This window comes from Xyrauchen texanus, chromosome 3 (genome assembly GCF_025860055.1).
Source record: "Xyrauchen texanus isolate HMW12.3.18 chromosome 3, RBS_HiC_50CHRs, whole genome shotgun sequence".
NCBI lineage: Eukaryota > Metazoa > Chordata > Actinopteri > Cypriniformes > Catostomidae > Xyrauchen > Xyrauchen texanus.
In genome coordinates this window covers 27,214,890-27,286,978 of record NC_068278.1, presented here as the reverse complement: position 1 = coordinate 27,286,978, position 72,089 = coordinate 27,214,890, and the positions used below count along the sequence as shown (strand labels likewise).

The window sequence follows — 72,089 nt, the reverse complement described above, 5'->3', positions numbered from 1 at the left end:
CAATGTCCAGCGACGTCATTGGCTGTAGTGAAAGTCATACGAATCCATACGAGTGCTGTCGTACGACATCGTACAAATTAGCCAGAAAAGTCGCACAAATCCTGACAATTCCGCTTTGAGAGTGTGTAGGAGCTGCTGATAGTTTACAGATCCCCAATCAGTCTGTATAACGAGGATCCCTCAGTATTTGCTTCTTGAAAACAAGCAATAGACACTGAATTTTCAGTAGTAATGTCCCAACCTCGACCTTACCATTAGCTCCACTCTTCTCCACAATGATAACCAACAAAAAAAAATTTTTACATGACACTCCTCTAAATCCCAAACATGACAGAACATGAAACCCTAAAAAGGCTTCTACTTGTTTAATTTTGTGTAGAAACACATTAAAACAACACTTAATTTTAAACTTTGCCCCAAAAAATAATCCAGACCCGTTTAAAGAATGCTGGCAACTGGAAATCCCCTGCCCAGATTCAACAATACATTGATGCAACAAAATGTATTCACATAGACCCAACACAACTGGATTAAGTGAACACAGATGGATTGTACTCAGTTAAATTAAGTTCAGACCAAATACAAACGAACTCTGTTGCATTAGCTCATTTTAAGTTAATCGAGCAAGCAGTAAAAATCATGTTGATTGAACACCTTCCGTTAGAAGTCTGAATCTATTTGAACATTTCATAGCAATGTGATCACACTTTTTGATGACTATGTTGAATATCACTTGGACTTCACACAATATAATGATGTTCTCATCTCAAACATCAATGTGTTAACTTGATTTCAATTGTACTGGTTTATTAATTTCAATAGAGCAGCTTTCCTTTTTTTTCAGTGAATTTCCTTGTCTCATTCCAAACCCCACTGTTTTCTTTCTTCCATGATACACACGTTATTTTCCTCAAATCATGATTTAAAGGGGTTATGGGTTCAACTTAACGTAATTCTTAGTAACACCGTCCATTGGTTCGTTTATTGCTCTCTATGGGAGTAAAGGTTGTATGTTTTTGTAAAAGCCAACTTGAATGTTTTCTTATGATTTCGCCATCAACTATTATTCTGACTTGTCATGAGATCGGGTGGGTAGTTAATTTAAATTAACTGGTTTTATTTGTCAAAATATTATTTAATATGACTTATTACTTCAGTTCATATTTAAAACTCATAATAGACGACCTCTAATGTTTACCCTTTACTTCTAACAGGCTAATCACATGTTAGTACAAGGCTGGTACTTCCTCATTTCTGTAGACCAGTATTACTGGCAGGCATTGAAATGGTCATGTGTCCAAGCAAGGGGTTAGATTACCCTGCCTGGGTTCATCTGAGAACATCTAATCCGATTGCATATGTATACAAGTACCTATAGTCTAATTTAATTTTAGTGCCCCTCTCTGACTTCTGCTCCTGCCTGCAATCTTTTAAACAAGTTTAATTACATTGAATATAATGATTTGTCTTTGAGAGTTCTCCTGTTTGGACAGCACAGTGAAATTAAGACATGTTTATCGTTAGATACAAACCTGCTAGATCTGTGTCAAGGCTCCCCCAACAGAGTCACCCACCTGCACCAAATAAAGCTACATCATTAGCCTATGTTTTCTGTTGTTTTCTCTCATCTTACACCTTTATTCACTGGTTGATGACCCATTGATAAGAGAAACAAAAACAACGGTGCCGTTTTCATCCTCTGCTGTCCTGGAGACCATTGATTCAATAGTGAACTTTCACCTCTGGAGTAGGATTCCACACTAGAATCACCTCATGGCTGTCAGAGATGATTAGCTCAGCTGATCTAAGAGAACAGGCTTTTGTGCTGTCGATACCAATTAGCATCCACAGCATATACTGGCAATGGTACATGTCCAGAATACTGATTAATTTGATAAAATGCTAAATAAATAAAAACTTTCAGAACTTTTTTCTTTGAGGGAAGAGGGGGTTTTACAAAAGCAGAGCAATAATAACTAAATGTCAGTTATTTTGTCATTATTCAGCCTTATTGTATTGTAATCTGTCACTGCACACATAATTTACTATAAATAAATACATTTTTGTTATTGTGAGAGGCAATCAGTTTTGAATGTGTACCTGCATGAGTAAGCCAGGGTAATCTGTACAGGGGTTTTTGCCAATGAATATGGACATTAACTTTTTTTATTTCAACGTCCAAATTTTAAAGGGACATTTCAACCAAAAATATTATTTGCTCACCCTCAAGTTGTTTCAAACCAATGTGACTTTCTTCTGTGGAACACAAAAGGAGAAAGAAAGTTTGGCAGAATGTTAGCCTCAGTCACCATTCACTTTAATTGCAGCTTTCTTCCATACAATCAAAGTGAATAGTGACTAACGCTGACAGTCTGCCAAACATCCCCTTTTGTGTTCAACGGAGGAAAGGAAGGTTTGGAACAACATGATGGTGAGTAAATGTTGACAAATAATATTGAGGTGAATTATTAAGTTTAAAACTATGTATTTGTATAAGGAAAAGGAGTATGTTTTATGGATGAAATGGTCACCATGTCTTACATTTTTTACCACTTTTTATCAACTTTTTGCATTTCGTTAGTTCATGTCTGCATGCTGTGTGACAAATGAATTTTTCATTCATGCCAATAACTATAATGCAATTTGGTGTTTAAAATTGTTTTAGCATATCACATTGCAAGACACTGGATATCGTATAGCTTTAAAGCTAACTGTTAGAATTTGACCTACAAGTCACTCGATGTAATTTGCATTGTCTACGTAAATTCAAAGACTTATGGAACAACTGGCAAAATCACCAAATTAAGACTGTTACACCATTGGACAGTAAAAACCATTAATTATCCACTTAAACCTGTGATTTATATGAGAGGGAAAGAACATAACTATTTTTAAAATTGTTCTCAGATTGTTCTGGACTTCTTGGCTTTCCCGAATCAAATTCAGTAGGTATGGTCAGAAAATGTTATGTCAAAATATCATGGAGCATTGTGGACATTTTACTGAGTAAAACTTTGAAATCAGATTTATACAAACTATATTTTTTCTATGAAACATATTTAGATCACTCTCATATTACAAGACAATGGACCCCTATACTACAATCCAGAGAATTTCTAATTGTTTTTAACAAAATAATAATTTATTTAATGAGATTTGTATGTGCTATTCAACACTGGAGACACACTATGGAAGGCCATACTTCGATACTCTGCTCAAAATTACATGATAAAATTGAAATATTGAGAAAGTTGAAAATTGTTCAAATGATCTACTTAATTTATTATTCCAGATGTATTTGTTTGTTTGTTTGCAATTGTAATATCCTTTATGGAGGGAGAACAATTTTCTTTTAAGATATTAAAAGAGTGAAAACATGATGTCAAGTCAACTGCCCATAGACCAGGGAAAACATGAAAGAGAGACATCCATCAATGAACTTAGCTTCAAGCTCAAATCAGACAGTCAAGTCAATGCTGGTGTAATGTATAAATCTCTGTTTCGCATTTGAAAGATTTGTTTCCTACGTTCCATAAAGGTATGTAAAGATTTCTTGTGTAGTGAATTCAAATGAGATGGACTGATACAACTGGTAGGAGGGTCTTTTTGCAAGTGGAGCATGAAGGATCAAGGATGTGTTGACTGTTCCCTCTCATCCAACTGTATATGTTTACGTAAGGAAATGCTTTTTTTTTCGCATTAAATGACCTCAATACATGAACAACCAACACCAAATATCAGTTTCTATCAATGTAATTTTTGTCCCTTACACATCAGATCACAACTTTGGCAACTCAGGGAACGTACGTATTTGTGTACATAAGAATGCCGTTTTACCTTAAAGACAATACTTTCAGGCAAAAATGTATTAATTCCCAGTATATTGCTGATCACGGATCAAATGGCTTTTATCTGTAGACAGGTTTGCCTAAGGGGTGTGTTAAGATGAAGTCAGCAGTTCAAGCCTCAGAGGGAGTGTCACTTCAAAGACAACCTGAGAAGACAAATCATTTTGTCCAATAGACCACATTCCTCAGCCTTCAAATTTTACAAGCAAAAAAGTAAATTTTCAGCCAGAAAAAAATAAATGTTGAATTACAAAGTATCATTGAATAAAGATTTCAACATGTTGCCAGCCTGCGTTTCACATTTAAACCTCAGTATAATGCTAAATTAAACTTACATATACAACAATCAATCAATCACACAGTCTGTCTGTATGTCTATGTGGCGGCTGTGGCTCAGGTGGTAGAGCGGGTTGGCCAATAATCACAGGATTGGTGGTTTGATTCCTGGCCCACGCGATTCCACATGCCAAAGTGTCCTTGGGCAAGACACTGAACCCCAAGTTGCTCCCAATGGCAGGCTAGCACCTTGCATAGCAGCTCTGTAGCCATTGGTGTGTGAATGTGAATGGGTGATTGGGACACAGTGTAAAGTGCTTTGGTAACCTCTAAGGTTAAAGTGCTTTCCTGTCTGTACAATTATGTTATTACTTTTCTGAATCATTTTGCTAAAATTGAAGACCAATTTCATTTCTGTAACACTTTTTTTTGTCATTATCTTTGTGTGTCCAGGTTGTTTATAATGATTTTTCAAATTATAAAGAATGTAGGAATTTATAATTGTTGACAACAAACCGTAACATTTTTCACAAACAATAAACTGTGTTATATTCATTCTCTTTTAGTTTGTGTGTCAATGTAGAAGCTGTTTCCTCTCCTGATAGACCTTATTTTTTGGTTTTTACTAGACAGAGCATAAAAAAAAACACATGCATGGGACAAGCATGGGATGTCCCTCTATTTGTTTGCTGACAAGGCTAGAATAATAGATATCTGAGTGGGGGAAGGGATATACATTCCTCTTATTAAGTAAGGGTTAGTCAGGCGCTAATGCACTGAGATGGTATTATTTCTTTAGGCAGTTATCTAGGTCACAGTCCATGACCTGTTTTATAATATGGCACATATGATGTACAAGGAGGTACTTTAAAAGCCATCAGAAATATTCTGTGTGAAAGGAAATGGTAATTTTGCCACAAAACCACAGGTTGCCATAGTGATAAAAGCTAAGGAAACTGGACATCAGGTAATCAATACATAGTTTCACTGTAAATTGTCTATGGTCTGGATTTTATTGAACAAACATAAACTCAACCAAATTCCTTCTGACATAAAACGTTGATTTTTATTTGACGAATATGATGAATTAATCTTTTGTTGTTGTTTATTTTATATTATACAAGGAGATCTTTTTTATTTAAATTTACTCAGTGTTGTCTGTTTATTTATTTATGTTGTAGCCTAATGCTTTGGGTATGACAAAAGCGCATTACAAATTATTACTATTATTATCATTATAATTATTTAATGACAGTTATATAGTTTAAACATTTACACACTGATAAATAAATAAATTGTGATGGGGAACCTGAGTTGGTCTCCATCACACTAGTTTAATCTATCTAAATGACATATTTTTTGTTTTACTCATCATTTTACAATAGTTATTAAGGTGTTGATATTTTAGATTTACTGTTTTCAGCAAGTGGGCATAACAATGTGGAATTGCGCACCTGTGGGAACCGCTCATTTTAAATATTTTTAAAGTAATAATCTGGGCTCAATACAAGTGAGTGAGGCAATCAGTAAATGTTAAAATACTCACTATTTCATAAGTTAGCCAAAAGACATAAGCAATATGTGTTAACAGGATTTTAGTGTAATAAAATCACTTACTAACCTTTTCTGTGTAAAGTTATGGCCAATTTTACAACTTTGTTGCTATGAGGATGTAATGTCAACAAACCCTTAAACCCTAAAATTACTGTAAAAAAATTATGATTTAAACAACTTTACAGCTCAGATACTACAAATGTTTTAATAGAAATATATATTTCTGCCTTGCACATATTGGCCACATTCACTTCCATTGTAAGTCACCATTACTTTGATTTGTGCTTTTTTATCAAAAAGGAGGGAGTCAAAATAAATTTTTGTGAAAATCAACATTATGTCTCAAATGCTGTTGATTGAGAAATCTTTACAGTTTTATTGTATTTTTATCTGTCTTATTTATTGTAGATTACATTTTTTGTTTTAACTCTCATTTATTTTATTTTTTTATTTTTTTATTTCTTCTTATTATTTATTTTTCAATGATATTGTATTAAGAATGGGGAGTTGGGGAATTATTTTATTTAAAATAATAGTATGGTGGTCCAATTAGAAAATGCAGGACATTTTTATTCAAACCAGCCACCACTATGGGGAAAAGCAAAATGGACGAAGAGTGTTTGAGCACATGGAACAAGGTTGTTAGCGCTGTCTGAGTGCAAGGAAACTGGCCTCCATAGTTTAGGGAGGGGATTAGGTATAACTGTTTAGGATAAAACTGTTTATTTATATATATATATATATATATATATATAGTGAGGGAAAAAAGCATTTGATCCCCTGCTGATATTGTACGTTTGCCCACTGACAAAAAATTACCAGCCTATAATTTTAATGGTAGGTTAATTTGAACAGTGAGAGACAGAATAACAAACCAAAAAATCCAGAAAAACGCATGTCAAAAATGTTATAGATTGAATTGCATTTTAATGAGGGAAATAAGTATTCGACCCCTCTGCAAAATATGACTTTGTACTTGGTGGCAAAACCCTTGTTGGCAATCACAGAGGTCAGACGTTTCTTGTAGTTGGCCACCAGGTTTGCACACATCTCAGGAGGAATTTTGTCCCACTCCTCTTTGCAGGAGTCATTAAGGTTTTGAGGCTGACATTTGGCAACTCGAACCTTCAGCTCCCTCCACAGATTTTCTATGGGATTATGGTCTGGAGACTGGCTTGGCCACTCCAGGACCTTAATGTGCTTAAGCGTGTGTTTTGGGTCATTGTCATGCTGGAAAACCCATCCACGACCCATTTTCAATGCCCTGGCTGAGGGAAGGAGGTTCTCACCCAAGATTTGATGGTACATGGCCCCGTCCATCGTCCCTTTGATGCTGTGAAGTTGTCCTGTCCCCTTAGCAGAAAAACACCCCCAAGTCATAATGTTTCCACCTCCATGTTTGACGGTGGGGATGGTGTTCTTGGCAGCATTACTCCTTCTCCAAACACGGTGAGTTGAGTTGATGCCAAAGAGCTCTATTTTGGTCTCATCTGACCACAACACTTTCACCCAGTTCTCCTCTGAATCATTCAGATGTTCATTGGCAAAATTCAGACTGGCATGTACATGTGCTTTCTTGAGCAGGGGGACCTTGCGGGCGCTGCAGGATTTCAGTCCTTCACGGCTTAGTGTGTTACCAATTGTTTTCTTGGTAACTATGTCCCAGCTACTCCACGTGGAGAGATCTTGCATGGAGCCCCAGACCGAGGGAGATTGACAGTTCTTTTGTGTTTCTTCCAACTGTTGTCACCTTCTCACCAAGCTGCTTGGCGATGGTCTTGTAGCCCATTCCAGCCTTGTGTAGATCTACAATTTTGTCCCTGACATCCTTGGACAGCTCTTTGGTCTTGGCTATGGTAGAGAGTTTGGAATCTGATTGATTGATTGCTTCTGTGAAAAGGTGTCTTTTATACAGGTAACAAGGTGAGATTAGGAGCACTCCCTTTAAGAGTGTGCTCCTAATCTCAGCTCGTTACCTGTATAAAAGACACCTGGGAGCCAGAAATCTCTGATTGAGAGGGGGTCAAATATTTATTTCCCTCATTAAAATGCAATTCAATTTATACCATTTTTGACATGCATTTTTCTGGATTTTTTTGTTGTTATTCTGTCTCTCACTGTTCAAATTAACCTACCATTAAAATTATAAACTGATAATTTCTTTGTCAGTGGGCAAACATACAAAATCAGCAGGGGATCAAATACATTTTCCCTCACTGTATATATATATATATACAGGTGAAACTCGAAAAATTAGAATATCGTGCAAAAGTTCATTAATTTCAGTAATTCAACTTAAAAGGTGAAACTAATATATTATATAGACTCATTACAAGCAAAGTAAGATATTTCAAGCCTTTATTTGATATAATTTTGATGATTATGGCTTACAGCTTATGAAAACCCCAAATTCAGAATCTCAGAAAATTAGAATATTACATGAAATCAATAAAAAAAAGGATTTTAAATACAGAAATGTCAGCCCTCTGAAAAGTATAATCATGCATATGTACTCAATACTTGGTTTGGGCCCCTTTTGCATTAATTACTGCCTCAATGCGCGTGGCATGGATGCTATCAGCCTGTGGCACTGCTGAGGTGTTATGGAAGACCAAGATGCTTCAATAGCGGCCTTCAGCTCTTCTGCATTGTTTGGTCTCTTGTCTCTCATCTTTCTCTTGGCAATGCCCCATAGATTCTCTATGGGGTTCAGGTCAAGCGAGTTTGCTGGCCAATCAAGCACAGTAATACCATGGTCATTGAACCAGGTTTTGGTACTTTTGGCAGTGTGGGCAGGTGCCAAGTCCTGCTGGAAAATGAAGTCAGCATCTCCATAAAGCTTGTCTGCTGAAGGAAGCATGAAGTGCTCTAAAATGTCCCGGTAGGCGGCTGCGTTGACTCTGGACTTAATAAAGCACAGTGGACCAACACCAGCCGATGACATGGCTCCCCAAACCAACACAGACTGTGGAAACTTCACACTGGACTTCAAGCATCTTGGATTGTGTGCCTCTCCATTCTTCCTCCAGACTCTGGGACCTTGGTTTCCAAATGAGATGCAAAATTTGCTCTCATCAGAAAAGAGGACTTTGGACCACTGAGCAACAGACCAGTTCTTTTTTTCTTTAGCCCAGGTAAGACGTTTGACATTTGAAGCCCATGTCCAGGACCTGTCTGTGTGTGGTGGCTCTTGATGCAGTAACTCCAGCCTCAGTCCACTCCTTGTGAAGCTCCCCACACATTTGAATGGCCTTTTCCTGACAATCCTCTCCAGGCTACGGTCATCCCTGCTGCTTGTGCACCTTTTTCTTCCACACTTTTCCCTTCCACTTAACTTTCTATTAATGTGCTTTGATACAGCACTTTGAGAACATCCAACTTCTTTTGCAATTACCTTTTGAGGCTTTCCCTCCTTGTGGAGGGTGTCAATGATGGTTTTCTGCACAACTGTCAGGTCAGCAGTCTTCCCCATGATTGTGAATTCAACTGAACCAGACTGAGAGACCATTTAAAGGCTCAGGAACCCTTTGCAGGTGTTTAGCTGATTAGTGTGTGACACTTTGAGCCTACAATACTGAACCTTTTCACAATATTCTAATTTTCTGAGATTCTAAATTTGGGGTTTTCATAAGCTGTAAGCCATAATCATCAAAATTATATCAAATAAAGGCTTGAAATATCTTACTATGCTTGTAATGAGTCTATATAATATATTAGTTTCACCTTTTAAGTTGAATTACTGAAATTAATGAACTTTTGCATGATATTCTAATTTTTCGAGTTTCACCTGTATATGTGTGTAATCTTGGTTTTGTTCACTTTTGAACGATAAGGTTATGACTGTAACCATGATTCTCTGAAATGAGGGAATGAAAACTGCATCATAGCTGACACCATGGGGTTATCCCAGCAGGCAGACCCAATCTCTGAAACTATTTACAATCTCGCCAATTTTAATTTTAAGTGTTTTCTGCTTTGCCTCCATCGCGCACGTAGCAGGCGTATATAACAGCGGTCCACAGTGCTATCTCTTCAGAATAGTTGACTGAAGGATGGAAGCGATACTCGATCCTTGTAGCGATGAATCAGTAGTGCCATCAGCTTACACAGTATTCATTCACTCATTTCAGGGAACCATGGTTACACTCGTAACCTTATCATTCCCAATCAATTCAGTCAGAAGGCTTCGTCATAGCTGAAGCTATGGGGAATGTATACCATCATGCTGTGCTACTGGTTCACACACGTAACGATGTCACACACATACTAGTCAATGGGTAACGAAAAGCATCAACAGAGTCTACTCTTCACATCACAATGAGAAGGGAGGCATAGAATGATGAATGGATGGATATACATGGCAATAACGCTTGCCGGTTCGGTTGTCACGTGTGAATAAGTATAAATAGGGACTAGCCAAATGGGTGATGAAAATGTATATAAAGTGACCACTAACTGCGGTTTATGGGATGACCATGAATTAATAAACTTGTAGTAAGCAGCAGGATACATAGTTTAACTCTTCTTCACATTACGCACCTGGGAAGAGAGAGAGGAGACACTCAGTTTGTAAAATCTGGCAAAAGTGTTAGAGGAAGCCCAACCTTCAGCTAAGCAAATGTCTTCAAGGGAAACACAATTAGACGATGCCCATAAAGATGCCATGCCTCATAGTGGAGTGAGCTTTTACTCCAACCCCCGTGACAACTTTGTGGTCAGATTGCTCAAGTCCAGTGTCCAGTATACAAATTTTGTGAGACAGAATTACACACCAAAAGAAAATCTATAAAACAAACTCCAGCCAATATTCGTAATAAGCACAAAAGAGCATGTAGATTCATCCATAAAACTGTCCTGAAGGTGTTACTCTACAAAATAAATCCCAGCCACTAGGCGGAACCAGCACAAAAAAAGTGTGCAGGTTCCTCAAACACTCAAGTGAATGTTCTGTAAGCCGGCCCACTTGGCTGCAACGTGAGTACAACAAGGTGATTCTTGCAATACTTGAATCGATCACGTTTCTCTCTTGTCGAATTTACAAAGTCTGGGAACAAGAAAATGCTGTGGTTCCTCCAAGAAAGCCTTTCTGTACTCCTCGCCTCGTGTAACATAAGATCTTTATCGGATGATCTCAGAAATTTGGCCAGAATTGATCTGGACCTGTCTCCCTCCACAGGTCACTGAGCAGGAACCTTGTGAGCTCACTCAATTTCCAGCTTATGGCCTGCTATGTTGAGCAGATTCGGAAAGAGCCCATTCAGGAACTTCAGCATATCCTGTCCCTCTGCTCCCTCAGGAATTCAGACACCCCCACTCTTGTTACCACATCAGTGAACTTTGCCTCCATGGAAGTGATCGATCTGCGTATCACAGTAAGATCCTCCAAGTCAGCAACGACCTTCGTCAGCATTGCCGACATGTTCAGCATCTCCTGCCACATTTCCCACACCTCCCCGACCAAGTCGACTCCCAGGCTTGTGGCCTGCTCTGGGTGTCAGCTTGAGAATGGAAACACAGCTTGAAAATGTTCAAACACCTGTGAATGGAATTCACTCTTCTGAGTTGAGATTCATGCCCAGGAATGAAATTTGATGGCTGGGTATCAACATGCTTTTTGACCAGTTGACTTTCAGTCCTAAATGCTCCAAATGTGCAAGTAACAGGTCTCTGTGTTTGCAAGCTTGTTCCTTTGACTGAGTTAAGAGCAACCAGTCATCGAGGTCATTCATAACGCGAACACTGCTTAGCCCCAGCGGAGCGAGCGCTGCATCAACACATTTTGTTAATGTGCGAGAAGCCAGTGATAATCTGAACGGCTGGATTTTGAACTGGTAAGCAGTCCCCTTGAAGGCGAATCTCAAGCAAGGCTTGTGATGATGGACTATGTGGACAGGAAAATAAGCGTCTTTCAGGTCGATAGATACAAACCAGTCCATAAAACGAACTTGAGACAAAATTAATTTTTATAATTTTGAACAGATGCGCGTTCTTTCTGAACTGAAAGTGCTCGGTTCAGGCATCTCAGATTCAAAATTGGTCTAATCCTCCGTAATTTTTGCTGAGAGAAATTAGCAGCTGTATAACCCGCTGTGGGCATTGTCAGCTAATACTAGCTCTATCGTGTCTTTTGCGAGGAGATTAAATATCTCTGTGCGTAGAACCTGTGCATTCCGCACCTTTACGGTGTAGGAAATAACACACTTGAATAGAAGCGGCAGCTTCGCTAACTGTAACACATTCCTTGATCTATTGTCCTCAGCATCCAACTGGAAATGCCTGGAAGATGCCGTCATGCGTTCGCATAATGAGCCAGATGACACCGGAGCCTCTCTGAGTCTGGCTGCACTGGTCTTGATGTGTGTATTGTGCTGATGCATGAATTGGAAAAGAGCTCTTAAATTTGAGTATGTTTGTGCCCTGAGCAATCACATCTGAGCTTGTATTCTTTATCAGTTCATGATACACTCTTGGCACAAAGCCAACAACATTGTAAACATGAACACAATTTTCTTGTTGGTCCTGGGAACCATGCGGAAGAACAACTGAAGCTCTGCGGGGACTCGGCTGGACGATTTGGGCCCTCTTGTTGGCCGGAACGAACACGTCCATGGGTTCTGATCCCCATTTCATTCCAGTAACATCAGGAATGCTGCTCTGGTTTGGCCGGTACAAGGGCGCCTTGGGACCCTGTTCTTGTGCTTGGCACCAGAGGCTCTGTCTCTATTTTCCGCAGTAGCTTGCAATGGCCGTGCATTCTGAAGAGATAGCACTGTTATATAAGCGTGCAAGGGAGGTGGACCACAAATAGCTATCTGCCAATTAAAATTGGAGAGATTTTAAAGAGTTTCTGATATTGGCTACACCTGTGGAGATAACCCCATAGCATCAGGAATGACGCAGCATTCTGACTGAATTGATAGGGGATTATTCATTTGCACACATCATTCATTCTTTCCAGGGTGATTCTCCTTGTGACTGTGTTGGTTGGTCCCTTTCACATAAATAAATACATTTATATATATATATATATATATATATATATATATATATATATATATATATATATATATATATATATATATACACACATATATAAAATGTTAAATGCTTATCTGATTTCAAATCTAAAAGATCAAAAAGTAGGTTAATAAAAATAGCTTTGAATGTATCATTGACTTGTTTTGCACCAGGTAGTTATCAAAGCACTACTGCAGCTCAACAATGCAACAAAAGCATTTCATGCCTAATTGAGAAAAGTCAGATGCTGTTTAGAGCAGACTAAACATTATATTGAAACAAAGAGAAAAATCTGTTGATGTTGTCTGTGAGGATATTTGTATGTATAGCTCTGCTTTCCATTTTGCGTCATCTGGATTGTCACGCTTCACATCATGAGCCAATGAATATCAAGCTGTTTCTGGGTGCCAAATCAACAGAGATAAATCAATGAATACTTCGCAACGTCTCTTTTGTCGGTCTGCTTGTTGTGAGACTAAGTGTTCGAATCCTTCCAACTCTGGTCTACACCTGCTTTTGTGAAGATAATATGAAACATTTAGAATGCAAATTCACCAAAACACACAAAGCCGAGCCAAAGCTATGTGGCACAGTGATGAATGTGCTGCTTCTAACATGCTGACATCCCAACAAACACAGCTGGCACATGCTAGCCTTTTGCTTATTTTTGCTGTTTTGCCTTACAAATGGAGAGTGCTGTGCAACATTACTGCCTTTCTGAATTACAAAAAGATCATGGTACCACCATAGTAATGGTGCTTTTATCACAAGCGAAATTTGGTTTTCAAGTGTATGGGTATGAATGTGCTAAGAACAAACAAAATTCCCCCCACTGTAATGTGCATAATATCAGTTAACATTTAATAAACATGTTTAAACAGGAGTTGTGTGGTGTCATGTGAGGATCGGACATGTGAACGGCGAGCTCTGTGAACTTTGCTAGTTTCAATACTTTTTATGTTCTAAACCCGTGAGATTCGATACACTCTTGACTGTTCTAGGAAGATAATATAACAAAGAATTCAAAATCCTTGGGCTCTGGAGACATTAAAAGACACTTACGTGCTCAAGCTGAAGCCCCTGAGGAGGCCGCAAGACTGGGACTCAATTTGGACAGTGCGGTGAAAGAGATACAGCGTCATCTGTTGAACATGTCGGCAATGTTGGTGAAGGTCGTTGCTGACTTGGAGGATCTTGCTGTAATACGTAGATCGATCACTGCCATGGTGACTAAATTCACTGAGATGGTATCAAGAATGGCAGATGTTGAGAAACTGATCGATTATCTGGAGAGGGAATTAGCTGCTAATCCACTAATGACCAAGATAGACTTGGAGTGTGTCTGGGAAAAGTTGGAAGACTTGGAGAATCATAGCCGGTGAAACAACATCCGAATGGTTGGAATTCCTGAAGACAAAGAAGTTCGAGATATGGTGAAATTTCTGGATGGGCTCTTTCAGAGTCTGCTCAACATAACAGGCCATAAGCTCAAAATAGAACAAGCTCACAGAGTACTGGCTTGGAAATACGCTGAGGGAGATTGATCCACCTGATCAATTCTGGATACATTTCTGAGATCATCAGATATCGTGTTACGCGAGGAATCAACAGAAGGTTGCTTTTGCACTGATGTTCCCTGCCAAATTGAGAAAAGATACTAAGGATGGCCGCACAATATTTACATGCCCACAGCAAGTGATGTCCTTCATAAAGTCAATGGAGTGAGTAGGTAATTGTGTGACATTTTCTATGCAGCCAAGTGGGCCTGATTCACTGACAATTCATTTAAAAGTCTGAGGAAACTGAGCGCCTTCTTTGTTTTTTTGTACTGTTTCCGCCTAGTGGCTGGAGTTTGTTTAGTGGGATAGCATTCCTTCGGGACAGTTTGTGGATGAATCTGCACGTTCTTTCATCTTATGCCTCCTGTTGGTTTGAGTTTGTTTTTTGGAATATTTCTTGCAAAACATTGGTGTGATTAGGGCATCTGTTGCACACATGTAACAGCCGAGCGGACCTGACTCACTGAACACTCACTTGACTGTCTGAGGAAAATGTGCCTTTTTTGTTTCTTTTTGTGCTGGTTCTTCCTAGCGGCTGGAGTTTGTTTTGTGGAGGAACACACCTTCGGAGCAGTTATGTGGATGAATCTACACGTTCTTTGTGCTTATACCTCCTACTGGCTGGAGGATTGTTTTATAGATTATTTTCTGTTGTGTAATTCTGTCTCACAAAATTTGTATAGAAGCAGCAGACTTGAGCACTCTGACGGCAAAGTTGTCGAGGGGGATCTCGTAGGTGTATATGGACTGTTTGAGTTTAGAGGGGTGGACGCCGGTTGGCTCTCGTGTGTAGGTTAATACACATGTTTTTCCATTCTCTGTGTTTTTTGTTTGGGGGGAAGTTCAGGGTTTGATTGTTGCGCTAATGTTGGAATGTGGTCTTTATAATTTTATTTTTGACACACAATCTATTTTTTCTAATATGTCAAAAATGTCAGATGTTAATATGAGTGGATTGTCTCTGTGAATGGGTTGAGGCACCCTATAAAAAGAAGGAAGGTTATTTTCTTAAACGTAAGAAATATTATATAGTGTTTCTTCAAGAAATGCATCTTTCCCTGCAGCGAGCTGAAAATTTTGGGAAGGTATGGAGTAGACATGTTTTCATTAGGACTGGCTCAAGTAAGAGCAGGGAACTCATTACACTGATAAGTAAACATCTACAATTTGGATGTCCCAAACAGATTAAAAATAAATTAGGGAGAGTCATTATTGTTTTAGGAGAAATTCTGGGGCAAAGGTTGATTTTGGTTAATATTTATACTCCCTAAATTGACGAATGAGCAAAACAATTTTCATGTTTCATGAGCTTGGCAAGGTAATTAAGGCCATGTCTACAGGCAAGGCTCCAGGGCCAGATGGCTTTGCTGCTGAATTCTTTAGATGTTATGCTACAGAACTGGCTCCACTTTTGCTAGAATTTATATGGAATCATTAAAGAATGGAAAGCTTCCGCCAACCATGACACAAGCCCAGATCAGTCTGATTCTTAAAAAGAACAAAGATCCAAGAGTGTAAGAGTTATCGTCCAATTTTCCTGATCCAGCTAGACGTTAAAATATTGACCAAAATTCTGGCTAACAGATTAATTAAAATTACGATATCTCATATATAGATCAGGTGGGGTATATTCAGGGCTGCAGCTCCTCTGATAATATTAGGCATCTCATCAATATTATATGGTCAGTGGCGAATGATCAGGCTCTGGTCACTGCCATCTCACTTGATGCTGAAAAGGCTTTTGATATGGCAGAATGGGATTACCTATTTAAGATTTTGGAAATATACGGTTTTGGGTTTACTTTTATTGGACGGATTAAGTTATTTTATAGACACCCGGTAGTGGCGGTACAAACAAATGGACTAATTTCAGACTATTTTAACCTGGATAGGGGCACCCAGCAGGGTTGCCCTCTTTCCCCATTATTGTTCTGTCTTGCCCTAGAACCATTAGCAGACATGATAAGAAGGGAAGATGATTTTCCAGCTGTGGTGGTGGGAGGTATGGCTCATAACCTTTTGCTTTACACAAATTATATTTTATTATTCATCTCTGACCCCATTAGATCTATGCCTTGCCTCCACAGAATTATTCATTCCTTTTCTAAATTCTCAGGATACTGAGTCAATTGGTCTAAATCAGAAGTTTTGTCTCTGACAGCATACTGCCCAGTAACAGCTTTCCAGCTGGGTGCCTTCCAGTGGCCCAAACAGAGTAAATTTTTACCCCTTAATTAAAAGGTTTTCAAGCGATGTGGGCAGGTGCACTTCATTACATTTATCTATGATTTGGAAGGTTAATGTTATTAAAATTAATTGTATTCCAAAATGTAACTACCTGTTACAATCTGCCCATGTAGATGTCCCCCTCTCTTATTTCAAGCAATTTGATAGCATAGCAAAGTCCTTCTTTTGGAATGGTAAACGTCCCAGATTACATTTCAATAAGTTACATAGGCAGATTGACAAAGGTGGGTTAGGCCTACCCAAGATTTTGTTTTATTATTATACATTCGATCTCGGACATAAGGCTCATTTGTCGCTTCCACATGAGAGAGAGCCCCTCCCTGTTTTTTTATTGAACAGGAAATTCTTGTGCCTATTTCACCATTGCAAAGCCTTTCTATCAAACTAACCGGAGAAGTTAAGTTACACCCCGTTATCTCGCATTTGCTCTCGGTATGGATAAATGTGTCCAGAGAGTTTAATTCAGACATTTATTTAAAAGTTGCCTCAAGCATATGGCTGAACCCTAAATTATGTATTAATAGGTCCCCTTTCTGCTGGTCAGAGTGGATTGTGAGGGGGGTTACTACACAATTGAGAGTGGAGTGTTGAGATCATTTGAAAATATGGTTCAACATTTTGGGATTCCCAGGTCTCAGTTTTATAGGTATTTACAGCTGCGCCACCTGCCCTGTATTGTTTTTTGGAGTAACACACACATCCCTAAAGTGCCAGATACTCTGGGAGAGGTAATTACTGCTTTTGGAAAAGGTCATGAGACAACAGTGTATTACTCCCTGCTAATTCAGAATCTGGGGGATGGAGCTTTAATTTCTATCAAGAGATTATGGGAGAAAGATTTAAAATTGGTATTGGAGGAGGGAGTGTGGGCTAGGATTTAAAAAAACGTGAAGTCTGCATCTAGAGATGCAAGGGTGCGCCTTATGCAATTCAAGATTTTACATAGATTCTGGACCCCCTCTAGATTGTATAGGCTTGGTCTTAAAGACACACCTGCTGGCAATGCCAATCAGAAGATGGAGACACAACCCATGTTTTTTGGGGGGTTTGGTAAGATCCAAGTATTTTGGTTGAAGGTCCAGAGTTTTGCATGTGACGGAAGGTGGGCAGTCATAAATGTGTAGGATAAACACATAACAAATTGTGTTCTGACCAGTGTTATGATTGGTAGGCAGGTTATTTTAAGGGGATGGAAGTGGGATGGGGTGGGTAATTGTGGGGGTTAAATGTTAAATGTGATTCAAAGTATATATGTTGTGGTTTTTTCTTTGTGATATGTCTATGAATCAATAAAAATGTTAATTGAAAAAAAAAATAAACATGTTTAAACTAAATACAGTACAACTAAAACCATCAAGGGAGGCCAGGGTTGGTTGCATGTCATATAATTGTCACATTGAACTATTATAATATTAAAAATGCAAATGAAGGAGTAAAGTGATTTGACAAAGACAAAACAATGATAAAAGATTGTAAAAAAAAAAAAAAAAGAATTATTTATATACCATAAAATATATGACATAAATAAATCTTATTAATCATAAAAATAAAAGTGAGAATAATGTTAGCTGAGTGTTTTGCTTTTCTGTGCCAACGAACAAGCCCCACAATCTGTGCCAACTAGGAACTTTCCTTGTGTTGTCGTTTGCTGGCACAACTCAACCCCGGTCTCCCCTGGAATTTGGAAAGTTAAGATAACCTTCCGAACCTACTAGCCTTTATAATCCCTGTGGCTTAATCTTAAAGCAATGTTTGGTATGTTTAGGGCATGCTTTGTTTTTGTTTAAGCTTAACTTGGAGGATAAATGAATGTCTGATAGGTATAAAGAAAATCCTTAATGCATCTGTTGTTAAACATGAGACATTTAAGCATCTTATTCCAACGCATTAATTCCTAAAGCAAGATTACAAACCACCAGGCATCTGTCTAAATATATGTAAAATCTTGACAGACTGTATTTATGCTCTTTCAGGCCAGTGTAAAATGTCTCTTGCATGACTTTCTTTAAGTATTAATATATTTAGTGAATTAATAACAATGTTTAGTGCTTTTTTCTATTCTTTTTTCCATTTTTTTTTTTTTTTTTATGCATCAGATGACATAACCTTTTACGAAAAGGTTTGGGATTAGTCAGATTTAAAAGTAGAGCTTAATATAATTTATAGTAAGCTGGTCATTAATGTTTTTTTATTCAACTGAACAGATGGCGCAAATAATTTTAGGGTGTTCTGCCTCTCAGTCTGAGCAGTACATACGTTTTTATAATGAATTAACATGTGACGATGCCCACGCAGTCCAAGACTATGAGGCAAACACATAAGTGGTGTTCTCACTTAACTTGACCCTAAATTACAATTTACTGTTAAACATTGCCCACAGCATGGTCTGTGCTTGCTAGAATGACCAGCGCAACATTGGGCATTTCGATTTTCCGTTTGAATAACAATGCTCATAGAGACAGGTATTTGAGAGGGAGAGTCCCAATGGACGAGCACTAAGTGGACTAACAAGCCACTCCAGTACTCTGAGTTTCCACACACTTCCACTGCAGCCTTAATGGTAGCAACTTTGATTTCAACAGTAATTGGGGTCTTGTCTCTGTCTAGTACTGCCAATAACATGAGCTAAGGTTTATAAAGGCTAAGATGTTTGTGTGCCTGTATGTGTGTTTTCCTGTGGCAGGTCTTTATGTGTCTATACATGTGAGTGTTTCTTATGGCAGGTTGCTCAAGTGGGAAAGGCTGGGTAATTAGATGCCATGGGCGGTTTACCCAGGTCATGGACTTGTGTGCCTACACACTTAAACCTCATCAATCACAAATATGTTGGCTAACCTTGTATTTGTCAAGTCGAACAAAGATTCAATCTAAATGCCGTCTTTCTGTTTTCACAAGAACATGTTGTACTCAACATCATGTAATGCGTAACAGTCTATCAATCATGAGTCGTTTATTTAAGATTTGTATTTAATCGAACTCTTTTACATGCCAATGTGTCATAACACTGTGTACACCCATTACACCAGAACAATATTGGCCTAATGTGAATGGATCTTTGATTCAGAGGATGGAGTTGGATAATCCATTCTGACAGTTTTCAATAAGTCAAAACAATCATTGTTCACTTGATATACTCTTTATTCTGGTATGTGCTACATCAGCCAACTCTTTATTTTAAAATTGTGGTATCACAAGTTTCATTGAAATGTGCAAATGTTTCTTTGTTGAAGCAGTCAAACTAACAAATATTATGTTGAGGGAAAAACTAGAAATGTTACTGTGATCCAAACCAGACTCAATTGCCAGTTCAGCCAACACTTATAAAAATATTTGATTATAAAACCTTCCTTAACCCTTGTGCAGTGTTAATTTGTCTCATGGTGTTCACGGGTAAAAACACAAATTTTACTATAGTAAAAACACTAAAGTTGTGCATTTTGGTTGAGGGGCGATCATTTCAAAGATGAAGGTGGGGATGTGGGACGTGTGGGAGGGAATTTTGCCCCTTGACTATTACAAAGGCAACCCAGAACTCCAGTGATAAACTGAAAGAGGTTATATGTGGAGGACTTTTGTCAATATGATCACAATCAAGCCTTCCCTTGATAAAGTTGCAGGTAAAGAGAAAGAGAGAGGGAGAGAGAGAGAGAGAGAGAGAGTGAGAGAGAGAGAGAGAGAGGGAGAGAGAGAGAGAGAGAGAGAGAGAGAGAGAGAGAGAGAGAGAGAGAGAGGGAAGAGAGAGAGAGAGAAGGAGAGAGAGAGAGAGAGAGAGAGAGAGAGAGAGAGAGAGAGAGAGAGAGAGAGTGAGTGAGAGAGAGAGAGAAAGAAAGAGAGAGAGAGAGATATTTCTATATATGTTATCCATATTTCATTGCTTGTTGCAGAACTGGGAGATTGACTTGACGTGAGATTGCATATGAAGATTAAAGCAAGTGTATATAAGCATAATTTGTTGATTTGTTTAAGGTATATACAAGTTTAAGATTGAAGTTATTGATCAAAGGGGAAATAGTTGTTAATATTAAGTAGTTTTGGAATTCATTTGGAAACAAATATTTTTCAGTGACTAAATACATTCACTTTTTATACTTTTCTGTAAACTGAGACTTTCCAGATGAAGTGAACTAGTTTTCAATTATTTATCTTATGTGGTCAGTTGAACTGACCAGTGGGCAAAAATACAGTTGGAAAAAGACATGTAAATGTGTATGTTTAAATCTCTTAACCAGTGTTACTGAGGTTAGCCCACTGGAATGCACTTAGTAAACAGCTGAAAGTTGAAAGCGTGAGGCTACCACGCCAATAAAATCTGAAACAATTATTTGCAAATTGTTGTAATTTTCAAAGAAATTAAAAGATGACAACATATTTCAGTCATGGCCATTTAAACCCCCTACTTAATGTCTTTATAACACTTCATCTTAACTTTAGGTACACTAAGAAATATTACAAATACACACTGTAAAATGTGGCTATGTAAAATTATTATCTTACGTATTTATTTCTACATGATCGAAACTTTCGTTTAAATTACTTTCTTTGAAGTAACCTAATGTAATTAGGATGATTTTGTTATGTGGAGCTTTAAATCCAGATTCCGAATCTTAACAATGAAAGAAAAGACCGTACAGAAAAACCCTTGCCGACAACCAGACCTTGATGTGTTGGCATTCAGCCCCACCTGCTGGACGACAGGCTGCAAATGGAATGTACTCCAAGAAATCAGCATTTAACTTTATCAGCAACACACATGGCCTGTAGTGAATTCTTATCACATTTCACCTCTGTCCCTGCAGTTTTTTATATTGTCATGGAACATCTGCTCTATGTCAAGGATAAAAGTGTGTGCTAAGTGACTAAATGTAAATGTAAGTGGCAGGTTCATTCATGAACAGAAGCATCTCTGAATGTTAACATGTATATATATACATACATATATATATATAATCTCAGCAAAAAAGAAACGTCCCTTTTTCAGGACACTGTATTTTAAGGATAATTTTGTAAAAATCCAAAGAACTTTACAGATCTTTAATGTAAAGTGTTTAAATGATGTTTTCCATGCTTGTTCAATGAACCATAAGCAACTAATGGGATTCATATTCAGCCCGGGATGTCATGTCCAAGTCAGCCAAACCCAAAAGGGGGTTGGACGTGAAGATCAAGTCAAGTCAAGTCAAGTGGTTTTTATTGTCGTTTCAACCATATACAGTTAGTACAGTACACAGCAAAACGAGACAACGTTCCTCCAGGACCATGGTGCTACATAAAAACAACAAAGGACCAACATAGGACCACATGAGACAACACAACGAAATAAAATACCTATATAAAAAACCTATATACCTATATAAAGTGCACGTGCAAAGATGTGCAAAAAGTACAGGACAGTACAACAAATTACTGACAATGAACAGGACAATAGACAGTGCAGCGCCGACCAGTACTCAGTAGTGCAAAAAGATGACAGTTTCTACAAATGTAAACATAACATACTATGAGATAATGTTCTATGCACATAGCAGTTATTGAGGTAGCAGACAGTTATAAAGTGACAGTTATTAAAGTGCAACTCAGGACACGTGTGTGTCAAACCAGTCTCTGAGTATTGAGAAGTCTGATGGCTTGGGGAAGAAGCTGTTACACAGTCTGGCCGTGAGGGCCCGAATGCTTCGGTACCTCTTGCCAGACGGGAGGAGGGTAAAGAGTTTGTGTGAGGGGTGTGTGGGGTCGTCCACAATGCTGGTTGCTTTGTGGATACAGTGTTTTTTGTAAATGTCTTTCATGGAGGGAAGAGAGACCCCAATGATCTTCTCAGCTGTCCTCACTATCCTCTGCAGGGCTTTGCGGTCCGAAACGGTGCAAGTCCCAAACCAGGCAGTGATGCAGCTGCTCAGGATGCTCTCAATAGTCCCTCTATAGAATGTAGTGAGGATGGGGGTGGGAGATGTGCTTTCCTCAGCCTTCGAAGAAAGTAGAGACGCTGCTGGGCTTTCTTGGTGATAGAGCTGGTGTTGAGGGACCAGGTGAGGTTCTCCGCCAGGTGAACACCAAGGAATTTGGTGCTCTTGACGATCTCCACAGAGGAGCCGTCGATGTTCAGCGGAGTGTGTTCACCTTGTGCTCTCCTAAAGTCAACAACCATCTCTTTTGTTTTGTCGACATTCAGGGACAGGTTGTTGGCTCTACACCAGTCCGTCAGCCGCTGCACCTCCTCTCTGTATGCTGACTCGTTGTTCTTGCTGATGAGACCCACCACGGTCGTGTCATCGGCGAACTTGATGATGTGATTCGAGCTGTGCATTGCTGCACAGTCGTGAGTCAGCAGAGTGAACAGCAGTGGACTGAGCACACAGCCCTGGGGGGCAGCAGTGCTCAGTGTGGTGGTGGTGGAGATGCTGTTCCCGATCCGGACTGACTGAGGTCTCCCAGTCAGGAAGTCCAGGATCCAGTTGCAGAGGGAGGTGACCAGGCCCAGCAGGTTCAGCTTTCCAATCAGGTGCTGGGGAATGATTGTGTTGAATGCTGAGCTGAAATCTATGAACAGCATTCGAACGTATGAGTCCTTATTGTCTAGGTGGGTGAGGGCCAGATGGAGGGTTGTGGTGATGGCATCGTCCGTTGAACGGTTTGAACGATCACGCAAACTGCAGTGGGTCTAGTGAGGGGGCAGCTGGGTCTTAATCTGCCTCATGACGAGCCTCTCGAAGCACTTCATGATGATGGGTGTAAGTGCGACGGGACGGTAGTCGTTGAGGCAGGACACTGAAGACTTCTTTGGCATGGGGATGATGGTGGTGGCCTTGAAGCACGTTGGAACAACGGCGCTGCTCAGAGAGATGTTGAAGATGTCGGTAAGAACATCTGCTAGCTGGTCTGCACATCCTCTGAGCACTCTGCCAGGAATGTTGTCTGGTCCAGCAGCCTTCCGTGGGTTGACTCTACGTAGAGTTTTCCTCACATCTGCCGTGGTAAGACAGAGCACCTGGTCGTTGGGAGGAGGGGTGGACTTCCTCGCCATCACGTCGTTCTGCACTTCAAACCGAGCGTAGAAGTCGTTCAGCGCATCTGGAAGGGAGGCATCTTTGTCACAGGCAACTGATGTTGTCCTGTAGTTGGTGATGGCCTGGATGCCCTGCCATATGCGCCGCGTGTCACCGCTGTCCTGGAAGTGACTGTGGATTCTCTGGGCGTGTGCGCGCTTTGCCTCTCTGATTGCCCGTGACAGTTTGGCCCTAGCTGTTCTTAGGGCTGCCTTATCGCCTGCTCTGAAGGCGGAGTCTCGGGACCTCAGCAGCGTGCGCACCTCCGCAGTCATCCACGGCTTCTGGTTAGAGCGTGCGGTGATGGTCTTGGAGAAAGTGACATCATCAATGCACTTGCTGATGTAGCTGGTCACTGATGCTGTGTATTCCTCCAAGTTGGTAGAATCGCCATATGTTGCAGCCTCCCTGAACATGTGCCAGTCAGTACACTCAAAACAGTCCTGAAGAGCAGAGATGGCTCCTGCTGGCCAGGTTTTCACCTGCTTCTGAAGCGGTTTTGTGCGTCTGACGAGCGGTCTGTATGCTGGAATTAACATAACAGAGATGTGGTCTGAGTAGCCGAGGTGGGGGCGGGGCTCCGCCCGGTACGCGCCTGGGATGTTTGTGTAAACAAGATCAAGCGCGTTCGCCCCTCTCGTTGCAAAGTCCACATACTGATGGAATTTAGGGAGCACTGTCTTGAGATTTGCACAATAAACAGTCCGTCGGGGTGAGCGTTCTGCAGTTCGCTCATAGCCCCATACAGTTCACAGAGCGCTTCCTTAGCGTTAGCGCTGGGGGGAATGTAAACTCCGGTTATGCAAACAGTGGTGAATTCCCGTGGTAGATAAAAAGGTCTGCATCTAACAGTCACAAGCTCCAACAGCGATGAACAGTAACTAAAGACTAGCATAGAGTTCTTGCACCATTCCGTGTTGATGTAAACACACAAGCCACCACCGCGAGTCTTACCGCAGATAACAATAAAAGATGATAACAATAAAACATGATCACAGCAGAAAATATGCAATATATGCAATTACTTGAAAATTATTGAAGCTCTCCATGTCATTATACAACATATGGTATTCACTAAGATTTTCACTTTGTCATAAGACATCATTTTATGTTATTTTCATAAATGCTCTTCTCTCTTTAGAGTTCTTCTTTTTGGTGATTTACATATGGCATATCGCCATCTACTGGGCAGGGAGGAGAATTTAGAGTAAAAATAAACTTCAATATTGATCTGTTTCTCACCCACACCTATCATATCTCTTCTGAAGACATAGGATGTCTTCCACTGGATTGTAGTGATGTATGGATTATTTTTGTGCTGCATTTATGTGATTTTTGTACCTTCTGAGTTCTGATCACCATTCACTTGCATTGAAAGACCAACAGAACTGAGAAATTCTTCCAAAACCCCTTGATTTGTGTTCAGCAGAAGAAAGAAAGGCTTACACACAGAAGCGTTTCCAGCATTGAAGGACATCCGGGGCTTAGCCTAGACAATTTTATTTTCACACTAGCAACCACTTCCCTGTAGTCCAAAGCTGGTGAGAGGGTATTCTTTGAGTTTTGCTCTGGCTGGGCCTGTTTCTACAGTTCCTAAATCTTCCACTCTAGTACTATCCTCAACATCCTCTCTCCTCCCTGAATCATCTGTGATGCAAAAGAACAGATACAGCACATAACTTATTGCAAATCAGCTTCACACAACTAATTCATCAAGTGCTACATATGTCAAAGTGTAGACCAATACCATTGAAGAAAATGTATTGGGAAGAGCAGATCAGTGGGATTGCCCTAAGATCTATCATGATTCTTGAATTTTCATGTACATTACCATAAAGTCATCACAAAAGAGTTATAGGTGAGGTAAAACATTTTTTTTAATATAAATAATTTCAATTTTTTTACATAAATAGTCAGAATGATGTATAAGATCCTAAGTTAAAGCAATACATGAATGACTTTAGTCTAAGTTCATTGACACACCATGGCATCGAACTGTATATAATTCTCAATGTTCATCTGTCAAAATCCTTTCATTAGGATCATTGGGATAAACAATGTTTCACTTTTAACTTTCTCTAAAGTAAAGTGACTTATTAATTGTTACCAGTTTCCATGCCTGATTCTGGCACAGCTGCTGCTGCTGCTCCTCAGTCTGTTACTCATCTTTGCTACCCTCTACAAAACCATTTAATCAAATCAAAGTGTATATTTACTACAAATTAATATCACAAAACAAGTCACACATACATTTTATGCTAATGCTTATTGGTCATCCTTAGAGAAAACAACACCTGATAAACAAGAAAAGTACACTCCAAACAGGACTCAAACCAACGTCTCTGGCATGAGAGGCAGATGTGCTAACAAGGAGGCTAGAGGCTACAACATGTGATAGCACACTCTGTAGTGGACCTCTTGAGGTTTAGCCTACTGTGGGTGAAAGCCAGCCAGATAATGATCTTCAGACTTTAAGGACAAAAACAAATGTGAATTCTTACCCACTGACCCCCAAAACAGAGGCGGCGGCAGCCGATTTTGCCGGGGTTTCAGCCCCGAATGTTTTGAGTGTAGCCCCGAATGTATTTTGAAAAGTTGACTGACAAATATGAAACCGGACAATAGCCTATGTAAACCCCCAAAATCATAAGTTGCCTTATTTCATTGTGCTTTGGCTTTGCACATACTGCATACAGCCTGTAAAAATAGACATAGGCATAATCTAGCCTATAGAATAAGTTCCTTTGCTGTCGGTAGCCTATGGGCGACTCTGTTTCTTCTTCTCTGTTGAATATGCAGCAGGTAGGGGAGGAGCTGACATCAACTTACTTTACTTAGTGGCAAGTTAACAGCAGTTAGCAGGAAAGACAGCAAAAATGAAGCAAATGAGGCTTCTAAAATTTCCAAAAGAAGTCAGTGGGTAAAAATTCGCATTTGTTTTTGTCCTTCAAGTCTAAAGATCATCATCTGGCTAGTTTTCACTCACAGTAACCTCTAGTCTTGTGGTTAGCGCATCTGTCCCTTATGCTGGAGACCATGGTTCAAGTCCAGTTTGGAGCATAAATATCTTGTTTATCAGGTGTTATTTTCTCTAAGGATAACCAATAAGCATTAGCATAAAATGTATGTGTGACTTGTTTTGTGATATTAGTTTGTCAATCAACATGTTAGGCATGCTGCATGGAGGTATGAGGACTGCAGATGTGGCCAGGGCAATAAATTGTAATGTCCGTACTGTGAGACTCCTAAGACAGCGCTACAGGGAGACAGGAAGGACAGCTGATCATCCTTGCAGTGGCAGACCATGTGAAAAAACACCTGCACAGGATCGGTACATCCGAATATCACACCCGCGGGACAGGTACAGGATGGCAACAACAATGGCCCGAGTTACACCAGGAACGCACAATCCGTCCATTAGTGCTCAGACCATCCGCTATAGGCTGAGAGAGGCTGGACTGAGGGCTTGTAGGCCTGTTATAAGGCAGATCCTTCCCAGACATCACTGGCAACAATGTCGCCTATGGGCACAAACCCACCTTCACTGGAGCAGACAAGACTGGCAAAAAGTGCTCTTTCTTTTTTCCTGATTCTGTGTTTTCCAAGGGTGTCTAAATAAATTAATTCAATCTTTTAATCAAACGATAGAAATAGGACAAAACATTTTCAACCTAATATTATGCAATTTTGTTTTTTTATCATACAAAGTGCAATCCAAAATACAACAATGGAGTATTTTGTCAAATAAAGTGCAGCACAATAGAGTATCAGATGAGAGATTTTGCTTAAAGGTGCTGAAAGCTTTTTTTATTTTTTAATGGAAAGGTATGCAAAGAATAGTTGGCTACTACTACCTGAAAGATAAGAATGAAATAAGTGGCATGAGATATCTCACCAGTCTCTGTGACCACTCTAGATTCTGTAAACAGAAAACCTAAAAGGTGTCCACCAGCCTCGGACAATGGCGTTTTCTGCCTATCAATCATTTTGCGTGTTCTCATAGTATTGTAGTTGCAGCGAAATATTGTGGCATATTATGCCATGTTGTTCATTATAGTTGTCAGTTGAGGGCGCTATTTTGCTTCTGTTGATTTTGACAACCGTTTCTGCTTGTGTTGGTCTTAATGAAGCTCATTCGTTACCTTTGGAGTACAGGGTGTTGGAAAGAGGGCGCGTGGCTAATCCAGCTCGGCTTTCTAATGTTATAATTAGGGCTGTTAATTGATAAAAATGTTTAATCAAATTAATTACATGGTGTCTCTATTAATTAATCGCATGTAATCGCATATACAAATATTTCCTGAGAAAGCCCCTCATATAACAATAATTCAATATATAATGATGAAATAATTAAACATAGTTATCTTTAAATATTAAAAAATTATATATGTGTGTTTGTAAAATATTCAGATAATTTAAATGCATTACATTCTTGTGGCAGCAGAGTTAATCATTGATAAGACAATACAGAAAGCAGCTTCAGAATACAATGTATTGATAATTTGCATATTATCGAACATTAGCCAATCATTGGCATACAGTTCACAGCAATCCATTTCACAAGTGAATTTGTCAATCAGTTGGAGATTTATTATGAGGCTTGTTTAAGGACCCATCAACCTGCGTCAGACATGCTTGTGTAGCATCTCGGTTGCGTTGCGTCATAAACATAAAATGTTTTGGTCACTGTGTCAAGTTAAATATAGTTTAATACTTAGAACACATCTTGAGAGCCCTTAGTTTGAATTTGCACTCCATCAAGTGTTTTGAACGTAAGAACATAATTCATATTTGTGTTGTGCTGCTGCTGAAGGGTTGTTTTGTTCACTGTATAAACTGTGTGTTGCCCATACAGCTGAAGTTTCAATTACTGCCCTCTGGAGTAAACAGGTGGTACTACAAGCTTGCATTTCTCAGGAACCTTCCTTATTTTATGGTACAGGGGCATGGTGATTAATAACGTAAAAAATTTCAATGACAGCCCTAGTTATAATTATTATGTTTCTATGAACTCTAAATCACGGAGAGAGCGAAAAAAATGCAGTGCATCCATTAGCATGATTGTTCACCACATTAAGAAGCTTAAAAACAACACTTGAATTTGGTGATAACATTTACACGGTTTACAAGCTGAAAATAAAAATATAATTAAAAACAATCAAAAACTTTTTTTGGTCTAAAATAACATTTCTTTGAAAACAGCCACAGCGACTTGAGACTCAACATGAAAACCCCAGTAAATTAATTCAATTACCTTTTAGGATTTAAGACAACTGTGAGGTTATCCTAACTTCTTTAAGATGTTATTTATAATGATATTTAAGAACATTTGTTTTCGAGAATTTGATTACGTCTTACGTTTTTTCTTAAGAACAATATTTCTTAAAAAGAAAACTTTCGTAAGATGTTTATTCGGGAATACAAAATCTTAAGAACGTTTCGTGAATCCGGCCCTTGATGCGTTTGAATGATGCTACATCCACACCACTAGGTGTCACTTTAAGACGACATGCACAAAGATAATACTTGAGTGCTCCTATGGCGTTTGCTTTGTTAGTTTTCTTTATGAAGGTTTGCGTTCCTATTACATTCAAATACTTCTTCTATTGTAATAAAGTAGTATTTTTTTTAACTCCTTAGTATAGTGAAATGTTAAAACGACAACAACGCAAGTGTCAGTAGCCGCACAGGTGATCACGTGACACTCCGGACTGGGCATTATGAGTTCAGCCAGAAAATGGCGGTTATACTGGTAGGGGAGAGTGCAATGATTGCTGGCTACTTTTCATCTCTCACACTCAGAATACATTTTGAGGTCGCCGTTTTGTAATGCTACTTCACCGGTCGGTTCGCTGCCTACGGGATAGATGATTAATAGTTACTAGGCAAATGTCTCATCACTCAGTCAGACTGATTGTGTTTAGCCTGTTAGCCTCCGTGCTCGAGCTGCTACACAAACATTGACAATCAGCCTGTAAATGTCACCAAGACTGATGTTATTACCCTCTTTCACAGCATGAAAAAGCTTTATTATCATGCCTAACCAACCTTGACGATTGTTCGTTGCAGGTAAATCGTTTTTACAGTACTGTTTCTTCACTGCTCCAATTGTTTTGACTGATCTTTTGTTTGCTAGCTTCCGGATACAACACTGGACATTTATATTTAAACAAGAATATTGTTTGTTTGTTTTTAAACCCTTGTCTGCATGGTTAACCGCTGTCTAGACAAGTATATCGGACACTTGTGTGCAAATATATGTTTAAATTGCGAGCTGCACTTTTAGAGGGACACTTTGAAGGTTCTCTATAAGAACCTTAATAAGACGAACCTTATTATTCTGAGCGTATTCTCACCACTTTTCTCAAGATGATAGCTTTTACTTGTTTAATACACGAATCATCTTTCTAAAGTGTAAATGTATGCCTTGCAGTTTATCATCAGCCGTATGCAATACCAACTGAATACCGTGTGCTTTGGATATATAAAAGTTAGTTATATGTTTTTCTGTGCTTTTATACACGCCTATATTCGTGATTTATGTTGTCTTAGAAATTAATTGTAAATTGAGATGTTCAAAAACGTCAATTGAACAATGTTTTTTCCTCCAGCAATCAGTTAATTCCTCTTGTGGTCAATATCTGTTTTATCCTCTTTCATGCTTTTTTTTGTGCTTTTAATATTCATCTAATGGGCCTTGGAATTATTCTCAATATTTTACATTCTTTTCGGTCACATTTGTTAAGGATTTGTAAAGAAAAATGGATTAACACGTAAGAACAATGAAGCATGGACCATATAATGAAGGGGCAGTTGAGATTTTCCTATTTCTCTGGGGTTTCTTGAATGGGTATATGTGGGTGGTTGTCGCCTTCACACATAATTCTGGATTTCTTGTTGGTGAAATAAATTAATCTACTTACAAATGAAACCTTTGGTTCTTTAAAACTGTAACTGTGGCTAAAACATTTAATTTGCTTTTTCATGGATGGTGTCTCAAAGTGCCCTTTTCTTATTGCCTGTTTGGATTTGTTTTGCAGAATATGGTATCAAGTGTCTCGGAGCTCCTGGTACTGTTAGGTTTCGCCGGAAGGAATAAGATCAGTCGCAAACATGAACTTGTGCTGAGAGCTCTGCATTTACTGAGTGGCTGTAGTCCTGCTGTGCAGATCAAAATAAAGGAACTGTATTGTCGGAGATACCCAAGAACATTTGAAGGTCTTCCAGATTTGACAGCTCTTAAGTCAAGCATCAAATCTTACTTTAACATAGATTGTGGTGCCACGGTTGTGAGCTCAGATCTTTCTCTACAAACCGGCCATTCTGACCTGGTACTGCAAAACCTGTCAAGCTGTGATTCACCTGTTTGTTATGATTCAAAGTCCACGATGAATATGCAGCAGTCCACGCCACTTATGGCCCCCGTCCACCCGGACGTTCTGATGAAATCCCTTCCTTTTTATGATGTGCTGGACGTCTTAATCAAACCATCAAGTTTGGGTAATTCTCTACAAAATGCTTTATCTTACGAAGTAGGTTAATTCTTGCATGGCAAAATTAACATCTGTACTTCATTTCACTTATTTTTCTGTTGAAGACACCCACGAATGAAAATTCTCATCATTTACTCAGCTTTATGCCATCCAATATGTGTAGGACTTTCTTCTGCTGAACACAAAGATTGTTATGAGAATATTTCAGCTCTGTAGGTCCATACGATGTAAGTCAAAACTTTGAATTTCCAAAAAGCAGCATAAAACCGATTCTGTCAACTGTGGTTGAGAACAGACCCAAATGTAACTCCTTTTTCACTGTACATCTTGCCATTATAGTCTCTAGGCACTATAATGATTTCAAGCTTGATTACCCTTCATGGTGCTTGACACATACAGAACACTAGATGGCGCTAGAGTAATCAAGCTTGAAATCCCGATTGCCAAGCAAAATGCAGATGTCAAGATTTATTGTAAAAATGAGTTCTATTTTGGTCTGTTCTCACCCAAAATCGATTGGATCGCTTCAGAAGGAGTGCTTAAACCACTGGAGTCTGATGGATTACTTTTATACTGCCTTTATGTGTTTTTTGGAACTTTAAAGTTTTGGACACCAATCACTTGCTTTGTAAGGGCCTGCAGAACTTATGTAGAAAATGTATGTAGAATAAATAAATAAATGTATACATATTTTGGATGGCATGAGGTTGAGTAAATGATGAGGGAATTTTCATTTTTGGTGAACTATCCCTTTAAGCTTTTGGTGATGAAGCACAGTTTTAGGGTTTTAAGTAGCACCCTACGTATTTAGGGATATGAGGGTTTTTGTTCAAACTATTTTGTAGTTGAAGTACCAATAGCCCATCAGCTAGGTTGAAAATTAATTTCCCCTTTGCTTGTATCTTAGATTTAAAACAAAACCTTACACCTCTCTTGACTGTTTTGTGTTTTAAAGGGGCCAGTACTGTTCAGCGGTTTCACCAGGAGAAATACTTTATATTTGCTTTGACTCCACAGCAAGTGAGAGAAGTTTGCATTTCTCGGTAAGGAAATCTGACCAAAATCTTATTTCACGATATCAGTAAATTTATATCACGATAACTATTTAGATCACGATATAGAATTTATATTTGGTGGAAAATCGAGAGAATTTTTTTCATATTAAATAACCATATTGTACTGCCTATTTTTGGATAATCCAGTCATGTACAGTCACTAAATAGAGACTGAATGTGCCCAATGGATCAAACAAAAAACACATTGGGAATACAAGAAACTGAAAGGACTGACAAAAGCATTTAGTTTTCTTTTTAGAATATTTAACCCCGTTTTTGGGGCATTTATCCAAATCAGCAGATTCAATTGGATACAATTATAGAAATCTATGTCATGTTTGTGCAGTATGCACAGGAAATTTGCAAGTGCGATTACATTATCCTATACAGTCCTTAACAGTCTTTTTATTTCCACAATGAATCTTTGCATGTGGTAGCTAATTATTACTGTATCTCCCCCAATTGCATTCATTCTCAAAATCTGTCTTTTTTTGTATTTGTGATCAGGCTGTCTTAGCCGTACCGACATTCACCATTCGCATATTACGCAGTCTTTGTGGGGCACCAACTCCATAGGGGGACCCAGTAGCAGCTGCGGAACACAGACTATCGCCCTCGACCTCGCAACATTCACACTGCGCAACGCAACTCATAATCCGCCAACAAATCTCACCATTTCGCTTTTATTCTACTCCCATAACAGTACTGTATTCATGCTCATTGGCTGGTAATTTTGCACATTTACCTGCCACTGTCAACAAGAAATGCCGCTAGACACAAAGAAGTGTGCTTGAAGAAACGCACCTATTTGAAGAATCATATTCTCACGTTATATTTTGAAGAACAGATGAAGAAATCCCGCCAATGCATGTCTGATTTTCTTTTTTGTTTAGGAGTTCATTTGCGCTTTGGCACCAATGCTTTTTTTCTCTGTCAGTCATCTGGGAGAAGTGTGTAAGAATAGAGTTGTCTATGCGCATCAAAAAGTTAACTGATATAGCTGATGGAAATGCTAATTATTGCTCAAATTTATTTCGACATAATATTTTTGCATTTAACTGTAGCGCATAAACTATGTCGATACTTCATATGTCACGAAAAAACGGTTTGGAAACTATTTCTTTCAAGAGAATCTGCATATATGTAAAAATGTAGTGTCACATGACAAAATTTACCCCAATCGTTAGCCTTTGTTAATCAAGGTATACATCCTTGATAGCCAATTTATTGTTCAGTGCTTCCAGAAAGTATTCACAGCGCTTCACTTTCCACATTTTGTTATGTTACAGCCTTATTCCAAAATTTATTACATTCATTATTTTCCTCAATTCGTTTTATTAAATTTATTAAAAATAAAAACTGAAAAAAAATCACATGTACAGAAGTATTCATAGCGTTTGCACTGACACTGAAAATTGAGCTCAGGTGCATCCTGTTTCCACTGATCATCCTTGAGATGTTTCTTCAACTTGATTGGAGTCCACCTGTGGTAAATTCCGTTGATTGGGCATGATTTGGAAGGCACACACATGTCTATATAAGGTCCCACAGTTAACAGTGCATGTCAGAGCACAAACAAGCCATGAAGTCCAAAGGAAATATCTGTAGACCTGCGAGACAGGATTGTATGGAGGCACAGATCTGGGGAAGGGTACAGAAAAATATCTGCAGCATTGAAGGTCCCAGTGAGCACAGTGGCCTCCATCATCCGTAAATGAAAGAAGTTTGGAACCACCAGGACTCTTCCTAGAGCTCGTCGCCCTGCCAAACTGAGTGATCAGGAGAGAAGGGCCTTAGTCAGGGAGGTGACCAAGAACCCGATGGTCACTCTGACAGAGCTCCAGCATTTCTCTGTGGAGAGATAAGAACCTTCCGGAAGAACAACCATCTCTGCAGCACTCCACCAATCAGGTCTGTATGGTAGAGTGGCCAGACGGAAGCAACTCAGTAAAAGGAGGTTGCCAAAAGGCACCAGAAGGACTCTCAGACCATGAGAAATAAAAGATTCAACTCTTTGGCCTGAATGGCAAGCGTCATGTCTGGAGGGGAAACCAGGCATTGCTCATCACCTGGCCAATACCATCCATACAGTGAAGCATGGTGGTGGCAGCATCATGCTGTGGGGGTGTTTTTCAGCGGCAGGAACTGGGAGACTACTCGGGATCAAGGGAAAGATGAATGCAGCAATGTATAGGGACATCCTTGATGAAAACCTGCTCCAGAGCGCTCTGGACCTCAGACTGGGGCGAAGGTTCATCTTCCAACATGACAACAACCCTAAGCACACAGCCAAGATAACAAAGGAGTGGCTACAGGACAACTCTGTGAATGTCCTTGAGTGGCCCAGCCAGAGCCCAGACTTGAACCCGATTGAACAACTCTGGAGAGATCTGAAAATGTCTGTGCACTGACGCTCCCCATCCAACCTAATGGAGCTTGAGAGGTCCTGCAAAGAAGAATGGGAGAAACTGCCCAAAAATAGGTGTACCAAGCTTGTAGCATCATACTCCAATAGACTTGAGGCTGTAATTGGTGCCAAAGGTGCTTCACCAAAGCATTGAGCAAAGGCTGTGAATACTTTTGTACATGTGATTTATTTCGTTTTTTATTTTTACTACATTTGCAAAGATTTCAAACTTATTTCACATTGTCATTATGGGGTATTGTTTGTAGAATTTTGAGGAAAATAATGAATTTAATCCATTTTGGAATAAGGCTTTAACATAAAAAAATGTGGAAAAATTGAAGCGCTGTGACTTTCTGGATGCACTGTATGTGAAGCATTACTCGCTGTTCCAATCCTGTTATTGATTGGTCTTCACGGCATACCTACACAGATCTGATGCTGCAAACACATGTGCGTCATGACACTTCTTGGAGTGCCAAAACGTATATCTTTCATGCACCTGTCATCGACACGTGCATGAGGTTTAAAATAAACGCACAATACGAGGAGAAAGTTTCAATGTGCTTTTTTGTTTTTTTTAAACACTAACATATAGCCCAATTTTATTCAATTATTGTTTAGCTTAATTTTGAAAAAATGCCAGCAAAATTCCCTGTATTAAATAAAATAAATTACCAAACATAAAAGTCTTATTTTTAGGAACATAATGCAGTTGTGATGGCGATGCTTTAGATGATTGTTCTAAATGGCCTATTGAATATCAGGAATGTATCATATGTAAACCCTGATATTACACCGCATACGTTTTTCTTTAATAGTTGTGCACACATCATATACACATCGATGGATGGTCCTTATACTACGACAGAAAGTTTTCTTGGTGCAGGTTGCCAGCTTGAACAGGGCCATGCCGATTCGCTTTTGGGTCGGAACTGATGGCAACCTGCGATAGGTGCAACATCTGGTCCAAATTTACAGTCCTGTCAGAAGGGCAACTGCTCCCTTTTGATTGCAATTACTCCTCTGATTTTATTTGTGAAATTAAAATGACAGTAAGCTGACTAATTTCAATGAATTGTCTCAATACTCTTCCCCCAATGGGGACGTCTGGGAGGTGAAAGGTACACAATTAGCGAAATGCACACATCTGTATGGAAACGGCTTAAGGGTAGATTTCTTTCGAGATAAACCAAAACTTATGCGACTATTTTTAAGCATGTAGTCATCGCACACCATTTTTATTGGTTAAAGGCCATTTGAATGGAAACAGGCAGAAAACTGACAAAACCTTTTCACTTTGTCGATAACAAAACAGTGCGTAAAGTGGATGGAAACTAGGTCTGTCATAACACTGCATATGATCTCAGACTCAGGATGCAAATGCAAATAACATGCAGTGACATTGGGACTACAGGTGAATTGTCATGTTTGTCATAATTCAGTAAAGACGTTTCATTTGTATGTTGCGAAATTATAATAGTATTAGCTTATGGTAATTAATGTTATATTTTATATTCTAATATAACAAAAATTGGTTTGTTAAAATAATATACATGTATTTGATGAATACAAATGGACATAATGCAGCCTTATACATGGTTACTTTGCACTAACTAGTCGCCTAGTTAAAACAACACCCCAACTGGTCCATTGGTAGTTTTAAATTGATAGTTTTGCACATCCCTACCTTTTACCTGCAAATTATATATTACAGAGTAAAAATTGTCATTTCAGACTCAACTGTTCTTTAGACTTTTTTTATAGGACAAAGTTTTTATATCAAAACATCAAATTGCAGTACTTACTGAATCGCAATACATATCGAATAGGCTTGGAAATATCATTGTAATATCCATTCGGGAGGTCTGTGGCAATTCCCAGCCCTACTAACTACGGTAATATTAATTTTGTTGTGTGGTCCTTGTCTGTAATTTGATTATTCATTGTTTTTACTCTTTGCTTTTGCTCTTACCTAGGGACTTTCTTCCAGGTGGCAGAAGGGACTACATGGTTCAAATTCAACTACGGTATGTAACAACTTTAACTTATCTTAACTATCAGCAGTATGTAAAAGTTGTCACCTTTGTCTGATTTATAGACTTAAAGTTTCATTAAAATGGATTCTGTTTTTTGGCTTGATACTAGGTTTTGTCTAGCAGAGACCAGCTGTCCACAAGAGGACAATTATCCAAACAGCCTGTGCATCAAAGTCAATGGGAAGCTCTTCCCTCTCCCTGTAAGTAGTTTTATTGTAATAAAGCTGCTGTAAGACTTCTGTAAACATCTTTTTAATGTTTTTTTAACCCTAAACTGTTCAAATTCGAATTAATACATGTTTTGTACATTGCATGTATGTAACAGACGTTATTAGTTTTAATAGCAAGACGTTAGAAGTGTAGTCCTGCTTTAATTTTAACAGTACACATAAGAAATTGTTGATATATGGTTGTGATGCAGGGCTATGCACCACCTCCTAAGAATGGTGTGGAGCAGAAAAGACCAGGAAGACCACTGAACATCACGTCTCTGGTCAGGTTGTCATCTGCTGTACCCAATCAGATATCAGTTACATGGGCACCTGAAATAGGGAAGGTTGGTGAACTTGTGAGACTGCACCTGCTATTTTAACCTTATAGTTTCACATACTCTGCAATATCAACTTCAGCATTGTAGCTTAAATGTCTTGACTTATTTACTTGTATTGCTTATATACTAAGGATTTGTATGTACTGCCCGCTTGTTTTCTGCAGACATACTCAATGTCTGTTTACTTGGTACGGCAGCTGACCTCCCCATTGTTACTGCAGAGGTTAAGAATGAAGGGGATCAGAAACCCTGACCACTCCAGAGCATTAAGTAAGGATTCATCACCCCATTTCATGAATTCTGGCAATTACCTCTTCAAATTGTTTTGATTCAATTAATGTGCAGAATTATTGGAATGATTAGCTTAATCCACCCCCTCTTTCCTTTTGCAACAGTTAAGGAAAAACTCACGGCAGACCCTGACAGTGAAATCGCCACAACCAGTTTGCGAGTCTCACTCATGTGTCCAGTAAGTTACTGAAACATAAGATTATTGACTTATTACTTGGTTCAAACAACAGTGTAAGTGTACTGAAATTAAAGCATTGTAGACACAAATTCTGAGTTTTTTGTGACTAAACTCTCCTCTTTGGCATAGCTTGGCAAGATGCGCCTTACAGTACCCTGTCGAGCTGTCACCTGTTCTCACCTGCAGTGCTTTGACGCTGCTCTTTACCTGCAAATGAATGAGAAGAAGCCTACCTGGATCTGTCCCGTCTGTGACAAAAAGGCCATATATGAAAGTCTGATTATAGATGGGTAAGTCTGCTATGGCAGAGGTGGTAAGAAACACTCTGTCTACAAAGACTCAATTCAAGAATTTACCATTGTTAAAGTGAACAGTGTAATGTACATGTAGTAAACAAGGCACACTCTACTGTTCAGGCTCTTCATGGAAATTCTCAACGATTGTACAGATGTAGATGAAATCAAATTTCAAGAGAATGGGACATGGTGTCCAATGAGACCAAAGAAAGAGGCATTGAAATTGTTGGAATCTTCATGTATCCCAAAAATTGATTGTAAGTATAAGTTAATTACAATTCAGAGGTAGGGCTGGGTAAATAAATGTAAATTTTACAAAGTATCGCAATATTTGTTTGAAGGATCTTAATATCGATTCATAAATCCCAAGATCGATCTTTCACTTTGTGGCAACCCTCTTAAAAAAATCACTTGCATGTGCAACCAAATCTCGCGCTATGTGATTAAAATGTCTATGATTAGCCACTAGCTGGTAAAAGTTCATATTTCACACACCAGTCATGGAATAGTATGGTGGAGAAATTATTAGCACAGAGATCTGCGTGTTGAGAGTAAAAGTATGGTTTAACTTGTTATGTGTGCCCAAAGACGACGATCCACAGATCCGTCTCATTGAATAATGTCTCTTTTAATACCTTTTCTTTTTTTTCTTTTTTTATAGTTAGTTTTTTTTTTTTTTAATTAAGTTAAAAAAAAACAACAACTTTTAATTCTTCTCTCTCTCATTATATGCGCTTACTGGCTGATATCTCTTTTCTTAAATATACATTACCAATTAAGAATGTGTTCTACGTATCAATGTAAATAGTAATAATTATTAGTAGGGCTGTCAATCAATTAAAATGTTTAATCAAATTAATTACATGGTGTCCCAATCATTGGCATACAGATCACAACAATCACCTGCGTCAGACATGCTTGTGTAGCGTCTCGTGTGCGTTGCGTCATAAACATAACATTTTTAGGTCACTGTGTCAAGTTAAATATAGTTTAATACTTAGAACACATCTTGAGATCACTTAGTTTGAATTTGCACTCCATCAAGTGTTTTGAACGCAAGAACGTAATGCATATTTGTGTTGTGCTGCTGCTGAAGGGTTGTTTTGTTCACTGTATAAACTGTGTGTTGCCCATACAGCTGAAGTTTCAATTACTGCCCTCTGGAGTAAACAGGTGGTACTACAAGCTTGCATTTCTCAGGAATCTACCTTATTACGGTCCGGGGGCGATTAATTGCATGTTTTTACGCGTTATTTTTTATCAAATTAATCGCACTGAATTAACGCGTTAAATCAACAGCCCTAATTATTAGTGGTTGAACAATATATCGCAGAGGCAGATTTGTTTATTAAGAATGCGAGGGCATTGCATGTGAAGCGTCCGAGACATTAAACAAGCAATCACAGTAATTTTTTTAATTTGCGCTACTACAATAATAGACCAGTGTGCAACACGGTCTCATTTGAACGTTCTGCATATCACCAACATGTATCTTCTGCCAGAATCCGTTATCCCTGAAACATGTTTTGTACTTGTCTTAACCCCATGAGAAACCTTTTTGATTCAGTCAGCACTCACAGAAATTTGTAATAAAGTCAGACCGAACACAATTTTTGAGTTTTTACGGAAAATTGATTTTAAAAACATTTTATAGAATTCCTTACACATTTCTCGGCGTGGAAATAGCCATAGAAGCTGGCATGGCATTACAAACAGACGGTTTGCATATCAGAGCCACGAAAGATGCTTATGAGCTCAGTGTTAAAATGCTTGTTTCACTCTCCCTCCTCAAAAGTTCCCTGTAACTTTAACTGTAATGGCTAAAGATAAAAAGCCAAATATCAATAAAACTAATTTCATATACTGTATGCAAATATGCAGATACCTCGTTTAAACGTATGTAATAAACAAATCTCACAAAACTTGAGCAAATCCAGTGTCTTGTGAGCGCTCATATTTCTTCCACTAAAGCATGTATTCTATCACTCTTTTCAAATGTTCCCTGTGACTTATCTTTTTAATGGTAAAAAAGGTAAATATCATACTTCTATCATGTGCTCTCTGCAAATATGCAGATGTCTCCTTGAAACGGATGTAATTCATGAACCTCACAGCCTTTTGTTACTGTCAAGTGCTCGTATAATAATATCTTCCTTTTGAAGTTCATATTCTGTTAGCCAGATACCTCAGGATCAAAAGTTCCTCTAATTCACATATCACGTTGGTCAGTCTGTGACAATTCAAGCATGCGCACCAGGCCATTTAAACTGTCTGGAGATTACTACTTGCTGGATCCGCATGCATGTGTAACTTCAAAGTAAAAATGCTTTATGTGTGCTATGAGTAAATGTCATATTTACTGTATGTACAATTAGTTTGATTTGGCCTTTTGTGAGAAAATGCGATTACTAATGCGCACAATGCCAACCATGGTTGCTTGGCTACTATGTGTATACTGTTATTTCCTCCCTAATATATTAACAACTTATTTAAGTACAATATTTTTTTATTATTATTCTTAAATTAATAAATTAAAAGTTTTGTGTGAAATCGAGTAAATAAAGTGCTAAATAAGAGTTTATTCATTTTTAGCAACTTTATTTTTGTTATTTTCTATAATAAATTGTGTGCCATATTGTATCTGCTTATCAGCCACCCTGCTCTCTGGATGTTGGAATCGGTCGGTCATTTGTTAAAAAACCCATATTGTTTGACCACTACAAATTATGCAAGTAAACAAACAATTTATCAAAAATAGATATACTATAATATGTGGAATTTCAAGACATTAATTGATGGAATAGTCTGAATTTTGAAAAAAATTCAGAAGCTAAAATGTGACCAATTTGATGAAAAACTGGACATTGTAATAGAAATGTACCCATATGAACCGAGATCAGAATCGAATTTGGAAATCTGTATCAATACCCAGCCCTATTGAGAAGTGAGAAAACATTTATTAACCTGAAGTAGATTAGATTAACTTGTACCTTGTTTAAATTGGTTGTAAATATGTTTTCCATGTTTGAAAATGATTTCTTAACCCACAAAGTGATGTTTTGCTGTGACCTGTCAGGTGCTGTCCCTCTGCGACAGAGTGCAGTGGTGCCACCCTCAGAACCCAGCAGTACAAAAAAAGCAGACGTGATTGATTTGACGCTAGAGAGCTCGTCTGATGATGATGACGAGGACAGCGATCGTCCTCTGAAAAAGCGCTGTCTCTACATGTCTAAAACTGAAGAGATGCACAGCAAAGGGTTTGTGCTCAATGATTCACTACAAATCAATGTGTTTTACATGCACCTGTTTCAGAAGTATGAAACTGATTTGTAAGGCATGCTATATTGTGACTTCAAAACACTGAACTTTGAACCACACAGTATAAAGTGATCAAAATGTTTCCATCATGTTTGATTGCAATGCAACCTCCATATGACATCAGCATGCAAATTAACATGCTTTCAGTTGGTTGGTTTTAATTTGTCCTTTTTTCTCTCTTAGGGTTTTGACGTATCAGCCATCAACTGTTCGTGTGCCAAATGTCCAGGCACTGGACACATCATACCTGACCTCCTCAATAGCAGACTACTCTGTTCCATTTCACCATTCAACCTTATCCACTATTCCCACAGATATGCAAAGTATGTATATGTAATCTGTCATCCAATCAATTATGCATTCAGTCATACTCAACAGGAATGTTGACGTTTCTCATGCTATTTTTTGTTTCCCAAAGGTCTTGATTTATTTTCGCTGATTCAAGGTGACCCCCAGGTATATGTGAAATATTCTTAAAAATGAGATTGCATTGGTTTTCCATTTTAATGGTTATTCAGCTATGTTTTCTGGCTTACTGGGTGTATACATATTTTGTTTCTAAGATATTGCAGCTAATTTGCTTTCTTGTCTTATTAGCAGCATTTCAGATCCCCCATATTTTTAGACAGCCTCTCCAGCAGCCTTCAGAATGCCACCACCAGCACTGGCCTGGTACCCTCTTCAGCTCAGTACTCAGTAGAGATGGGAACCCATAGCGGCAGCTCAAGTCACGAGACTGGTGTCATCACCGGAGGATCCTCAGGCCTTTCAGACATTATCTCACTAGATTGAATCATGGTTCATATTTATTGGCCAGAAATTAGCCAGTCACTAAACCAACCACACCAAGTCAAATTAGCTAAGCTAAAACATTTTTATGCTGGACTTTAAGAATTATATTTTGACATGGACCTAGGAGGACAGCAATTAAGCAAGATCATATTTCCTGTGAGTTCTGTGGCTGGGTTAGCAAATGCAACCCTGACTCTGGCTATTTTTTCCTCAAATTGGGGAAACTTAAGTTGGACTATAATGACTCTCATCCATTAACTTTTTGATGGAAGGAGCAAAGCAAACTATGGAAGAAAAAAAACAAGTGGACTGGAAATTACAGACATGTCAAACCATCTGCGGTTGAAGTGCAAACAATTTCAGCAGCAGCTCAGTTTATGTTGTCCTTTTGAATTTCAGCAGTGCAATTATTTTTTGCTTTTACAATTTCAGACTTCAGTTGCAGCAATAAAACCTGTCTGTTGTATATTGTAAAATGTTTATTCGTCTGACAAATTTAATATTTGCAACACTTGTCTGTTTTTAAAGATTGTGGTTTTAAATTGAGTTTGAATTATTTTACCATGAGCCATCATATTTTAGGTTGCTGATGCAGTAAACCTATTTTAAATTTTATAAGGAAGTTGTTTTTGTACTCAAAGATGTCTAACATATTGCCTTAAACTGCAACATGTATAAAACATGATTTTAATGTTTCTTGGTCTGCTAAAAAGACATGACATATGTCAAATTAAGCCAAGCAAACATTTATATATGTAAGAGGATCAATACAATACACAAATCTTCCTTATTTTGCAAGTCTAACCCTTGCTAATGGTTATTAATTTCATAGACATGAGTAGCAGTTTGACTTCATCTCACATCTAGTCTTACTGGATATGAGCCATACAGTATGAACTGTGTAATTTCAAGATACTCTGAAGGCATGTGAATGGTTATTTCTTTTGCACAAGTAGCAGTTCCCCTGTTGTGTAAATTGTATGTACTATTGAGTCTAAAACCCAACACTGATTATACTGTAAATGTTGATACAATGTATTGTTTTTTTTTTTTAATAACAAATGCAGCTTTATTGATGATGTAAACAGGGAATTTTAAGTTTTTGAGTATCATGAATTCTTTGCCAAAAGGAGGGCATGGATAATACATGGATCGCTGAATATGTGTAAACCAATCCACAGTTCTATCATTATTACCTGTTCATTTGAAAATACATATTTTATTTTAAATGATTAAGTTCAGACTTTTGTGGTGTTTCTCTGTATTTTCTGCATCATGGATTCATGCACACAAGTTTAGCGAGGTCAGATTTTATTGGCTGCAAGATTGTTCAGCTTTGAAATTTTAAATTAAGACAAGTTTTTCAGTGTAAACCTTACTTTGGAGTTTTTTTTAAAAAAAACCATTCTAAGATGATAGCTTTAATCACCATTTGTACAATCCATAGTCATTTATAGTTTGTCCAAGAAGTTGTCCAATGCTGGGATGCCCTCCTTTAGACCTTTACGCTTACGGGTCTCTGCAACAACCTGGCTAGGTTTGCTGTTTACATCATAGGGGTCACCTGGCAAAATCTGCCAGTGGTCAAACACACACTGAGGGAAGGCCTGTCCACCTGTGTTAGACCGCAGGTCTGCTGTGAAACCTGTACAGATACAAATGCCAAACAATCAAATGAAATATAGCTGATAAATGCATAACATTTATCATGTTTATATTCTACCGCTCTGTTTAACTGCAACAATAACTTTTTTGTTTTAAGTTTACCAATTATTGTTGGAAACAAAAATGACAAATCGTTCTTATCCTACTGCTATCAATTTGAACTAATACAAAAAAGAAACCAATTTGCTTCAAGTTTGAAAGCAGCTCACCAAATGATTCATTTACAGGCAGGTATGCCTTCACAACAAATATAGGTGTCCTTGCCACTTGGGACTCCTCAAAGACATGGCCTCTTTTTCTGTTCAGCACACCATAGATGCCACCAACAACCTGCTCTGGGCACTGGAGGGACAAAAGCAAATATTTTAGTGTCAAGATTTAGATTGTGATTTCTCAATTGTATTAGAAAGAATCCACCATATGTACCTGAATCTCAACTAGGTAAATGGGCTCCATGAGTCTCGGCTGAGCAGTAAGCACAGAAGCATACAGAACCCTACGGGCTGTAGGAATTACCTGACCACCACCTCTGTGGATGGCATCAGCGTGAAGGGTGACATCATGAATGTCAAATCGGGTTGCTCGCATATTCTCTTCACAGAGAGCACCCTAGTAAGGTAACACAAAAGAGTATCTTAAAAATGTAATTGAAATTTTACCCTAATCTAAACTGAACTTCTGTATGTAGCAATATTGATGAATATATTACAATATATATAATACATGAATTAGTTGTCACTCACTTCTTTGGTTGCCCACTGGAAACCAGCCACTACGCTGTCCTTTATCTCATTCAAATATTGAACTCCCTTTGTGACATCCACAAGAACGTTGGGCCCTGTGCCATCTGGTCCAAAGCACCATATCTTACGGGCCTCTGAAACCTCCCATTCATATTTTTCAGTCAGGTAGCGAGCTCTCTGTTTAACCTCCTGCCGAGGAGTCACATCACCCTTATCAATGTCCTCAGCCAATCCATCTGGGAAAGGTCGAGCCTTCATGTACAGCCGATTGTGTTTGTTGGGCGACTTGGACAAGCAAACCTGGTCTGATTCAGCACTGACTGTTTCACGATATGACACAACTGGGTCTGATTTCTTTAGAAAAAAAAAAAGACCTGAAGCTGTTACCGAAAATTAAAGTAAGGAACACACGAAAAAATATCTGCACACACATCAGTGTTTATTAGTCATCTAAGTGTTACCTTTAGAGGGATGCAAGCATGATCTTCCTCAAGGTCTTTCAGGCAAATCTCCAGATGCAGCTCTCCAGCACCCGCCACTATGTGCTCCCCTGACTCTTCAATGATACACTGGCAAAATGCAGATATAAATTTCATCATGAACTCACACTGTTTATAGTATTAGAAAATAAATGTGTATCTCTGTTATCAGAAAGATTAAAGATACATTTTATGTAATAAGTAATTTGAGTGAGCCAGATTTCCGCTGCTTTTGATTTTATATTTTTTTTGTACCTTAAAGACATAGTTCACCTAAAAAATTTAAATGATCTCTCCATTTACTCAATTTCATGCTTTCCCAGATGTGTATGACTTTACTTCTTTTGGTGAACACAAACTAAGATTTTTAGACGAATATCTCTACTCTGTATGCCCATACAATGCAAGTGAATGGTGGCCAGAACTTTGAAGCTCAAAAAATCACATAAAGAGAGCATAAAAGTAATCCATATGACTCCAGTGGTTTAGTATATGTCTTGTGAAGCAATCACTTAGGGTGAAAAAGATCAATATTTTAATTGTTTTTCAGAATAAGTAAATGGAGATTTAGAGTACAAAAGGACTTAAATATTGATCTGTTTCTTATCCACACATCATATCACTTCTGAAGACAGATTTAACCAATGGAGTCATATGGATTACTTTTATGCTGCCTTTGTGATTTATGGAGCTTGAAAGTTTTGGTCACCATTCACTGGCATTGTGAGGACCCACAGAGCTGAGATATTCTTCTAAAAATCTTAATTATTTTTTATTTCTGCTGAAGAAAGAAAGTAATACACATCTGGAATGGCATAAGAGTAAGTAAATGATGAGAGAATTTTAATTTTTGGGTTAACTATCCCTTAAACTTAGAACTTAAATCTAATATGCTTACCTGAACCATGGGATCAGACTTGGCCAGACGTTTGAGGCCCTCCACCAACTTTGGCAGATCAGCTGGGTTTTTGGCCTCCACAGCAACTCTTACCACAGGACTAACGCTGAACTTCATAACACGCATGTTGTGAGCATTTTCAAAGGTGGAGATGGTTCCGGTCTTAATCAGGAACTGATCAACCCCAACCAAACCAACAATGTTCCCACATGGCACATCTTCAATGGGCTCTACATAGCGACCCATCATTAGGATAGTTCTGAGGAGGACATGACAATTGAATCAAATGTCTGATGATCAATGCGGATGCATTATGTGTGTAACCTATGGATGCAAACCTTTGGATTGGCTTCAAGTACAAGTCCTCTTTCTTTCCTGGTGTGAAGTTCGGGCCCATGATGCGCACCTTCTGCCCAGTACCAACAACACCAGAGAAGACACGACCAAAGGCATAGAATCTACCCTTGTCAGTACTTGGCACCATCTTGGAGATATACATCATAAGAGGAGCTTTAGGATCACAATTCTTTATCCCTGGAAGATCAAAGGAGGAAGTTGACATAAAGGTTACCATCAAGGTAAATCTCATTGAAGTGTAAAACATCTTGCAATGTTGTGACTAACCCATGGCAGCCTCATCATCACCAGGACCCTCATATAGCAGTTCACAGCGGTACCTCTGGGCTGTGACGGGAGAGGGAAGATGGATGGTAATCATCTGGAGTAAAGCTTCACCTGCAGGTAACCAACGGCGCATAACAGCCTGGAAACATGGTAAAACCATGCATAAATTAGACCAATATGGACTTTAATTAATTATTACCTCTTTGGGTTTGATTATTCACTGAAAATTTACTTTCATCATTACTTTTACCTTAAGTAGAGCTTTTCCATCTTTTTCTTTGTCCTCTGTATCAAGCTTTACTTCAAGTTTTTCAATCAATTTCTGGGTCTCTTCTTTCTTGAAATTCATAATGGCATCAAAAACCTGTGTAAAAAGTTCAAATTGTGAGATTGATTAATGAACGTTACTACCGAAAGGAGAATCAGATATTAACAAGAAGGAATTGATTTGAACGCACACCTTAAAGATTGGATCCAAGACAAGTTGGGAGAAAGTGCGAGGCAACTTATTGCCATCTGCATTGGTTGCTGATTTGCTGAATTTTCCACAGGAAGGATCAAAGTACCTGGAAAAGAAGGCCTTGCATTAAAAGGAGAATACATACAGTTCATACACACAGATATATAAATGATATCATATGAGTAGGTCATATTTTCACTGTGCTCCAATGTCCTTATTTATAAAACAAAATGCTTACTTATCTCCCCAAAGCTTTTTCATCATATCTTCCACTTTCTTGGCACGTTCTGCTGGAGTGAGTTCTGCTTTATTTTGATCACCTTTAGCAGCAAACTTGGCAACATACATCTCAGCAAACTGTTTCAGAGTAAAAGCCCAGCCATGGAGGCCTGAACCAAATCCTACAGTCCCAACCACAGGATCCACCTAAAGGAGAAAGAAACAGATACACAAAACAAATGCTGTACTCAAAGTTCACTTTTCAGTCCAAACTGTGGTTCCATGGTTCCATTTGTTAACACTACTTAACACCAAATTCCACCTCCTGTTTGCGTAGGAGTTTGTTTGTTTATTTACTTTATAATTTATGAACGTCTGACTAGTATGCATCTTATTACAAGAATACTTGCTGAAGAGTTTATTTGAGATAAAATTATTTTATTAGCTTGTAGAAATCGCAGTGATAAAGATGGCTCAGATACATGGATGAGGAGGTTGATACGTCCATGTGTGGTGGTTACAGAGAAATATCAGACCGCTAGATGGAGCCATTGACCAATCAGAATAGAGTTTTTCAGGCAGCCACGTAATAACTAATGTTAACAAATGGAACCTTATTGTAACGTGGTAACTACATTTCTAGTTTCTTTATTAAAATTCAGATGCCAGCTTGAGTGATCCGTTACCATAATGTTTCCCATTGGTCCATGCTCTCCTTCACCATAGGTTGAGATGATGACATTCACATTCTCCACAATCCGTTGGAAAGTTAGGTAAAGCTCATCGGGCTCCAGCTGCAGCTCAAGCAGAGCACGGTCCATCTTGTTCATCATTAAGACAGGCTTGATACGCTCTGCGATGGCTTGTCTCAAGACAGTCTCAGTCTGCACACACACACCTGTTGAACAAAGCAAATTTTTAAACTCTTTAAAAGAAAATTGGTCAGACATTAAATTATTTTCCCACAGGTTTGGTTATTTGCCACAGCAAATAGTATGGTGGACGCTCAAATGTTTGCATGAGGATAAATACTGCCTGAAAAATCATATTTTACATGTCTGTGGAAGTATGGTATGCCTTAATTTGAGACAAGCAGTGTTAATGTGATATTCTGACAAAAAAGTAGGTACCTATTAAGGATAATGTGCCATGCAAGTATTGCCTTACCTGATACACAGTCTACAACTACAAGGGCACCATCTGTAACTCTAAGAGCTGCCGTCACCTCAGAGGAGAAGTCAACGTGTCCTGGTGAGTCAATCAGGTTTATGAGGAAGCCAGAACCGTCCTTGCATTGCTTAATAAAAGCCAAGTCATTTTCATGGAGCTCATAATAAAGAGAGATAGCTCTGTGGGGGGGGGGATACATTTCAAACAATTGTGGTAAATTGGCTGGTATATTTACAAACTATACTTTTAGTAAAATCTAAATATCTATATGAGAATCTATAACTTTAGCATAATTTACTCTGCTGACAAATTCATTATACACACTCACTGGCCACTTTATTAGGTGCACCTGTACATCAGCAGTTAAATAAATATTCAAACCAGGCCGTCTGGCACCAGCAATCATGCCACGGTCGAAATCACTGATATCACATTTTCCCCATTCTGATGGTTGATGTGAATATTAACTGAAGCTCCTCACCCGGATCTGCATGTTTTTATGCATTACACTGCTGCTACACAATTGGCTGAATATATAATTGCATGAATAAGTAGAAGTACAGGTGTACCTAATAAAGTGGCTGATGAGTGCATATAAATACAGTATATACTGTGTGTGTATATACACATATATATAATTTATACATCCTATATATATAGATAGGATGTATAAATATATACTATATAAAGTATACTTTATATAGTATATATTTATACATCCTATATACACACACACACAGTATATATATATATATATATATATATATATATATATATATATATATATATATATATATATATATATATATATTATTTGTTAATTATAGTATATTTCATTTACTGTAAATATATACGTATATACACACACATTATATATTCATAAATATATATACTTTATATAGTATATATTTATACATCATAAATACATATACACACACACATATATATATATATTATATATATATCATAATGATTATTTATAGTATATTTCATTTACTGTAAATAAAAATTTACATATATATATATATATACATATATATATACACATACATACATTTATAAATCATATATACATACACATATATATATATATTATTTGTTATTTGTGGTATATTTCATTTACTGTAAATATATGTATATATATATATATATATATATATATATATATATATATATATATATATATATATATATATATATATTATTATTATTATTATTATTATTATTATTATTTGTTATTTATAGTATATTTCAGTATATTATAAGTCCAATAGGAATAAGAAGAGTAAAAAAAAAAATATATAGGCCCTATATATATGTTTTTACATTAAAAACAGGACTACCTACGTTGACTTTATGGTGATACATCTTTCCTGTTCATCTTTTCTCGTGTCAGTGAATCTGGTCTCTCCTGCACGTGCAGAAGCAATAATACCAGCCTTACACACCAAGGAATCAGTGAGAGTAGATTTGCCATGGTCCACATGGGCGATCACAGACATGTTCCTGATGTTGGACTTTTTGTCCATAATTTCCCTAATCTGGTCTACCGTGAAATTCACCTGAGGGACAAAGACGAGTTTGTCAAGTGTTGTTTGGGGAGTAAATTTGATAGTGTTTGTATGTAGGACACTATTTGAATCCAAAACAAAAGAATGCCTCGGGCAAAATGCCAGCCTAGAACTCATGGATTTAACTTCGGAGTCCCGGACCCCGCATAAGAGAACCCCATAAGAACTAAAACAATTAACACGGAGTAAGGGGAAATAATAGCTATTATGCTTATAAGCCAAACTGCAATGCTCGGGGAAAAAAAATCAAAATAGGGGAGTGCATTCAAGTTACTGCATGTCCTATGTAAGTGCGTAGTTACTGGGGAGCCGCTATGCTACAGTCTCTCCAGCACAGGCGCTTCCCAGCGATGCTCTCAGCCAACGACAAGGTTTTTTTTGACTGACTGACGGCTCTCAAAAACAATAACACAGCAGTCCCGTCATTATAATGTCTGTATATGCATTTCAGTAGCCATCCAGCATAGTGGCTTGCCCAGTCTCTGCGCTTGAAGCTTTAATACGCGTATAGAAAGGACAGTGGGCGTGCACGCACTATTTACTGTAGAACGTGCTAATGTTATTCCAATATGCGCGAGCGCCCTTTTCTGGGCCATGTACCTAAAATAACATGGCTTACATACTCTTAAAAAAAAAAAAGAAAGAAAAGAAACTTAAAAAAAAAAAAGAAGATTGAATAAACCACATGCGGTAGTGGTTCATTTTGTTACGAGACAAACTTAAGGAATTCGCGACTGATACTTTATTATCTCCCTTCGAATGAAAAGGTCTATGCGCCAATATTTCAGTGCGTCATTCCCATTCCTAACTATTTTATCGTAGAGACGTCTTTACATTTTCAGAATGAAATTCAAGTTCAAAGTTGACATAAACGCGAGAATATTCCAAGCATGTTTATCAGAATAAGATTATATAAACGACTGAAGAAATCCAACGGTCCCAAATGTCCGAACAATTTGACTGTAACAATTCAGTCATTTTTAATACAGACATAAAAAAATCTTACCATTTTGGCGAGTGGCTCCTAAATCTAAGACGGCCTCTGTTGCGGTCGGTGATTTTCTCCGTTTGAGATGGCAAGTATCGCTTTGAAAGTAGACGAGAGTATACGGATGCAGTCAGACGAGGAGTGAAATAAGTGCTGTCAAGTTGGACAGTTCTCACTTCTCATAGTGGATCAGCCGCTTCGAGACCAAAGGCAGATATCGCGGGATTCACGTTCATGCGCTGTTGCTGATAAAGTGGACAAGATGAAAATAAACATGATGAAAAAGACACTCAATGTACCTGTTATTTAATTCCCCCATAAGAAGTGCCTTCCATTTTAGCTTTATAAAGACACGTATTTTATACATTTCAGAAATACGATAAAAATAAAATATCCCATACAGCGATTGCACTCAGATTGTAGATAATATTCACATATAATTTATACACATAAAAACATGATATTAGAGGGAGAAAATCTTTCAATGCCATTTGAGCATGAGGTATTTAAACATAGTCACTATAATAATATGTTACATTGCCAGACACAATATTTAAAACTTCAAAAAACGTTTTTGTTATTTGTTTTCAGGTGATCATGAATTGGCTGGTTTGCAGGTTCCTATTAGCCCCTGCTGGTAGACGCTGGAACTACACACCGATGGCAAAACGCTTATTTCTCCATCGACAGCCAATCAAAAGTAGCCGTGCTTTATGACGAAAAAATAAATAAAAAAATCCAAGAACCATTTCAATTAAAATTATTTAATTACATTATGGAACATCGTAATTGTGTGACGGATTGTTTTTGAAGGGCTTTTAAAAGCGTGAAACTGATTTAGATTAGTCATGTGACACACGATCCCGGAACTGAGAGTCCATTTTGCTGCTCGCTTTCTGAGTACCCCTTTTTTATTGCTTTAATCAATATAACATGACGGCCAAACCAACTGAAAGCACAAGAAATAAAAAATACAAAACTAACAAGAAAACTAACAACAAGGTTTATCGACAATATACAGAATTCAAAAGGCTATAAATTATACAATGTACAATGCATTTAATATTAAGATTCAAACGGGAATATTCAAGGCTTTATAAAAGTTAAATACTTTTTAGCACTTTACTGTTTTTTACTCCTGTTAACCTATAGTAATATTTTACTTCTATTTTGAAGTGTGTGAAGTTTGGTTTCTGTGACGACCATTTACATTTATGAATAAAAAGAAATTCATAAATCAATAATACATTTATAATATACCATGCTTTATGTAAAATTTTACTATCAAAATAAAACCAAATATCCTGTTTCTTAAAATGCATATCAATCCCCATATTCATCTTAATAAAATATTCTAAATGACGAATGTGGTCCACAAATGCGACTTCCGGAGGACGCAGCCTTCCAAACGAGACACAGCGAGCAAGTCTGACAGATTTCTAAACGGCATGCACCTGCCGCTGATAACCGGTGATCGGTTCTGCACAGAACCTGAAACGAGCAATATGACGTCAAATCGAAGTTTATGCGGCGACGAATAGAACTGCGTCATGTGGAAGAAGTCACATGGACACAGATGACTCTTAAACAGGATAGTGCTGTGAAGAAATTTAGATTCAACACAGTCTGGGTGACTGTGCATTAATCCAGAGATTGCAGTTTTGTTCTAATATAATTTGTGCAATCATTCAAGTCAGTCATTACGTAAACATGTCAAACTGACAAACGGACTACCAAAATTAGGCTTTTACTTTTTCAATAATAATAATAGCCAAAGCAGTTTAAAGGTGTAACTATACATATAGATTTGGGCTTCAAGTTAAGGTAATCAATAAGGTAAGTTAAGGTTAATAACCTCAATAAGGTTGCAGCATATACTAATATAGCCTATTTATTTGTAAAAGATAACTCCTGACACTCATAACACTGAATTGGTGACTAATGTGGTGTGGAAGTCCACTTCCAACACATAGGAAAAGAATAGTGCTTTTGTAAATCCAAAATATGAGATACAAATTCATAATTATAAGCTAAAATTCAAAATTATGATATATACAGTAATAATTTTTTGATTAAAAAAAATCTCAGAATTATTAGATAAAAAGTGATAGTTATAAGATAAAAAGTAATTATGTTGAAATAAAAAAAATAATAATTATTAGGTAAAAAGTGGAGCTGTCAGAATTAACGCGTTAACGCATGCGATTCGTTTAAAAGGCGTTCGTTTTACTTAATCGCGATGAACGCGTTTACAGTATAAACAGGTTGGGAATGGTGGAACCTTTGTAATGTGTTCGCCCGGAGTCATAACACTGACGCGCGCGCCACAAACAGACACACACATAAGATACCTTCTACCATGGAGCCTAGAAATGTAAGGCGTTCCAAATGGCATTTTTACGCCCGTGAAGTGCACTTCGGGAAGGGACGCCACTCGAAGAATCGTTCCAAACTAAATTAAGAAAGATTTTTTTTTTACAAAGGGCCCTTTTACAAGACATTTAGTGAATGGTACGTTCAAACTGTAATGCCATGCTCTTTTTAGAGAGCCCACATTAAGAGCTTTGTCCTTTGTAGTGACAGGGTTGATCACTTTCGATTGGAATTCGCCCTTAGCATATAGAAGGTCCCAACGCTGTTGAAAAAGAGTTGCGACACTTCTGTTGTAATCGGTGAATGAGGAAGTGAAGCGTTTTGTGGGGCAACCGATAGTTCCAAATACTGAATAGTATCCTTCAGAATAATCATAGAGTTAAATCAACGCCTCTACACAAAAGCCTGAACATTATAGCCACATGAAAGTATGATGTATTTCAGGACGGTTAGATTTAGCTCGGTGTACCTAATAAACTGGCTGCTGTAGGCCTATAGGCCTATATGCTATTGGCTTCATAGAAATACCAAAATTGTATATTGTAAGAGTGGTGGAGTGAAAATAGAACATAATACATACAATAACATTTATTGTTATTTAATAATAATATATAATAGTAATAGATAAAGTATTTGTTTTATTTATATATTAAACTCTTTAATTTCAGTCTAATCACTTTCCAGGAATTGCATAAAAGTGTCCCATATTTAACTGAATTAATTTAATTTCCCTCTGGTCATATAGGTTCATTTTTCCAAAGCAAGGCAGATCAATTTATAAAAGTTCGATGTTATGAATAGTAGGCCTACCTCAGTTTCCAGAGAAGTGGTGCCAATTAACCCCTGATTCCTAATGGTGAGGATCACACCCTAATGTCCACAATGTCTGAACCCTTGTAATTGTAGGAAGGAGACGTTAAGGTGTTGGGCTAGCCTGTACAGGTTGGTTTGGGATTAATACAGATGGGACAATGTACTTGGACAATGACACAATTTTTGTTTTTGGTTCTGTCCTTCAGCACATTGGATTTGAAATGAAACAATTAGTTAAACAATGAGTTTAAAACGCAGACTTTCCGCTTTAGTATGAGGGTATTATTAGGTCATCAAATTAAAAGAATCTGCAATCAAGTACTAAATATTATCATTTTATTTAGGTTTATAGGAACTTGTGCAATAACTTTTGGTCCTCTAAAATTGGCAGTCTGTCAAATGGCTATAATTACATGGTTCACTTGATACTTCTGAAAATACCCACAAGTTTAAGATTAGAGTTGCATTTGAAGTGCATAGTCATTATTTAATTTCAGATTCAAAGCACTGGACAGAAATCATGCCAATGTCCAAATACGTATGGACCTAACTGTAGGTGTGTACTCTCAATTTTGTAATCTCTACCTCATTAAAATCTTTGGGAAACATTGGATTTCGATGTGTATTTAATCTATGTCCTTCAATATATTAATTTGAACACAAGTAAATTTTTCTTTACTCCCAGTTCCCTCCAGCAGCAACAGGCTTGACTCGACTCAAGACCCGGTCTACTCTGGTGGAATGTAACTATGTAAATGTACTTATTACTGTACTCAAGTACAATTTTGAGGTATTTGTATTTTACTTGAGTAGCCTATTTCCATTTAATGCAACTTTATACTTTTACTCCATTACATCTAGGAGGCAAATATTGTACTTTTTTTGTCTGACTGCTTTAGTTACTACTGTAATTCCTTTTCAGTTTACAATTTTTCATACCCTTCCTGTCCATTGAAAATCATGTATCTCCAAATGTTTTGATTTTGAATGTTTGTGATAAACTTACGGTTTGAGAAAATTATTGTATTTCTTAAGCTAAATAAATGGATTATGCATTGTCACAAAGATGAATACAGGGCTGTTTTCCTGAGATCATGAAAAGTTGACTTTTTAGATATTGGGTTCTCAAAGGACAGTGACGCTACAAACGATGATCAAATATGCTGCATTCCTGTAGATTATACTATCCAACAGTATTTAAAGTAGTTAAAATGAGCTTAACCATAAACATCTACAGCAGTAAAATGCAACATACACATTAATGCAGAAGTAATTAATCCAAAAACATCATATAAAATAGTAAAACACTGAGGGAAAAGTTCTGCAGAGTAAGTACTTTTACTTTTAAGTAAATTTTGCTGATAATACTTACATACTTTTACTTAAGTAAGGTTTTGAATGCAGGACTTTTACTTGTAGTGGAGTATTTTCACAGTGTGGTATTAGTACTTTAGTACTTAAGTAAAAGATCTGAATACATCTTCCACCACTGTCTGCGTTTGGCAGTGGAATGCCCTCACCCAAAAATTCAAGTAGGCTAACTGTAGCATGACATGTGGTGTGGAGTTTGAATGTTTTTGCCATCATTGAATGGATAAGAATTTGACTATGTGATTCTTGCATGTGTGTCTGGAGATGTTTTGAGCAGTCATCGTCTAGTGAAGTTTATTGAGCGATAATGGCCAGGTGTCCAGATCTCCTCTTCTTCCTGTTGCAGTGAAAGAAAGAATGCAATGTCTATTTTGAACACTTTTATGCCGTTCCTGTCCTGCTTTCTGCCATCTTTCTCTCCCTGTAGGAGGTCGAATGAGTTTTCAATAAAAAAAAAACGTATCTACCGTCTCCCTGGATATATTATATAATAAAATGTTTTGTTGAATGCATTTAGTTGCTTTGTTTATTTTGCACTATTGACCAAACTTCTTTCTTGGATTAAACTGAGCAGTTTCTTGCAATCATTGATATTCACTTGTTGCGTACAGCTAATGTGAATGTATTAACATAAGATAACCTTAGGATGCAAGTAATTATGACCATAGAAGCACAAGAATAATATTAATACATACATATTAATGTATGTATTACTGTAAATGTATTCAACTGTAAATGTATTCAACGTTATGGGAGCAATACCCCCTTCCCTCCAAAATTGAACAGAGATAAACTGATTAAGGCTGTCTCTCCATAACTCCCCAGAGTATTTTTTTTAATATAAATATAGTCAACATAGTAACAAATTCACATTATGCGTTAAAATTTACAGAAAATTGCTGCAAATATAGTCGTTGATTCTGTCTGTCCCGCCTATACCCATTCAAACAGGCTGACAGCGCGGATTTTTTGGGAATTAAAAGCGTCATGAACCACGTGGCGGCGAGTTAGTGTCGCAACAACTGATCTATAGATATATATCTTATATCTATAGATCAGTGGTCGCCACTCTCTTTTCTCATAATTATGATTTAGCATCTCATAATTATGATTAAGCATCTCATAATTATGATTATGTATCTCATAATTATGATTAAGCATCTTATAATTATGATTAAGCATCTCATAATTATGATTAAGCATCTCATTATAATTATGATTAAGCATCTCATAATTATGATTATGTATCTCATAATTATGATTAAGCATCTCATAATTATGATTAAGCATCTTATAATTATGATTAAGCATCTCATAATTATGATTAAGCATCTTATAATTATGATTAAGCATCTCATAATTATGATTAAGCATCTCATAATTATGATTATGTATCTCATAATTATGATTAAGCATCTCATAATTATGATTATGTATCTCATAATTATGATTAAGCATCTCATAATTATGATTATGTGTCTCATAATTAGGATTATGTATCTCATAATTATGATTAAGCATCTCATAATTATGATTATGTATCTCATAATTATAATTAAGCATCTCATAATTATGATTATGTATCTCATAATTATGATTAAGCATCTCATAATTATGATTAAGCATTATGTATCTCATAATTATGATTAAGCATCTCATAATTATGATTAAGCATCTCATTATGATTAAGCATCTCATAATTATGATTATCACATAATTATGATTTAGCATCTCATTATGATTAAGCATCTCATAATTATGATTAAGTATCTCATAATTATGATTAAGCATCTTATAATTATGATTAAGCATCTCATAATTATGATTAAGCATCTCATTATAATTATGATTAAGCATCTTATAATTATGATTATGTATCTCATAATTATGATTAAGCATCTCATAATTATCATTAAGTATCTCATAATTATGATATAGCATCTCATTATGATTAAGCATCTCATAATTATGATTAAGCATCTCTTTATAATTAAGTATCACATAATTATGATTTAGCATCTCATAATTATGATTAAGCATCTCATTATGATTAAGCATCTCATAATTATGATTAAGCATCTCATTATGATTAAGCATCTTATAATTATGATTAAGCATCTCATTATAATTAAGTATCTCATAATTATGATTTAGCATCTCATAATTATGATTAAGCATCTCATTATGATTTAGCATCTCATAATTATGATTAAGCATCTCATTATGATTAAGCATCTTATAATTATGATTAAGCATCTCATTATAATTAAGTATCTCATAATTATGATTTAGCATCTCATAATTATGATTAAGCATCTCATTATGATTTAGCATCTCATAATTATGATTAAGCATCTTATAATTATGATTAAGCATCTCATAATTATGATTAAGCAGCTCATAATTATGATTAAGTATCTCATAATTATGATTTAGCATCTCATAATTATGATTAAGCGTCTTATAATTATGATTAAGCATCTCATAATTATGATTTAGCGTCTCATAATTATGATTAAGCATCTTATAATTATGATTAAGCATCTCATAATTATGATTTAGCATCTCATAATTATGATTAAGCATCTTATAATTATGATTAAGCATCTCATAATTATGATTTAGCATCTTATAATTATGATTAAGCATCTCATAATTATGATTAAGCATCTCATAATTATGATTTAGCATCTCATAATTATGATTAAGCATCTTATAATTATGATTAAGCATCTCATAATTATGATTTAGCATCTCATATTTATGATTAAGCATCTTATAATTATGATTTAGCATCTCATAATTATGATTAAGCATCTCATTATGATTAAGCATCTTATAATTATGATTAAGCATCTCATAATTATGATTAAGCATCTCATTATGATTTAGCATCTTATAATTATGATTAAGCATCTCATAATTATGATTAAGCATCTCATTATAATTATGATTAAGCATCTTATAATTATGAGATTAAGCATCTTAGTTTTTCATAATTTTATATTTTAATCTTTATAATTCACTGATTTTTGAGATAAGAGACAAAACATGATTTACAAATTAGTTTTTATTTTCTTTATACTAAATTAATTTGAAATGTTCCATGTAAGGGAACAGGTTTCAATATAAACACTTTTTTTTAATTGACATTTATTCAATTCAGAACTTACATCTTACTGTAATTTCTGTCAACTCCATCAGACACACTAAAAGCATGATATTTTAATTTTATCCATCAAACAAGTGTAAAGTCTTTAATTATGTAATAATGATGTTCAGTAAAGGTTGAGTGATAAAATACTTTTTTTTCCTCAGTTGAAACTGCCTCTATAACCTAAACGAAAATAACCTTAACCAAAATGCCTACATTTGTCCCACAAGTCTTAATAGCAATATTAAAATGGGATGACGTGTTGACATATTGATGCTGTGACTTACACATTGTTTGTTCAAAACATATAAAAATATAAGAATTACCAAGCCATGTGTCCTACAATTGCATCTATCATGAGCAGGGAGTGGGAAAGGGGTACTCAGAGATATAGCTGACCGTGACATTGTTGGATTTATTCAGGATTATTAAAAAATCCTGATAGAGTTGACGCAAAGTGAGGACACAACTTTGATAGGCAGATTTTTATGGAAAATATCATTTAAATTTTACTTTGTTTTGTTTGATTTCTTACAGATCCCTACCCTTGATTTGATATTTATATTTATGAATTTGTTGCATTTTTAAACAATTTGTTTGGAAGTTTAACATTGTGACCTCTTGCTAAGGACAGGTTTAGTTACATGTGGTTCCAATTGGCATGCATTTTAAACAATTATAATGAAATAATTTAAAAGTATATGTAATAAATGAGTATATACATATTTCCTTTTGATTGAACCTTTTCAGTATTTGTATCATTATGAATTTCTTGATTTTTAACATAAAGTGCACTTGACAAGTTTTGTCCCTTATCTCAAGAATCAGTGAATTATGACTTTGTATCTCATAAGTTATAAAAAAAAATAAAGCACAAGTGTTTTTATGTTTAATGTGTGGAAATGGGCTTCCATACTTACAAACTAATGCTAATTTTCACGTGTGGATAAAATCTTAAAATGTGTGCAAATATTTGAGTTTACTTATCACTAAATTATGTGGCAAAAACTAAGCATATTAAATTGTCTATATTTGAAAAGTAAATTCATATTATTCTACCATGTCTCAATGTTGGATGCCTTTATATATTTTATTTAGATTAAAGGAATATTCTGGGTTCAATACAAGGTAAATCGACAGCATTTGTGGCATAATACTGATTACCACAAACAATAATTTTGACTTGCCCCTCCTTTTCTTTTTCTGATTTTTATTTATTTATTTATTCTGCCCATGCACCACTCCTGAAATGAGGGCCCTCCAGACAACTTCCATCCCCTAAGTATGACCTGTCAGCCGATCATAACACTGGCAAGAAACCTGCCCCTCCGTTTCTTTAAAAATAAAAAATATCTGGGTTATCTGGGTTCTGCATTACGGAAGTGAACGGGGCCAATCTGTAAATGTTAAAATACTCACTATTTCAAAAGTATGGCCATAAGACTTAAACAATATGTGTGTTAACATGATTTGATAAAAGCATGTGATAAAATTGCTTATTAACCTTTTCTGTGTGAAATTATAGCCAATTTTACAACTTTGTTGCCATCACGACGTAATGGCTTAAACCCTAAATACCTTAAACAACGATTTAAACAACAAAATGGCTAAAATTATACGCAAGATTTTACAAATATAATGAATGTAGTTGCTTTTATAAAAGTATAAGCTTCACATTTCTGCCTTTAAACCCTCCAAAAATGTGCCCTATTCACTTACATTGTGCCTTACTGTCTGTAATCTCGATTTTTGCTTTTCTTCTTTTTTTGTGGTAATCAAAATCACTTCACTTGTATTGAACCTGAAATTTTCCTTTAATGCTCCCCAAACAGCAGGTGGCGCTGTATCACTAATGATTTGTTTAAACTTAGACTAGTGGAGGGAAAGTTCGAATCACACACATCAGGAACTGTACTGATGCTGCAGAAAGGACTGTTTACACATTAAATAATAATAATACTCTCAAACCCACTGAGTGTCTATATGTTGAGCTTATTGGTTAGTAGATGGAGCGAGGAGAATATCAGCATAATTTCAAGGTGGAAGGTACTGTATCAAAATCAATGTCTGTTATTTTATAATTTCTTTGAAACAGTAAAATTTGTCTTTACGTGCAGTTTGAGGTTCAAGCCTCAAACTGTTTCAGAAAATTCAAGTTACTGTAACTTGAAACTTTTCGTGGATTCATGTATGGTGATATTATCACAAGTGTATAACCACAGGTATCAACAACTCGAACTTGAAATGAGTTTCATACTACACATTTGTATTCTCATTGGGGTTCTCTCAGAGTTTATTACGAGGTAAAACCCTTTGTGTTTTATTATGATTTTATTTTATATTAAATGCGTCTCTATGTTTATACTCAGCACCTTGCCTCTCTCTCTCTCTCTCTCTCTCTCTCTCTCTCTCTCTCTCGATGCTGTTGGATCTCAGGTTCCCACTTCTGATCCAGTTATGTTGCTGCAGGTTGTTCTACAGACTTGAGGCACTTCAGTCTATTTGCTGTATATCCACAAGCTTCTGTTGATCCAGTGGATGATTTTGCTCATGCAGTGTCACCTAGATACAATTCTTGCTTTTCTGATACAGACTAATAACAAGGTAACTGTTACTCAAATGTGAAATTTAACATAATCAAATTCACTGTTTCCAAACTCCCACTGACTGCCATAGTTTAGAGATATAAAACAAGGCAGAGGCCATTTGCAATAAGTGCAAATATTGTTAGATGCTATTTGCACCCCTAATTAAATACTAACACACAGTATAGGGGCATAACTGCAGCATGATTGTTGTCTACAGACAGACAACATCAACACCTACCCCTAAACCTAACCCTACCTTATAAAAATTAACCAGGGTTTTACTACAGTAACCATAGTATTACCATGGTATTTTGTAATAAAATCATAGTAACCTCAAAAATAAACATGGTTACTATAATAACCACATATTACTGTAGTTACACCATGATTAATTGTATTAAAACTGGCTTCTGCCAAAAAACATGGTTGCCACACGAAAAAAGCACATTAACATCATTGTTACATCCTACGCCACTGCAGCGAAACTTGGTGTCTTCGTTTGTCTTCGGTTTCTTTGTTTCCACCAAACTATTGGAGTGCAAATAACTGCCCTGTGTGGCATTTACTATTTACAGCTAGTGCAAATAGTCACTCCGATAAAAAAAACATTTGAGCCAATGTTGCTATTTCAGACTGCGCAAAGCTTACACACTTCAGGGAAATCAACATTTGAATCGAATGGCTGACTAATAGGTGCACATAAAGCTGGCATAGAAGAAAGTATTTTAACTCTGGAAAAAATGACACATCAGCTGCAAACAAGTAAATAGGCCAAAAAAAGTGGCAAATGATAATTGTTTTATTTTTTATTTTTTTTGGTAAATACTGTTGATAGATGTCTACGATAATTTTAGAATGTATATTGACTGATATGCTTCTGTCATTCACATTTCATCTTAGAGGAGCTCTCAGCTACTGTGAATCTACAGACAGTAATCCGAAACGTTGCTTTGACCATGGAAGTGACTCCTCACTAATGGCTGCCATGGCAGCAAAGGACCTCAAAGATCTTTTGCTCATCTGCACTGTTATTGCCCAAGGTACAGTATGTCTGACCTAACATATAACAAATGTTGACAATAATATTATCAGCATTTCTGGTGATTATGTCTCTGTTTATACATTATGTGCGTATTTACAAGAGCTAGTCAATAGGCAGGACAAAGATTATATTTAGATACATTTAGTAGAACTGTCCTTTATTTTAATATTGAACCCAATAAGATCCTAATAAGAAAGACATTGTGTTTGCTGTTTTAGGGGTGGAACAAATGAACGAGGAAAAATACTCAAGGCCCTTGAAGCATTTCAGGAGGCTAAAGGCCACCCAAGTCCTGGTAGGCTCTTGGCACAGATCCACACCCTTACAGGCCAGAGTTTTGGTAAGCTGGTAAGAAGCTCAGTTTTACAATTCCTCATCCAATGAAAAGTTTATCTCCAGTGCAATAGCAAGGTTTCTCGACCAGAACCTTGAACTAAATAGACCCCTGACAAAATCTTGAAGGTAGAGTTCCTGAATTTGTTGCTTACATTTGACTTATTGAATCAAATTCTTTTGTTACAATGGTTCATGTGTGGTAGGCCAGGATCTGGAGAGAAAAAATAAAATCTCTATCTTGAGTCCTTCAGGCACTCTCAGTGGCTCTGTTTATCATGTCCCTGCAGGGCCTGCCACATTGTGCTCCACTGTTACAGGAAAGCTCTGGAGGTGGACTTTACTTGCAGTAGTACACTCTATCAAAGTGTCCTGGTATTCAGACAGCTCGGTAATCCAAAGGCTGAAATAGAGGCCTTGCATCTTCTTTACTCGGTAAGATGTTCTGCACACATCTAACCCTTGTTTTATATTAATATTAAGAAGTTATATACTTTTATGCAATGTACTTTTTTACACCATGAAAGGAGCCTGTAAATAATATTCTTTTGCTTAATGTCCATAATAACAAATTATTAATTGCTCTCTCTATTTCACACAATATATTTACATAAAGAAAATAAAAATTATTTTTGAGTGCAAAAAGTCCATATCTCATGACTATCTTCATTAGCGCCAACAAAATAGACTTGATCTAGTGTGCCTTGCAAGTTGATTTCCTAAATAGTTACAATGCTCAGTAAAACTTGACGTTTTCACTAAAGAACTTAACCAAGTATTTCAGACATGTTTTGTTTTCATATTCCTTCCTAAATGTTCCATAAATTTAAGCAATCAGAAGCATTAATTACACTATGATTGGCCAGGTGATATCTAGTTTTGCTGCTTGGAATAATATGAAGAAAGTGCAGTACTTCTATTTTGAACAATATTACTTCTATTAATAGTACTTCAATTTCCTTCAATTATATTTTGTATCTTACCATATATTAGCTAAATATATTTTCTTATCCATTTTTTACAGAGAGTACGGTTGCTGTCTGACGAAAGTTCTTCTAGTGCTTCACTAGTCTCTCCAGCTATGCTTTGTTGGTCCTCATGTGCTCAGATAGGAGACTTATGGGGCTTTTCCACTGCACGGTACAACTCAACTCAACTCGACTCTGCTCGCTATTTTGGAGTTTTCCACAGTGGATAGTACCTGGTACCTGATACTTTTTCAGTACAACCTCCGTCAAGGTACCAAGCGAGCTGAGCCGATACTATATGTGATGTCAAAGTCCTGCAGATCACTGATTGGTCAGGGAGAATCGTCACTACCAGCATCACTGGATTTCCGACATGCGACATCAACCCGCTACTTTTAAAGTTAGTATCAGCGATAACAGTATAATTTGTTCACGTGACTTTCGAATTGTGAAAAAAGAAATGGCTGTGCGCAAAACCACGCTGTGGTCAATAAACAAGGTGCAGACAGTCCACTCGTTAGTGATGAGCGAAACGAAAACGTCTCTCAGGAAGTGTCTCAGCTGTTGGCCGCACACGGCTACCATCAGACCTACCAACAGTGTAGGGAAAAATAAAACATTTAAGTGGAAGTGGGTTGACCAAATGGATGCTATCTAGACCGGCGAGCAATGGGAGGGAGAGTGCCTTGTCCTGTGCCCCACAATGGAGGATAGTATATTTAGTTACGTTAACGCTATACTCTGCTTGAAAGCTTCACTTTATTTAGTTGACCAGCTATTGGAACGCTTGCTTCTAAAACAACCAGGCTAATTCAACTGTTACACTTGTGTAAAATCATCATGCAACAACTGCTTTTTTCAGTACAATGAGCTAGTAGCTAACAGCTATCGGTTGTGTTATTGTTTTGGTCAGTTTGTGTCGTGTTTAAGATGATGTCAAGGCAGTAGAGGCATCGCAACTATGACAACCAGTCTATAATCCCACCTACGTTGAGATGGCACTAAAATGTGTGGAAATGTATAAATGCAAGCTCAGAAATGTAAAGCGAGTCGAACCATAACGTGCAGTGGAAAAGTGCCAAAAGGCAGGCCTACACACAGTCATAAAGACTGACTGAGGCCTATAGGAACACTCAAAGCCTGATTACACAGAAAAATGGCACAAAAATCAAACAAAGGAAGTCCAAACAGACTACAGATCCCATCAAACCTTGCTCACTTTACACCTAGGTGTGAAATTCTGAAGGATCAAACTTTCAACTCCTATTGGATGAAATGCTCGACAGAACACGTCCCTCAACCATGATGTCATTGAGAGTATAAAACCCCTGAGATTCCTCCTCAGCCTTGCTTCCAGTGACAGCATTCGCTGCATCTAGTTGCAGCCTTGCTGCTCCCAGGTGTAGCCTCGCTGCCCAAGGAAGTAACGTACGTACCTGAACTTTGGCTATATAATATCAATCTTGCTGGATGAGCAGAGATTCTCTGTGTTCCACCGAGCACGCTAACGGATCCGAAGGAGACTGCTGAGCAACCCGCGTCTAACACTTTTGCCTGCAGAAGTGAAGAAAGGAGATTTCTCTTCCTTCTTCAACTGAGTCGACTTCGCTGATTTTTCAGCCTACCTGCCGAGAATGGCGAGAACTGGCTTGACAATATAAATTATATTTTAATGAAAAACTTAAACAAAAGACACAAACACACACATGACGGTCAGCTGCCAGTAATTTGACATTTTATTTCACTAGGTTGTAAGAATAGTAAGATATGGCTAACCGAGGTCTTGTGGAGGCTTGATTGTAAGGAGGAAGCATCAGTACACTGGAGAGAGGCCCACAATGCCACGAATATGCCTACATCAATGTAAGTATATGAGAATACTATGGAATATGTTCAAATACAAACTTGCGCAGAAAAATCACACATCTCTGGAAATCTATAAGACTTGTGTGTCTTTGGACTTTTCAGAAAACTACAATCTATTTGCAAGCCTTGCAAGAGGATATCGTTTTTGACTTCAGTAACCTTAAGAATAAAATTGAGGAGCCACATTCAAGCCAGAAATGTAATGTCATAAGATCTCGGAATGTAAGGGCATAAACCATAAAAAGATTCTCCCTACTTTCCTGAATTACTCTTTTAGTCACATTTTGGATTGTTTAAAATCACAGCACATATGCCCAAAGGACAGTGGACAATTGAAATGTGTACTCCATTTTCCATTTCATTCAAATGAAAGCATATACAATCTTTGATTATTATTATTATTATTATTATTATAGCTCTGCTAGCTAAAGTGTAAGGAAAAGATGTTAATTAGCTGTTCTAATCAGAGGGCAGGATTTCTTCCTACCACAAAGTTAATGTACTGACATTTCAGTCAACCACTGCCAGTGAGATTCCATTCTTGACATGACTGTGATTGGCGACTATTGATACAGTGATCTAGTGACATATGTGCTCATGAGCAGAGTGCATGCAGACTGGTAAGGGACATGCTGTGATATTGAGAAATAAACAATCATTATTTAAAATTGAAGTTTTGGTTGAAAATAATAAACTCTGTAAATAATGTCTTTCATCCTGAAAACTGAAACACTTTTTATTGATTATTATTTCAACCCACAAGGTTTACATTATGACAATAATACTACATGCTTTCCAGCACATTTCAATTATAACACAGTATATCCTTTTCAGATTACCTAGCATACTGGGCAACGTGTCCTACTTTGCAATAAGGGACTTGTTGGTGCCATTTTGACACTTCTGCTCAGCTAAGCAGCAACAATTTACCTAGACACCCCCGAGCCAATCCAAAAGTGACAGTTCACAACGCAGTAGAAAATAAGCCAATCAAAAAGCACAGTGAACGCCACATCGACCAATGACATTCAAGCTCTCATATGCTCGATCCACGATTGGCCAAAAGGGACAGCGAAGAGAACAGCGATTGGACTGTCGCTCGGTGGGCGAGGAAACTTACTTTCCCCCAGCAGAATTGATGTGAGCAGCAAGCTAATCCAGCGCTGAGGCCAAAGATAGTGTGAAGGTTGGAGTCGGTCACTCAAGAGAGCTACACATTTCCATCAAATATTGATATATTTTTGTGGGAGAAGCAATATGGCTTCGGGCGGAGAGTAAGTAAAATCACTGTGATGTGATATTTAATATGATAATGGTTTGTTTTCTGTTCATTGGTGGTTAGCCTGGAAGCTAAAATACATATGAACAAACAACGAACGGCGATCAATGGAAAAAGCAAGTTTTCACGCCTTAGGGTTCTCATTAGACCGCTATATAAATGTAAAGAATTGCAACCTCTTTATATACTCATGTTCGCACCGCTCTGTAAAACTTTGCGAGACTTGTAAGGCGACTGTAAGTGTGTTTAGCATGTGGGCTAACCGGACTGAGTCATTCTCCGCAGACGATGGAGGCTTTCGGCCCACCGGCATCACCGGTGACTGCTGGAAAATACACATTCAGCACTGTTAAACTAGCTTTATATCACTGCAGGAAATCATAACCGTTTTAATTCATTATAGCAGTCATATTGTTTTAAAAATAAACAACAAAGCGAGTTGAAACGTCATGCCGGCTTTGTATGCAGGTGGTGATCATACAAATCGTGATTTGGAAATGAACCATCAAACAGAAAGCCACCGACAGTATATGACATTAAAATGTTATATTTTGAGTTAACTAAACGCCAGAGATTATTTGCATTAAAATGGCTGCAGAGTTTCACATGTCAGCAGCATTTGCTGTGTCATTGGGCCATTGGCGGCGGCCAACTGCTGCTTTCGCTCACATCTCCCCAATGAGAGGAATACAAATCATTCATCCGTCTAACTGAAATATATGCAGATATTGTGTGTGTGTGTGCGCGCGCGCAAGCGACTCAACCTGACAATTACAGATGTTGTGTTATCTTATTTATACAAGCGCTCTTGGTCTTAAGTGCCCAACATCTGTCTGATAACCTGCTTAGTTTAGTTTCTGTTCTTCATTGTCTTGTTTGGAAAACGTAATATAAACCGTCTATTGCTTTGGCATTAGCTACATGCTTATGGGCGAATCCCGGCCTAGATCTAGCGGATCATCAGGGCTTCCAGTTTTTTGTAGAAACCTCTAGACTAGAGTAACATGAGCTCGCCTTAAATGTATCTACAAATGGACTGAAGTGCACTTATCCACTCGATCTCTTTATCCTGTTTTAAAGACCGGCTAGGATGTAATATTGTCATTTTCACTTTTAGGTGCTACTTAATATGACATGTAACTTGTGTCTTTCACTTTCGCGTTCGATGATACTTAAAGAGACATACAATACCTGTTTACATGTCTCTGATAAACATCTGAGCACTGTTAAAGTGTTGTTCTTCCATCTCCACACAGATCCAAAAATGATGATCTTTCCACTGCCATTCTGAAGCAGAAGAACAGACCGAATAGGCTGATTGTTGATGAATCCATCAATGAAGACAACAGTGTAGTGTCTCTCTCTCAGGTAGGGTTAATCCTAACCCTTGGCTACATTCACCTAGGTTAAAAAAAAAATGTCTTTGTCCCTTTGCAGCGGCCTTCATGTACCCATTAGGGATGTAAATAGCCAGTTTCATCACAATACAAGCTTCCAGCGATCCAACGTTTGCAGATACCTCCAAGTCTGCCTTGATGCGATTTCAGGGGCCTGTGATTAATATTATATGCCTATATAATTATATGCCCGTTATTTTGAACACTCTGAAGTGCAAATCCAGTATTCACATTGGGACATCCACAACAAAATAAGGTGCTTCGGTTGTTCAAATAGAAAAACAAAAGAATAAATCATATAAAAAATAATCACATACATGTGATCAATCGTTTGATGACAGCTCATTGCCTTGTGGAATTGGGTAAACACTATAGTGACAATTTGTCATCTTTGCAATAGTCAAGTAAGTCTTTCAATCCAAAAAGTATGTGCCGTCTGTGTTTTTTCTTCGACAATTTGTTTTTCAATTCTGTCACAGTTTGAGATAACTTAGTCAGGGTGTTGATCCTGTAATGAATGTTGGGGCAGGGCAGGTGTTTTCTCTTTTCCTTGTCAGCACTGTTCAGAATATTGTGTTGAATTGCTCCATACCTCTATGAAATAGAAATTCTCATGTAGAATTCAAATGCACCATGATATCGATGGAAACCTGATTTAATCATGCCTGTGATCAGTGCTGCGCTATCCTGTAACCAGAGCTCACAGCCCTGTTGACTGGAGAGCACAGTGCAACTTAAGGCTTCAATCACTCTGTGCGCATCCATGTCCCACATGAGAAGAATATAGCACTTATAAAGGGTGATGAATATCTTAAGGTTGCTGCATCGCCTGGTGGAAATGTGTACGGATGTGTCTGGCATCGGTGTCAAAATAAATGTGCATCTTAAAAATGATATATATATATATGTACATGGATGTTTACGCATTGCAGCATTGGTTATTTGATTAATGCATCGATCCAGATCGATGTTTCACCCCCTAGTACCTATCCTATTTTGTCTGCTCTTTTAGGCGAAGATGGATGAGCTACAGCTCTTTAGGGGGGACACAGTGCTGTTGAAAGGCAAGAAGAGGAGGGAGACTGTTTGCATTGTCCTGTCCGATGACACCTGCTCTGATGAGAAGGTCCGCATGAACAGAGTTGTTCGCAACAACCTCAGGGTGCGCCTTGGTGATGTCATCAGGTGAGACAATATTTCCACCACTTTTGTAATATTTTTATTTTATCCCCTTTTCTCCCAATTTGGAATGCCCAATTCCCACTACCTAGTGAGTCCTCGTGGTGATTTTGCTACTCGCCTCAGTCCTGTTGGCAGAGGACAAGTCTCGGTTGCCTCCGCTTCTGAGGCAGTCAGTCCGTGCATGTTATCACGTGTCTCGCTGTGCATGACAGCGCGGAGACTCCCAGCATGTGGAGGCTCATGGTACTCTCCGCGATCCATGCACAACTTACCATAGGCCCCATTGAGATCGAGGACAACTAATTGTGACCACAAGGAGGTTACCCCATGTGACTCTACCTTCCCTAGCAATCGGGACAATTTGTTTGCTTGGGGTACCTGGCTGGAGTCACTCAGCATGCCCTGGATTCAAACTCGTGACTCCAGCGGTTGTAGTCAGTGTCAATACTTGCTGAGCTACCCAGGCCCCCATATATTTCCACCACTTTAAAACAATGATAATTACAGTTACACAACCATTCTGGTAATGGTGTTATTTTTATCAGGTTTTGGATATTACAGTGGATCATTTATTTGTTTTCAATTCTGGATTTCAGTATTCAGCCATGTCCAGATGTGAAGTATGGAAAGCGTATTCACGTTCTACCCATTGATGACACCGTGGAAGGCATCACCGGAAACATTTTTGAGGTTTATCTCAAGCCTTATTTTCTTGAGGCTTACCGGCCAATTCGCAAAGGTAAATGTTCCAACCTGTGGATCTTTCCTTGTATGTTCACAAATCTGTCCTTTTTAAAATGTTGCTTAAATCATAAGTTTAAATTGTAGTGCCTCCTGGATCATAGCAGTGAATCGTGATTCTTGGAAATACATAGTATGATTACTCACCAACTCAACTTGATTACAAATAAATGCACCATCACTACCCTTAATACTGCAAATTGATATTTTTTGCACACTTTCAGTGGACAACGCTGAATTAAGAAGGACTTTTCACACCAAATGCGAGTTTTCTCTGTGATAACGTTTTGAATGGAAACAATGGATTCCTATGTACCCATTCGCACTGGGAGCGAACCTTGCGTGCCGACAAAGTTTTTGTCAAAGGACATTTTCGTCTTTGTTTTATTTACATTGCATTCTGTCGAGACTCACGAGTGAACGCATCCCCAGTCATCATGATCAAACCACAAGGATATAACCCCACGTTTACAAGATTTAACCAATTTGTTTCTGCAATCGGACTGTGGGATGAAAAGGTTTCTTTATTTGAAATTTTTTAAATGGATCTTTTGTCATACATGGTGATTTATAATAAATGCATAAAGTCAATGAGCTCACTTTCATCACAAATTCTCTGTATACAGCACTTTACTTTTTCCACGTTTTATGTTACAACCTTATTCCAAAATTCTACAAACAATATCCCATAATGACAATGTGAAAGAAATGTATTTGAAATATTAGCAAATTTATAAAAAACGGGGGAAAAAAACAAAAAAACATGTAAATAAGTATTCACAGCCTTTGCTCAATACTTTGTTGAAGCACCTTTGCCACCAATTACAGCCTCAAGTCTTTTTGTGTATGATGCTACAAGCTTGGTACACCTATTTTTGGGCAGTTTCTCCCATTCTTCTTTGCAGGATTTCTCAAGCTTCATCAGGTTGGGTGGTGAGTGTCGGTGCACAGCCATTTTCAGATCTCTCCAGAGATGTTCAAGTCTGGGCTCTTGCTGGGCCACTCAAGGACATTCACAGAGTTGTCCCGTAGCCACTCCTTTGTTATCTTGGCTATGTGCTTAGGGTCATTGTCCTGTTGGAAGATCAACCTTCGCCCCAGTCTAAGGTCCAGAGTGCTCTGGAGCAGGTTGTCTTAAAGATGTCTCCGTACATTGCTGACTCCGTTCATGATCCTGACTAGTCTCCCAGTTCCTACAGCTGAAAAACGTCCCCAGAGCATGATGCTGCCACCACCATACTTCACTGTAGGGATGGTATTGGCCAGGTGATGAGCGGTTCCTGGTTTCCTCCAGACATGACGCTTGCCATTCAGGCCAGGTTCAATCTTTGTTTCATCAGACCAGAGAATTTTGTTTCTCATGGTCTGAGAGTCCGTCTGGTGCCTTTTGGCAAACTCCAGGTGGGCTGTCATGCTCCTTTTACTGAGGAGTTGCTTCCGTCTGGCCACTCTACCATACAGGCCTGATTGGTGGAGTGCTGCAGAGATGGTTGTTCTCCTCTCTCCACAGAGAAATGCTGGAGCTCTGTCAGAGTGACCATCAGGTTCTTGGTCACCTCCCTGACTAAGGCCCTTCTCCCCCGATCACTCATTTTGGCCGGGCGGCCAGCTCTAGGAAGAGTCCTGGTGGTTCCAAACTTCCATTTACAGATGATGGAGGCCACTGTGCTCATTGGGACCGTCAATGCTGCAGAATTTTTTCTGTGCCTCGATACAATCCTGTCTTGGAGGTCTACAGATAATTCCTTTGGACTTCATGGCTTGGTTTGTGCTCTGACATGCACTGTTAACTGTGGGACCTTATATAGACAGGTGTGTGCCTTACAAATTATGCCCAATCAACGGAATTTATCACAGGTGGACTCCAATCAAGTTGTAGAAACCTCTCGGATGAAACTGAGCTCAATTTTGAGTGTCATGGTAATGGCTGTGAATACTTATGTACATGTGATTTTGTTTTTTGTTTTCAAACAAAGTTCTTTCACATTGTCATTATGGGGTGTTGTTTGTTGAATTTTGAGGAAAATAATTAATCAATTTTGGAATAAGGCTGTAACATAACAAAATGTGGAAGAAGTGAAGCGCTGTGAATACTTTCTGGATGCACTGTAATCTTTACGCATAAGTTTTTTTTTTGTTTTTTTTTGGTGACTTAATACAACTCTCGTTCTAATGCACTTTAATGTGAAAAGGTACTCTTGTTTG

At 37.6% G+C, this 72,089-nt stretch overlaps 3 protein-coding genes across 4 annotated transcripts in view; 2 read left to right on the top strand and 1 right to left on the bottom strand.

Moving 5' to 3' along the window:
- The first annotated feature begins 29,281 nt into the window (after nt 1–29,281).
- LOC127623770 (E3 SUMO-protein ligase PIAS2-like) lies at nt 29,282–43,076 on the top strand. Of its 2 annotated transcripts, none has more exons than XM_052098279.1 (14): nt 29,282–29,613; nt 30,585–31,044; nt 31,993–32,080; nt 36,476–36,526; nt 36,645–36,735; nt 36,957–37,091; nt 37,250–37,355; nt 37,481–37,554; nt 37,684–37,844; nt 37,971–38,107; nt 40,927–41,107; nt 41,352–41,491; nt 41,587–41,624; nt 41,769–43,076. In XM_052098279.1, the coding sequence occupies exons 2-14, from the start codon at nt 30,588–30,590 to the stop codon at nt 41,958–41,960; spliced, it is 1,851 nt and encodes a 616-aa protein (XP_051954239.1). In that variant the 5' UTR covers nt 29,282–29,613; nt 30,585–30,587; the 3' UTR covers nt 41,961–43,076. The 2 variants fall into 2 exon arrangements, with proteins under 2 accessions (XP_051954239.1, XP_051954227.1); XM_052098267.1 differs by having other exon boundaries at nt 41,766–43,076.
- A 168-nt stretch (nt 43,077–43,244) lies between these two features.
- Nucleotides 43,245–50,954, bottom strand: LOC127623740 (elongation factor 2-like). Its single transcript, XM_052098226.1, has 15 exons — nt 50,796–50,954; nt 49,566–49,780; nt 48,216–48,397; nt 47,735–47,946; nt 47,068–47,255; nt 46,830–46,935; nt 46,620–46,733; nt 46,370–46,508; nt 46,084–46,279; nt 45,746–46,004; nt 44,830–44,937; nt 44,369–44,722; nt 44,052–44,234; nt 43,835–43,967; nt 43,245–43,605 (listed from the first exon to the last, which is right to left on the bottom strand). Exons 1-15 carry the CDS (start codon nt 50,796–50,798, stop codon nt 43,412–43,414), a joined length of 2,586 nt encoding a protein of 861 aa, XP_051954186.1. The 5' UTR covers nt 50,799–50,954; the 3' UTR covers nt 43,245–43,411.
- A 15,461-nt stretch (nt 50,955–66,415) lies between these two features.
- Nucleotides 66,416–72,089, top strand: part of vcp (valosin containing protein) — a 20,942-nt gene continuing 15,268 nt past the window's right edge. The window contains exons 1-4 of the mRNA XM_052098235.1: nt 66,416–66,559; nt 67,821–67,932; nt 68,974–69,146; nt 69,740–69,882. Of these exons, the coding sequence (XP_051954195.1) occupies nt 66,543–66,559; nt 67,821–67,932; nt 68,974–69,146; nt 69,740–69,882 (445 nt within the window). The 5' untranslated portion in view covers nt 66,416–66,542. The remainder of the gene's footprint in view (nt 66,560–67,820; nt 67,933–68,973; nt 69,147–69,739; nt 69,883–72,089) is intronic.

Excerpts from the sequence above, each read along its gene's own strand:
- LOC127623740 (XM_052098226.1), bottom strand. Across the intron at positions 46,005-46,083 it reads TACTTGAAGCCAATCCAAAG|AACTATCCTAATGATGGGTC; the intron begins GTTTGCATCCAT and ends TGTCCTCCTCAG. Across the intron at positions 43,606-43,834 it reads GCCTGTAAATGAATCATTTG|GTTTCACAGCAGACCTGCGG; the intron begins GTGAGCTGCTTT and ends GTATCTGTACAG.
- LOC127623770 (XM_052098267.1), top strand. The coding sequence starts at position 30,588 with ATGGTATCAAGTGTCTCGGAGCTCCTGGTACTGTTAGGTTTCGCCGGA. Across the intron at positions 32,081-36,475 it reads AGAGAAGTTTGCATTTCTCG|GGACTTTCTTCCAGGTGGCA; the intron begins GTAAGGAAATCT and ends GCTCTTACCTAG. Across the intron at positions 36,527-36,644 it reads ATGGTTCAAATTCAACTACG|GTTTTGTCTAGCAGAGACCA; the intron begins GTATGTAACAAC and ends GCTTGATACTAG.